At 43.6% G+C, this 72,089-nt stretch overlaps 1 protein-coding gene and 1 non-coding gene across 4 annotated transcripts; both read right to left on the bottom strand.

The window, feature by feature from the left end:
- Nucleotides 1–30,079: 30,079 nt before the first annotated feature.
- Nucleotides 30,080–71,636, bottom strand: LOC120920937 (kinectin-like). 3 transcript variants are annotated; one of them, XM_040333394.1, is made up of 15 exons: nt 71,546–71,636; nt 71,378–71,456; nt 69,593–69,630; nt 67,836–67,926; nt 63,402–63,488; nt 54,732–54,821; nt 53,418–53,498; nt 53,166–53,255; nt 51,270–51,362; nt 49,331–49,402; nt 46,475–46,558; nt 42,567–42,650; nt 38,715–38,798; nt 38,187–38,279; nt 30,080–30,551 (listed from the first exon to the last, which is right to left on the bottom strand). In XM_040333394.1, the coding sequence occupies exons 2-15, from the start codon at nt 71,414–71,416 to the stop codon at nt 30,522–30,524; spliced, it is 1,056 nt and encodes a 351-aa protein (XP_040189328.1). In that variant the 5' UTR covers nt 71,417–71,456; nt 71,546–71,636; the 3' UTR covers nt 30,080–30,521. The 3 variants fall into 3 exon arrangements, with proteins under 3 accessions (XP_040189328.1, XP_040189329.1, XP_040189330.1); XM_040333395.1 differs by lacking the exon at nt 42,567–42,650; XM_040333396.1 differs by lacking the exon at nt 63,402–63,488.
- LOC120921477 lies at nt 70,518–70,646 on the bottom strand. The gene has a single exon (XR_005744896.1). It is a non-coding gene; the product is annotated as a small nucleolar RNA SNORA49 (small nucleolar RNA).
- Nucleotides 71,637–72,089: the final 453 nt, after the last annotated feature.

Genomic DNA, 72,089 nt, shown 5'->3' with positions numbered 1-72,089 from the left:
TACAATCATGAATAATAACCTCCTCTTTATTTGCCATTTGAATGCTTAACCAGTTGAAGATTTCATAAGGAGGATACGTCACGGTTTCTGTGGGTATTTTTGCAGGAGAATTTCTGGCAAATAAAATCACCGGCTATTGATCTTATGTTAAGGCAACATCGAGTTTCCCTGAAAACCTGATCTTTTTTTTTTAATAACATCATGATTACATTTTTGCCTTCTTTACTGCATTAAATGTGTCTGCGTTTTCTGTAAAAATTACAAATGAAGCTGTCAAGCTGCTGTGCAACAACAGTGGCTGGTGGCCATGTTACCTTGTGGCTCGGCGGTCAGCTGGTGGTGATAGAGCCTCTGCTTAACCATCTTTTAATTCCGCCCATGCAAAGGCTCCTTCACATGTGTGGCTGGGGGAACAGTAAATCCAGGTGGATGAGCTGTGGTTTTACCGCCCTGACCACCTGCCTGAACACTAACGTATAGCAACTCACAGCTGTATGTTACTTAAAGTGTTTCTTACCCCCACAACAGTAAAATCCAACTGTATATAAAGAGATGAAGTCATGTAACATGATGCCACGCGTAGAGACAGGAAGTACCAGACCTCACATACTCTGAAGGGAGAGATATGAGCTCGCTGCTCGTTTTGTTTGGATATTTCTGACATTTTAAATGTGAGTTTTTTATATGTTTTTATATTAAATACTTTTTGAAGCGGAGCTGTACTATGTGCCTTCTTCTCTCTTTGCCCATCTATACCTGCTGAGCATTTAGTGCCAGTATCCGTGGACGTTTAGGTGGAGGCCAAAGAGAGAGGATCAGCATACAATCAAGATCACAGACTGGGTCGCACTAACTCGCCGTTCGTAGGAGATAGGCCCACTGCTCACGGCCTCCATGTGAGTGCATGTGCATGTTAATGATCGTTTTTTAGACCCATGCTTCCAGTATTACGCCATATCTTCCTCTTTTTCTTGTTTCTTCCAATATGGTCATTTAATGTGGAGACTACATCTAGCCCTCATCCTGCTGGATCTTTGAGTACACCTTGAGTGGTATCCAGGCTATCTGTGCTATAGCCTTGAGGTGAGCATTCTATACCACTAGAGGTGTGCGCACCGAAGCTTGCTCTTCTCTGAAATATTGGATTTCCTGGTTTCTCATAACTTATTACTCACAGCTATCAAGGACTGCACCTTTAAATATATGCTTTTTTGATGCGAGACTTTTATTTGCACTTGATTTCACTGGATTTTTACCCTTTATTATGTGTTGGGATCACTTACCTTTGGTCCTTAGTACCAATCCTGGACATTTATTTTGATAACTGTGTTTATTTACTTCCATGTTTATTTTATTTCCTTATAAGGATTTTGCTGCATAGTGTTAACCTTTTCCAGATCACCCACCTTCACAGTTCAGATTGCACACTGCTTGTAGAGTTCACCCTGCCCAATTGGTGGGACTTGATCACTGTTTTGTTTTGCTTTTTTGTTTATTGTTTTTTGTTTTTCGCCCTATCCCTCCATACCCACACAGCGCAGTTATTATCACTCATTTCATTTGCTTTCACTTTTGGCTAGGACCAATTTCAGGTAACTGCAGCAGTGCCCCCTAGGTTTAGAACATCGATAGCGCGAGAGCCCTTCCATTGCTGTATATACGCCTGTAGTGCATTGTATTGTGTGCAGCAGCCCCAGCCCTCCTAATACTTAGCTGAGCCCCCTCTTAATCCAGCAATGTCCAGGAGAGCCTTCCCTCTCCCAGGACTCACACTCCTGTTTGGCTTTTGGCAACAGAGGGAGCTATTGGCTCCCATTGCTGTAGCACACAGCCAGTGAACCAATCAGGAGACTGAGGGGGTGGGGCCGAGTGTCGGCTCCATGTGTATGGAAACAGAGCAGGGGGTCCTGCTTGGGAGTCCCCAGAGCAATCGGCTTGCTTTGGGGGCACCTAGTAGGCGGGAGAAGCCAGGAGTGCCGATGTGGGACCCGTGAAGGATCCGGGCGACTCTGTGCATTGCACCATTGTCGATTGCACAGAGCAGGTAAGTATAACATGTTTGTTATTTTTTTTTTAAATAAAAAACAAGACCTTAATATTGCGTTGTAGTAGTGGGTGTGCATGGATTCATTTTTGGAGAACAGAGATGTCTTTAGTGTCACTTTACCATGATGCAAAAAATAATCAAGTAGAAAAAAGAAGAGGAGCAGGCAAGGGACAATCTTATATGCTTAACCACACCCCCTGTCATCACAGCACCCTTCTTAAACCACACCCCTTCACAAACCACACCCCCTGTCATCCATGCACCCTTCACAAACGACACCCACTGCTTGACAGCGCCCTTCACAAACCACACCCCCTGTCAACACAGCACCCTTCACAAACCACACCCACTGCTTGACAGCACCCTTCACAAACCACACCCCCTGTCATCACATCACCCTTCACAAACCACACCCCCAGACATCACAGCACCCTTCACAAACCACACCCACTGCTTGACAGCGCCCTTCACAAACCACACCCCCTGTCATCACAGCACCCTTCACAAACCACACCCACTGCTTGACAGCACCCTTCACAAACCACACCCCCTGTCATCACATCACCCTTCACAAACCACACCCCCTGTCATCACAGCACCCTTCACAAACCACACCCACTGCTTGACAGCGCCCTTCACAAACCACACCCCCTGTCATCACAGCACCCTTCAAAAACCACACCCACTGCTTGACAGCACCCTTCACAAACCACACCCCCTGTCATCACATCACCCTTCACAAACCACACCCCCAGACATCACAGCACCCGTCACAAACCACACCCACTGCTTGACAGCAGACCAACAAAGGAGGATTTGTTTTTTTGGAGTTTCCCTTTAAGCGTTTGACTCAGTAATACCATTTTCAGTGTATATAAGTAAGGAAATGTTTCTAACAACGTAAGACTGGCTACAGCTGATATTGGTTTATGTAAATCCAAATCTTAACAACATCACACATTTTCCAAGAAAAGCTTTCCTTTCAAGAATCCCAGCTAATCATTTGAAGTCTAGCTCTGTATTGCTCTGTTGTTGTTGCTTTTAGAGAACGTATGGATTGTTCACATATTGTGTCTCCTCAGGCATGATTTCAAGGAATGCTTGCATGAACTACGCATCTTCCTATAATGTTTACCGGGATAATGTGACTGTCACAAGGGAAGAGGTCAGACCCTTCCCTGCATGAAAGGGAAAATGCTTTATGATATCAATGAACTGACGGTAAACAGGAGAAGGAAAATCAATGCTTTTGTCAGACGGCGTTGGGCCTCAGCAGACGTTTAAAGGGAATTAGAGACTTTTTTTTTTTTTTTTAGATATCAGAAGCTTAAAGGGACCCTATCACTAAAAATCACATTTCACATTATTATGTAGGTTACAAATCAGCCATTGAATTATTATTTTGGATTTACCTATACAAATAAAAAACTTAAGCTATCTTATGTGGCCCAAAGCCTAGGATAAAGCTGGGCATACACTGATCGAAATTCAGAAGGTCCAGCTGGGACTGGCCACATTTTGATCAGTGTGTGTGTGAGATATCTGCTCAACAGAATTCAATTATTTAACCCTTTTACACATGATTTAAAAAAAAAAATGTTAGGCCTGAAGATTCGTTAAAAACACCAAACATGTAGTATATTAAGAATACACCCTGGAGAATAAAAAGGTAGTAGTTCCAATTTTTTAAATTACATTTTATGGCATATGCAATATATTTCCCATTTTTTGGTAACATTTTAGACCATGTGAATGTATTGAATAAATATGGCGACTGTTTTAGGTTCAATAGGTTTTATTTTCTTATCAACACAAAAGAAACAAAAATATGACCAGGTGCAGGTCAGTGGGCACACTGGTGTAACAAGCTCGGATTGTACAGTCATCAACAATGTATTCTAAATATTAGACATGAGTACTAGGAGAACAATTCAATGCCATGTGGTTCAGTATATAGTTCTTATAACGTGCCATGCGTGGTTCCAATTGGCCCAGACCCCCCATTGGGAGCATACTGTGTCACGTGGGCCAGTGGAACCTTCTCAAACACTGTTTACATTAACATATAATTTCGTCCTCAGTACATTTAAATGGAAGCATTTGGAAACTAGTATTCAATGTTTCCAGGAAAATTATGTTGAAGTATATTTATAACAGTTGGGATAGCATTGAGTATCATCTGCGTGCACAGATAAAGTACTAGAATATTGGTTATGCCAGAATAAAGTTGCGTACAACCAAGGTAAAAGTGTAGATAAGCAAGAAGAAGATAGTTAGTGCCGGTTCACAAAGGGGCAACACGACTTCCAGCGCGACTTTGCGAGATGACTTCAGCGCGACTTGGAGCGACTTACAACGCAACTTCAAGTTGCCTCCAGGACAGGAGACTTTGTCAGTGGCCAATCAAACAATAATCAGATCTGTGGGAGGGAGGGGTTTGCCTGAGAAAACTATTTCCTCATCCTGTAAAGTTGCTTCAGTCAAGACAGTGATCCAACTTTGAAGGCAACTTCCATTGAAATCTATGGGTACAAGTTGCTTAGAAGTTGCCTTAGTACAGGAACCTTTTCTGAAGTCAGAGCAACTTCAGTAGTGTACATTAAGACTGCTCTCATTCACTTCAATGGAATTTCTCATGTCGCGCGACTTGGGGTGACACAAGTCAGATCCCAAGTCGCTGTAGTGTGAACCGGCACTAAGAGAGAGAGAGAGAGAGAAGAAGAAAGAGGAAGAGAGAAAAGAGTATTTAGATAAGAGAGGGGGGAGAGGGGGGGTGTGGAGACAGCAGGTTCCGATCCAGGGGGGTTGCAAATTGGGGGAGCTTGAGCAGGGTTACTAAGTGTTGTTGGGGTTAGGCTCTTGGGGGGGGGGGGGGTTCTATCGACAGGATTCTATGCTTTAATTTCTCAGATGTGGAGTAATGCCTCCAGATGCTCCAGATGGTGGAAAATGTTGGCATGCATCTCCTCCATAAGCACAATATCATTGATTTCACTTACCCATTCCAAGAGGGATGGAGAAGAGGTGGTCTTCCAGTGTCTAGGGATTAGTTGCCTACCAGCACTGAGGACAATTTTCAAGAGACTGGACTTCTGTGATTTTATTGAGTCGGGGAGTAAAGATAAAAATGATGGCAACTGTTTTAAATGCCAAAGGATTTCTTCTTTTTCTGTCAATTCAGTCCTGAAATTGATATAACCTTGAAGATAACCATGGTTATCACTAAAGCATACATGGGTCGAAATTGTGTACAACCACCCTGTCAGAGTTTTCCCAATCGATGAAAGTCACCAGCTAAAGCCTGCAGCACTGATCATTGAGGAGAATGCTTCCCGTTGTAGGACTACAATAACTTATTGGGAGTGATTTCCCTATCCACGTTGTGTAGATGGCAGAATTGGATCATTTTATTTTTTTTTCCATTTGCATGCATAATAATGTATGGACTGCCTAAGACTAGACTTCAAGCACATCTGCCTTTGGAAATCTCCATTACATAGGGGTTGATGGGATTAGCAGTTTACACAAGAAAGATAACATTGTTTTGGCTTCCAGTACAGCTCCTAGGAACTGACAAGAACACTGCATTTCTGGAAAGGTCAAGAGGTATCTTCTGTACATGATGAAGATGTTATCACAATGGAAACTGATACACCCCACATATCTAAGGACTTGTAATCAGCAATATAAGGTTTCTGGGTTTAGTGAGCCTTAAACACTGTATGTTAGCCTTTTGTGCACTAGCTGTGACATTTATCTTTATTTTTATATATTGTTTATTAGGAAACTTTCATGTTTGTTTTTTATTGAGAATGACAGTTTATCATGATTAAGCCTTGACAAGGTTGAAAACAATGATGAATCTATGAAACTCAATGATTAAAATCAACACTCAGTGTATGCCTCTATGCCAATGGTCTCCAAAATGTAGCCCATTGCTGGCCTTTATACAGGCCCTGGATGAATTTTGCCCCCACTGATATGAGGCACTATTCCTTCCACTAACATCAGCGATGGAACCGACACAAACAATGGGACACTATCCCTCCCACTGATGCCAAAGATGGGGGGGTTTCTACCACTGATGGGGCAATGGTGGGGCACTATCCCTTCCACTGATGCCAATGATGGGGGGTTTCTACCACTGATGCCAATGATGGGGCAATGGTTGGGCACTAGGCCTCCCACTGATGCCAATGATGGGGGTTTTATACCACTGATGCCAATGATGGGGCGCTATACCTCTCACTAACACCATTGATGGGGCACAATTCCTTCCACTTACACCAACAATCGGGCACTACTCCTTCTCACTAATGTACAGTCACTACTGTATGGGAAAGGAGCAATCAATACGCAATTTCCTTGTAGTCCTGATATTCATCCACAAGATGGTGATAGGATTCCCCCAGCAATGAGCATGTGCAGAGGCCATCTTAGCTGGTCAGGTTATAAATAGAACTACAAACCAAAGACACCATTTTCTTTTCACCATGTGACAGTCAGCTACTCTGGGTTGCTCATTTTCTTTACTTTCTTTGCCTTTTCTTACCTCTGATGAAGCTATATTTGAAGAGTGAAACATGTTACGTTTGGGTGATTTTTATTTTGGCAGCATCTTCTGACAAGTCCCATAAGGCATTGCAAAGCTGACAGTTACATGCATGACTCCCACAGGCAGAGGAATGATGGGACTTTCATAACAGCTGGAGGGCCACCAGTTTGAGGCGCCTGTTCTAGAAGCTAGCCAGATGTATTCCAATGAGGCACTTACTACATCTAAAGAGGGCTGGCTTTCTGAAAAAAAAGATTGATTTTGACTAGATCTCTCTAGAAGCTTGTCAGGTGTTCTCTACTGAGGCACCTACTATATCTAAAGAGATAACACATCATATCTAGCAACATATCTAAAGAGATATCAACATTGGTATGGATCATATTGAGATGTAGGAAAGAATCTACATTCAATTTTGATTCCCCTTTGCTCAAAAGGAATTGCACACATGTATAGGACAATGATATACTGTATGGGATAGGAGCAATTAATAAGTGGTTGCCTTGTAGTTCTGATTTTCATCCACATGATGGTGATAGGATTCCCCTCAGCAATGAGCATGTGCAGAGACCATCTTAGCTGGTCAGGTTATAAAAAGATGAACTACAAACCAAAGACACCATTTTCTTTTCACCAAGTGACAGTCATCTACTCTGGGTTGCTCATTTTCTTCACTTTCTGTGGCCTTTCTTACCTCTGATGAAGCTCTATTTAAAGAGTGAAACATGTTACATTTGGGTGATTTTTATTTTGGCAGCACCTTCCGACTTTATTATTTAGGTTTATTTGATCTTTTTCTTGTCCTGACATGCTCTTTCCTCCCCCCCCCCTTTTTTCATCTTTATGGGGTGTGATATGCCTTGTGTCAATGCAGTCTTAGCTAATGGTGGATATGGTGATATATGGGGGTTGTCCATCAGTGGTTATTTGTGTCCATCCGTAGTTATTTGTGTCCATCAGTGTTTTTTTATGCCTACATGGATGAGTGTACCTGTATTACCTATCTCAGAGATAGACATATCCTTACGGGCATATCTGCTATGGTCATTTAGATACCTTTTTACGATTTATGATAAAAGTTTTAGACAAGTGGCATTTTGGTGTGCAGGGAAGCTCACCCTGGTCTAGTTCTATCCTTTAACAAATACCAACAATGGGGCACGCACTATTCCTTCCCCTGATATCAATGATGGGCCACTATTCCTTCCACTAATACCAATGATGGGGCACACACTATTCCTTCCCCTGATACCAATGATGGGCCACTATTCCTTCCCCTAATACCAATGATGGGGCACTATTTCCCCCCCCACTAATACCAACGATGGGGCACACACTTTTCCTTCCGCTAATACCAATGATGGGGCACGATTCCTTCCACTAATACCAATGATGGGGCACACACTATTCCTTCCCCTTATACCAATGATGGGGCACTATTCCTTCCACTAATACTAATGATGGGCACTATTCCTCCTCCTACTGACTACAAGTGCTATGTCATTTTCTCACTCCCACTGACAACCAATCCTGAGGCATTATTTACTCCTACTGACACCTGGCGAAGTCCATAGAGACATGGATGAGTGAGTTTGGGGTGGAGGAACTTGACTGGCCTGCACCTCAACCCGCTAGAACACCTTTGGGATGAATTAGAGCAGAGCCAGGCCTTCTCATCCAACATCAGTGCCTGACCTCACAAATGTGCTTCTGGAAGAATGGTCAAACATTCCCATAGACACACTCCTAAACCTTGCGGACAGACTTCCCAGAAGAGTTGAAGCTGTTATAGCTGCAAAGGGTGGGCCAACTCAATATTGAACCCTGCGGGCTAAGACTGGGATGTGCGTGTAAAGGAATGTGTCTCAATACTTTTGATAATATAGTGTGTGTGTATTTTCTTTTAAAAATATATAAATAAATAATAATAATAATAATAATAATAATAATAATAATAATATAAAACATTGAGGATGAGCTTACTAGTTTGTTAGGTGAGGTTTTATGGCATAGGATGCACAATGATCCTTGCAGGGAAAATAAATAAAAGCAATACATGTGACACATTCCTCTGCTACAGAGCTTTAGACAACCCAAGGAACGCCAGCTATTCGCCGAGGGTTAATGATTACGTTTGTGCAGTTGTTAACAATCAAGTCAATTCAAAAAGATTTCAAGGGCTGTAAATGGTCATTACATGGAAGACATGTGACAGCAAATTGTTCATGCAAGTCTATTTTGACTGGGATGCCTTGTTGTCATGGTCACAGAGCAATAATCCTGTGACTCCTGGGACATAGTGTCAGGCCCCCTGTGTCTGCTATACACTTAAATCTGATTGGTTATGATGGATTACTGCACTTATGTTGTTATTCCTGCTCTTTATATAAGAATAAAGGTGTTGTTCATTCATTATGGATGGAAAAGGGCGGATTTGATAGATCTTTTGGACTGCTTACATGAAGGCCTTAAAGGATGCAACACTATAAATACGGTTGGAATCATGCTGATGCTATAAATACGTAAAAAAAAATAGTTTTTTGTGTTTTTTTCAGATGCAATGTAGAGAAGACATCTTATTAGAACTCCAGTCACAGGGCAGACTGATCAGCTGCTTGTGAATAAAGTCAAGCGACGGCAGCTTTGATTTTCTGTCCTCGTCCTGCTGGAACTCATTTGGAAAATGCCTCCGTAGATATGAGCAAACTGTATGTATGAGGTTCTGATGGATCTTCACTCTATCAGCACAGGCCAGGGGTGGACTGACCATTTGGGCTCTCGGGCGCTGCCCGAGGGCCCCATGCCACTAGGCCCCAAAATTTCGATGTTTTGTTCCTCAAGTCACTTAGTTATCACTTTTGCCGTTTGGCAAGGTGCTCCTGTGATGGACGTGCTAAAATGAAAATTTTATTTTGTGTTATGATTAGAATCACTGAAATGTTTCTCTTTTCTATATTCCTTATACTGTTTGTTTTTATACGCATATGTATGTATGGGTATGATTAATACTAATTATTTTGCTTGATAAGATTTGTCCGATATGTTTTTAAATTATATTTCAACTTGGATGGACATACAGAGAGAGCTATTAAAATCAAAAAGCTCCATCCCCCTCACTCACTCAGTGTCCCCCCTCCCTCCTAAATTCCTCATTCCAAAGAACAAATATGGACTTGGTTGTAAGAGGAAGTCACCCCTCACCCCTTGTCTGCTTTACTGAGAGAACTTTTATGTCACGTGGACTTATAAAGAGGATGTGCGTGCAGCCTTCCCAGGAATGGACTTGTGAGAAGAAACCATCCCTATATGGACTGACCAATGAGAAGCTTCATGCCAAGGACAAGCCACACAGGGGAGGAGGGTAGAGTGGGTGTGCATGTTTTGTAATTCTGTGGTTTTAATAAAAAGCCAGCAGGCTGTAGGGACTTTCTCTTTGCTGGCTGAACGTTGGAAGGTGAGGATGTGAAATCTTTTTGTCTATAGATTGCACTGTCTCACCATATTAATTTGAATCAGGCGGCAGAAATGGGTTAGCCCTGAGATTGTCAGGAAATCAATGAATTAGTCTACATCACTCCATCATGCTGGAATAGGCATTGGTCATCACCAAACAGTTTTTGGATGGTTGTAAGAAGTTTCTCTTGGAGAATGTTTTTGTACCATTCTTTATTCATGGCTGTGTTCTTAGGCAAAACTGTGAGTGAGCCCACTCCCTTGGTTGAGAAGCAACCCCATACATGAATGGTCTAATGCCGCGTACACACGATCGGAAATTCCGATGTGAGCTTTTGGTCGAAAATTCCGACCGAGTGTATGCTACATTGGACTTTTGCTGTCGGAATTTCTACCAACAAAAGATTGAGAGCAGGTTTTCTATTTTTCCGACGGAAAAAGTTCCTATCTGAAAATCCGCTTGTCTGTATGCAATTCCGACACGCAAAAAGAACACGCATGCTCAGAATCAAGCAGAAGAGCCGAACTGCCTATTGAACTTCATTGATCTTGGCTCGTTGTATGTCACAGCGTTCTTGACGGTCGGAATTTCTGACAAGATTTGTGTGACCGTGTGTATGCAACACAAGTTTGAGCCAACATTCCGTCAGAAAAATTCCACGGTTTTCTTGTCGGAATTTCCAATGGTGTGTATGTGGCATTAGGGTGCTTTACTGTTGGCATGACACAGAACTGATGGTAGCGCTCACCTTTTCTTCTCCAGACAAGGTTTTTTCCAGATGCCCCAATTGGAAAGGGTATTCATCAGAGAAAATTACTTTACCCCAGTCCTTAGCAATCCAATCCCTGTACCTCAGTCTGTCGCTGATGTCTTTTCTGGAGAGAAGAGGCTTATTGGCTGCCCTTCTTGACACCAGATCATCCTCCAAAAGTCTTCTTCTCATTGTGCATGCAGGTGCATTCACACCTGCCTCCTGCCATTCCTGTGCAAGCTCTGCACTGGTGGTGCCCTGATCCAGCAGCTGAATCAACTGTATGAGATAATCCTGGTGCCTGCTGGACTTTCTTGTGTGCCCTGAAGAATAATTCACAAATGCAGTGGAAATATTTTTTATGGGCTTAAGTTCATTTTCATGGCAAAGAGGGAATTAATTGCAATTCATCTGATCATCCTTCATAACATTATGGAGTATATCCAAAGTGCCATCATAAAAGCTGAGGTAGCAGACTTTGTGAGAATTAATATTTGTGTAATTCTCAAACTTTTTGGTCATGGCTGTATAAATGAGCCAAACATGAACCTTTTGCATTTAAAAAATGGTCAAGGTACTTGGGCATTCTGTGGTGAAGAAACTGTTGAAAGCACATTTGAATGGTCAGTAGAGTCACTTTTGCTGCAATATTCACCTTCAATCCAGAAATTTGTCATGCAATACTGTTTTTCTGCCACTAGATGTCCACAGTATGAGATATGGCAGGGGCCTCTAACATCCCAGGTCCCAATCAGTAGAAACAAGAAACTGTATCAGATGAGTCTGCTTAGGGTTCGATGCCCCAAAGGTTGCCCGTAAGAAATAGCTCATATACATCAATACATTTATAACTCAATGCAAGCAGTGTAAGTACGTGAATTTGACCTGGTATCAGCCTCTTGCAGTCTCTGTACAGCACAGCTGAGGTGTGAGAGGAAGAAGCAGCACAAGAAGAGAAGTATTCTGATAGGGGAGGAGAGCATGGTGACAAAGAGATGAGCTAATCACTGTGCTACTTCTCCTTTCACTGTCCAGTCATAGGATGAGGCGGTTCCAGGATGACGCAGGCTCAGAGATAGTCAGTTTAATGAAGCAAGGACATCTAGTGATAGAAAAAAGTACTGCAAGGGAAAGTTCTGGATTGAAGGTGAATATTGTAGCAAAAGCTGGTTTTGTTATTTAAAGGAGTTCTCTGACCTAAAACTTTTAACCCCCGCTGTGCCCGGGCTGTAAAACTATACAAAATAAACTGTCACTTACCTGCCTACGATCCCCGTTGTTCCGATATCGCCGTCCCGTTCTCCGGTCCCGGGCCCCTTCCGCTTCCTGTGTGTCGGTGACTCATAGTGCGCTCAGCCTATCAGCGGCCGCAGCAATGTCCCGTCGCGGCCGCTGATAGGCTGAGCGCACTATGAGTCACCGACACACAGGAAGCGGAAGAGACCGGGACCGGAGAACGGAACGGCGATATCGGAACAACGGGGGATCGTAGGCAGGTAAGTGACAGTTTATTTTGTATAGTTTTACAGCCCGGGCACAGCGGGGGTTAAAAGTTTTAGGTCAGAGAACTCCTTTAATCTTTCAATGGGCTGTTCATTTTATCTTGTTCTTTTTGTCTGGAGTTCTTCTTTACCTGTATATCACACCATTACACTCCCTTTGGCCTGATCCAGGGTTCTAGCAGGCTTGTCTCATTCTTGAAATTCTCCTTTAAACCTCATATTTGCGATGGTCATTTCTTCCTCTGATCTCACCCCACAGCACACTTTGCATTAATATTTCAGTCTTCATTCAGCTGAAGATAAGTGCAGCGTAAGGACATCAATTGCTTTAACACAGCGAATGCCTCTCTGTGTTGCAGAGGATGACTTGGTAATTTGCCCTGTTGAGTGCTCAGTGCAGGCCAGAGGGACATAAATAACAGCAATGAACAGGTGATGCAATAACACCTTCTACTGATTTCTGGAGCGGAGTGGTCTTCCCCGACACAGGGATATAGCTGGCTGTCAATCGACAGAGGCAAGCCGTATATTAAACAGAATGGATAAACTGGAGAGTTATTTAAAGGCACAGTCCATCTTTTTTGCAAAAAATAAGTGTGCCCATTAGGATTTAAAAACAAACATTTGCGTTGATTAAAATTGTTGTAAAGTCTGAAGTTTTTTTTACCATCAAGAATTCTATGCATGAAGGTAAAAAACTTTTGTGGGATCCATTGCACCTGAGCCCCCTCTCAATCCAGTGATGTGCATGTTAGCCTCAGCCATCCCAGGTTACTCTCTCCTCATTGGCTGACACAGCAGATGGAACAATTGGCTCCCACTGCTGTCAATCACAGCCAGGGAGCCAATAAGGAGAAAGCAGCAGGCAGGGCTGAGCCGCGGCTCTATGTGTCTTATGGATGCATAGAGCCGGGCTTGTGGCAAGCATGCACCAATGCCCGCATAGCAAATGGCTTGCTATTGGGGGCACTGGTCAAGGGGGAGGAACCAGGAGCGATAGGCCGGGGGCCAGAGAAAAAGAGAATCAGGCCTGCTCTGTTCGAAACCATTGCACAGAGCAGGTAAGTGAGACATGTTTGTTATTTTTCTTCTTAAAAAAGCTGAAGCTTTGGTATCACTTTAGGTTTTTGCATTGGAGCCTGCAAGTGATTGGTGGATTGCTGGTGTAATGCTCTGGCTCCTGAAAGCTATTCCTCCAGCCACAAGAGGCACAGACCTTGGTTACGAGGCTGGAGGAAGCATGAATGGATACAGATGCAGTGACATCACTGCTCTTGTGTTTTATTGAAATCTATGAGTTCTTCTGCCATGGTGGTTGACGGGACCTGTAGTCTCTTCATTTACAGATCCCTGTAAATGGATGCCAAATCCAAAAAAGGACAAGAGCCTGCAGACTATGACTATGGTCAGAAAGGTTAACTTAGCCTTTAAATATGTGCTTGAATTGTAAAGCTCCCCAGCCAGATGAAATGAATTTCAGCCAGTGGGTTCAGTGTCTTAGGGCCCACTGGGACCAATCCATTGTTGTGTATTGTAATAATGTGCCTTAAAGCAATGCATTTGCAATAATACACTTCAGCGGGGTTGAAATATCTGAACGGGCATTATCATGATGTACTTTATAGCAAGGACCCCTCCACACCTATGCCCTGTGGTAAAGTGCAAGTTTCCACAATGCACATTACACGCGTTGGTGCATAGAGGTGACATTCATTGTCAATGGCCCCAATGCACCATGGGTTGTGGGGCACTCTGGTGCAGGTGTTGTTTTAGTCTATTCTGGATTGGCAACCCTTTCAAGTGAATTGGCTGCCTTAAAGTGGAACTTCAGCGTACAAAAAAAAAATGCCGTCTAGAAGGCTTTTCTGTCTCTTCTGCAACAAAAGCATTTTATCTATTTGCTACAAACCTCCTAAAGTTTGTAAATGGAGCCACGAATGAGCAGCTCAGTGTACAACCTCAAAATGATTTGGTTCCAGGAGGAATTTACTCTGCATGGGTCAGCCACCACGGGCCAAAAATGGTGTAATAGGCCAAACCCAGAAGAAGATAACAGCACTACTGCAAGGACCGCGCTTATTTACGTTGCAGCCCTGGAGTTAAGTGAACTTTAGTTCCACTTTAAAGTAATGTGCATTATTTCCCCACCCCTGCTTAAGAAAAAAAAAAACTAGTGAGTCAGAGAGGAATACTAACCTTCTCCATTACAATGACGGAGCGATCACTTGTAAACAAACTGGCGTCATGTGATGACGCCGGTTCCTCCCTCCCCTCTCTGTACCGAACAGTACAGTGTGAGAGGAGAGAGCGGATGCAGCACGAGTGCTGTGGGCTGGATCTGTGACAAATGTAGTCACAGATCCAGCCATCCATCCCTGCTCAGCCATCCCTGCCCCATAACAATACTCTGCAACATAACCAAACTGTGCAATACTCTGCAATACCCCACAATACTCTGCAAAACCCCACACTACTCTGCAATACCCCACAATACTCTGCAATACCACACAATACCCTGCAATACCCCACAATACTCTGCAATACCCCACAATACCCCACACTACTCTGCAATACCCCACAATACTCTGCAATACCCCACAATACTCTGCAATACCCCACACTACTCTGCAATACCCCACAATACTCTGCAATACCCCACAATACTCTGCAATACCCCACAATACCCTGCAACGTCGCCTATGGGGATTTTTAAGTAGCAAAGTTTGGCGCCATTCCACGAGCGTGTGCAATTTTGAAGGGTGACATGTTGGGTATCTATTTAATCGGCGTAACTTCATCTTTCACATTATGCAAAAGAATGAAGAAAAAATACTAAATTTGCTAAATTTTATAACAGAAACAAAGAAAAATTCATTTTTTTTACAGAATTTTCAGTCTTTTTTCTCTTATAGCGCAAAAAATAAAAAACCCAACGGTGATTAAATACCACCAAAAGAAAGCTCTATTTGTGTGAAAAAAAAGGACGAAAATTTCATTTGGGTACAATGTTGTATGACTAAGTAATTGTCATTCAAATTGTGAGAGCACCGAAAGTTGAAAATTGGTCTGGTTATTAAGTGGGTTTACGTGCCTGGTGGTCAAGTGGTTAATGACAATTCAAAATGTTAGATTGTCTCTCACTTTCAGACCTAGTGACAATGACACCGAAACAGAAAGAAGGGAAGAATCTCCCCAATGGTGACACAGACAACAATAAAAACAAGTGTCCTAACTCTCCCCCACTCAATAGAGAAAAAAAGTTGTACGCTCTCAAAACGAATTAGATTGCTTCCTCAGGCAATATTAAATTAAATCCTGAGAAGGGAACCTATCAGATTCCAAAAGCTTGCATTTTAATTCCTTAAGAAAGCCAATAAAGGGTATTACAAACTGCAAATGTACTACAATAATCGAGGGTTAATGCGCTACAAGACTCTGCTACTTGCCTGGAAAAATTAGTAAGCAATAACAAAACTACAGAACATCTATGGAAAAAAGATCTAGGCTGAGTACATCCAGGAGACAGGAATGCAGCCCAACTGTTGTTTTCTATTAGTTAATTGCACTTTTTGTATGCAGACTTCCCTAGAATGTACAAAACAATCAATGTGATGATGGCCAATGTTTTTACATTATTCAAGAAATTAGGTCTCCCTCTAGTGGCAAATTGGAAAAATACATGCTCTCTGGTATGCTTTGCAATGAGCAAGAGTGTGCTTTAACCACTTCACTTTCACCCCCTTTATGACCAGGCCATTTTTTGCGATACGGCACCGCATTGCTTTAACTGACAATTGCACATTAATGCGACGCTGTACCCCAAAAAATGTATGCAATCTTTTTCTCACAAATAGAGCTTTCTTTTGGTGGAATTTGATCACCTCTGCTTTTTATTTTTGTGCTATAAACAGGAAAAGACCGACAATATTGAAAAAAATATATATATTTTTTACATTTTGCTATAAAACATATCCAATAAAAATAAATCTAATGTTTTAATCAATTTCTGCCAATATGTATTCTGCTACATATTTCTGGTAAAAAAATCCCAATAAGCGTATATTGATTGGTTTGTGCAGAAGTTATTGCATCTACAAACTATGGGATATTTTTTTTATACTAGTAATGGCTATAATCTGGGATTTTTAGCAGGACTGCGACATTGCGGTGGACAAATTGGACACCAAGTGCCACTTTTTGGGGACCAGTGCTAAAAAAAATGCACAGGAGTGATAAAAAGGTTAAGTGTGCTCCTAGGGAGTGCTTTCTAACTGTGTGGGGAGATGGCTTAACTGGAGGAAGACAGAGATCTGTGTTTCTGCTTCCCAGGAACACAAGATCTCCATCTCCCTCTCGGACAGAACGACAATCTGCCTTGTTTACATAGGAAGAACGCCGTTCTGCCTCTCCTGTCAACGATTAGCGGGTCCCGGTGGACATCACGTCCGCCGGACCTGCTGATTGGCTCTCGCTTTGTCCAATTACAGCGGGAGCGGAGTCGGCGGCAGCGCACGTGTCCTAGACCCGGAACAGAGAACAACGTACAGGCATGGTTGTAGGAACCCTTACAAATCTGGGGGGGGACAGCATTTTTACTCGCCATGTAAATTCTTATTCAGTAAACTCGGACTCCCACATGCCATGTGGGTTAATTGTTACTTATGCCATGGGCCACATAGCATTAGTAAAAATTAACCCACATGGCATAAGTAAAGATTAACCCACATGGCATAAGTAAAAATCAACCCACATGGCATAAGTAAAGATTAACCCACATGGCATAAGTAAAAATCAACCCACATGGCATAAGTAAAAATCAACCCACATGGCATTAGTAAAAATTAACCCATATGGCATTAGTAAAAATCAACCCACATGGCATTAGTAAAAATTAACCCACATGGTATTAGCAAAAATTAACTGGTTAGCTGGTAGTGGCAGGTTAGGTGATTGACAATAGTTCCAGGTTAGGTAGTAGTGGCAGGCTAGGTGGCAGTGCCAGGTTAGGTGGCATACAGTAGTGCCAGGTTAGGTTGTATACAGTAGTGCCTGGTTAGGTGGTAGTGTCAGGTTAGGTGGCAGTGCCAGGTTAGGTGGTATACAGTAGTGCCAGGTTAGGTGGTAGTGCCAGGTTAGGTGGTATACAGTAGTGCCTGGTTAGGTGGTAGTGCCAGGTTAGGTGGTATACAGTAGTGCCAGGTTAGGTGGTAGTGCCAGGTTAGGTGGTATACAGTAGTGCCTGGTTAGGTGGTAGTGGCAGGTTAGGTGGTATACAGTAGTGCCTGGATAGGTGGTAGTGCCAGGTAAGGTGGTAGTGCCAGGTTAGGTGGTATACAGTAGTGCCAGGTTAGGTGGTATACAGTAGTGCCTAGTTAGGTGGTAGTGGCAGGTTAGGTGGTATACAGTAGTGCCTGGATAGGTGGTAGTGCCAGGTTAGGTGGTATACAGCAGTGCCTGGTTAGGTGGTAGTGGCAGGTTAGGTGGTATACAGTAGTGCCTGGATAGGTGGTAGTGCCAGGTAAGGTGGTAGTGCCAGGTTAGGTGGTATACAGTAGTGCCAGGTTAGGTGGTATACAGTAGTGCCTAGTTAGGTGGTAGTGGCAGGTTAGGTGGTATACAGTAGTGCCTGGATAGGTGGTAGTGCCAGGTTAGGTGGTATACAGCAGTGCCTGGATAGGTGGTAGTGCCAGGTTAGGTGGTAGTGCCAGGTTAGGTGGTATACAGTAGTGCCAGGTTAGGTGGTAGTGGCAGGTTAGGTGGTATACAGTAGTGCCAGGTTAGGTGGTAGTGGCAGGTTAGGTGGTATACAGTAGTGGCAGGTTAGGTGGTAGTGGCAGGTTAGGTGGTATACAGTAGTGCCAGGTTAGGTGGTAGTGGCAGGTTAGGTGGTATACAGTAGTGCCAGGTTAGGTGGTAGTGGCAGGTTAGGTGGTATACAGTAGTGCCTGGATAGGTGGTAGTGGCAGGTTAGGTGGTAGTGGCAGGTTAGGTGGTATACAGTAGTGGCAGGTTAGGTGGTAGTGGCAGGTTAGGTGGTATACAGTAGTGCCTGGATAGGTGGTAGTGGCAGGTTAGGTGGTAGTGGCAGGTTAGGTGGTATACAGTAGTGCCTGGTTAGGTGGTAGTGGCAGGTTAGGTGGTATACAGAAGTGCCTGGATAGGTGGTACTGCCAGGTTAGGTGGTAGTGCCAGGTTAGGTGGTATACAGTAGTGGCAGGTTAGGTGGTATACAGAAGTGCCTGGATAGGTGGTACTGCCAGGTTAGGTGGTAGTGCCAGGTTAGGTGGTATACAGTAGTGCTAGGTTAGGTGGTATACAGTAGTGCCTGGTTAGGTGGTAGTGGCAGGTTAGGTGGTATACAGTAGTGCCTGGATAGGTGGTAGTGGCAGGTTAGGTGGTATACAGTAGTGGCAGGTTAGGTGGTAGTGCCAGGTTAGGTGGTATACAGTAGTGCCTGGTTAGGTGGTAGTGGCAGGTTAGGTGGTATACAGTAGTGGCAGGTTAGGTGGTAGTGCCAGGTTAGAGTGGTAGTGCCAGGTTAGGTGGTAGTGCCAGGTCAGAGTGGTAGTGCCAGGTTAGAGTGGTAGTGCCAGGTTAGGTGGTAGTGCCAGGTTAGAGTGGTAGTGCCAGGTTAGAGTGGTAGTGCCAGAGTAAATACATGACATGAATAGATAAGAGTCCTGTTCCCCATTACTATACCTCCCCCCTCTCTGTAAACTTTCTGTAACACCTCTCTGAATACTATACCTCCCCCTCTCTGTAAACTGTAACTTCCCCCCTCTCTGTAAAATATACCTCCTCCTCCTCCCCCCTGTACCTCAACTGTGTCATTCTGGCTCTCCATCACATGCAAGTCTCTCTGGCTCTGCAGGCTCAGGCTGGTCAGGTGTAGTGTGGCCTCAGTCTGAACACGAGTGTCAGTCTGGGCCCCGCCCCCTTCCTGCTCCTTTCTCTCATTCAGCAGAGCGGCCAGCACAGCTATGCGTGTCTGTGTGAAATCAGCTGTGCGCCGCTCGGGAGGGGAGGGGAGTGGTCGGGGCTGGATCGACACTACATCGGCACTGAAGGGGGGGAAAAGCAGTGACCGCAGTTGGACTCGGCGGCCCCTGCCTGCGATCCGGGGACGATCTCCCTATCCTAACCTGGGGGGGATTTTACTATACCTGTCTCCCCCGCATTATTTCCTGGGGGGGATGGGTCCCCCCCATCCCCCCCGGTTCCTACGCCCATGCACAGGTATGTTGTTTCGCACAGCCTGGTCGCCCTGCCGCAGTAAAGCGGTTAGAGGAGGTGTGGGATATCAAAAAATATTAATTTTCACCTATATGGCTGCAGCATGGGTCTAATGTTGCAGCTGTCCCTCTCCAGCTCTAAAACAGAGAAAACTGGGGCTGAGCCAGTTGCCGGTCAGACATCTGGGTGGATTCCAACCTTAAAGTTTACCCTTTGAAAAACATAAATAAAGGCACATTTTTTTTGATGGTAAAACTATTTGCATTTAATATTTTTTTTCTAAGGAGCCTGCAGAGCATTGCACCCGTATTCGGCAGATCACAGGTACAACGTCCATCTCCTGTAGACTCTCAGGATAACTGTCTGCCTGTACCTTGTATGGGAGCAGGAAGATCAATGGACTATGAGAGCGCTCACCCTAACCCCATAGTTCATTGAGAACTATAAGCAGTGAGCCACAATGGCTGACGGTATTTGTAAGGAACTCATTAACAGGAAACTGTGAATGAATGACATAGCGGTGTGGGCAGAGCCCCACACGGCTGCGCTGTTTTCAAATTGTGACAGTGGGTGTGGAGAGGGGGGATCGGGGGCTGCAGATGCTGGAACATGTTACATGTTCCACCCTAAAAACATATAACATGTTTCAAGGGTGAATTTATTCTTTATTGTCGGGATCCTTTCTAGAGCCTGTAACCAGGGTTGGACTGGCCATTGGGACTACAGGGAGTTGCTCAGTGGGCCATCTTAAGTGACAGCGGACTGCCGCCCTCCTCTGCTCCTCTGTCTCTCCCTCACGGCAGTGCTCACCTGGGGGGGAACAGGGAAGCAGGGGGGGGGGACGACAGAGGAGCAGACAGACAGCTGACTCAACAGCTATGGCCTGGGAGTTTCTCACTTCTGCCTAATCTTGTCCCATAAGGGGGAGCACCAAACTGAATCTTTGACGCGGTTGAAATAATGTCTAGCTTCCCCACTGGTACTGCCTATAAGAGTACCAGTACCAGCCATTCTACTCTAATGAAGTAGAATGGCTAGTGGCTAGTGAAGGGGGAGAGGGGGCTTGGGTGGCCAGGGGTGCGGGAGTTGTCCAGCTGCCATGGGAGAGACCTGTCAAAGTGGGCCAGTCTTGATGAAGTCCAGGGCCAAATTTTCGTCCCAGTCCAGCCCTGCCTGTAACTGCTCTGTGATGTCAGCCGACTGCGGGCTTTATAGCTCCCTGTCAGCTGAATCTAGGTTAAAAGAGTGCAGAAATAAGTGCACTCCTGTGACCGAAAAGAGAAGCATGGACTTTATATTTATCTTTGATTGCTTTTCATAATTTTGCAGGAATGTTATTAATACCCTATTTTTGCTGTATTTAGATTGATGGGAGTGGTATCTTAAAGTGACAGCACACCTATTTAGTGAAAAATACATTTGTTACGTTTAATTTTTTATTGGTTAGAGTTAGACCATGGCATGACAGTTTAAGCTGCTGGTAAACCCTTAGGCAGTAATAAGATTACGACTAAACACATTAGTAATGCAGTGTTTGAAAAACCCTCTAAACGCCATAGAGGTCACATCGCTATAGAGTGGCCTTTTGGCCTGAGAGTATGTAGCGGGTGGTTTCTACAAGTTACTACATCCACACATTTCACCCTGCTGCCAGACATCCATTAGTCACACTCCTTTAGTCAATAAACAGTCTTTTGCTTGTTTTTGTTATTTCATTAGGGGATTGAACTTGGTTGGGGAAGGGACATGGGATGCCCAAAGAAACAATGAATAGTTAAAATGTTATAGCAATATATGTGTTACACTTCTTCTGATAGGATATAGAAATGAGTGCGTCACTCTTGAGATAGGACAAGATGGCTGACACTAAACTTGACCGACTTTTACCACAGAACTTCTCTTCCTCCTGCACACAGCTTAACAGACTTTTACCTCCTCCTGTCACAGTCTTAGTATTCCTGTCACGCCATCAGATATGACTAGGCCTCACTCTGAATAAGTCCCAGTTTAAGTAGAAGATGAAATCGTTGAAGGCCTGGGGCTTGTGGTACCCCTCATGGCGACAACTGGTCATGTGATGGACTACTGATCCGAGCGGTCTGACTTGCAAATCCTGCCCACTGTCATGGCTGCATCAATTTGACACAAACTCCACAGTTTCTCCCTCTTGCTCTGCACCCAGCTCCCCTGGCATGCCTCTTCCAGATCTCTCACTATGCTTCCACTCACTGACACCTGCCCTGGATCCTTCCTGTAAGGACTTACTCTGGACATGCGGACCAACTGTCTCTCCTAGCTCCTGTTCCAGGACACCTCTCCATGACCGTGTAAGGAGAGGCTCCCTCCCAGTTCCCGAGCTCCTCCGCTGGGGGGCGTCCCTCCTGCATGACAGTCAAGCACTCCATCCTTTAGTTCACCCAGCCGACAACTCCCCCCAGCAGGCTGACTGTGGGTATATGTAGGAGGCCTGCCCCCTGCCAATCCTAGATGGGGATTGGTCAGAGCTCCTCACGTATAACACATGTCACTCCAGCACTCAGCCCTGCCCCTTTTCGAGAACATTCTCCACTGGAAACAGGGGAGGCGTCCAAGAGCTGAAGTACATGTCAGTCAACTTCTGCTACACTAAACCACTCCCCTGCCCCCAGATCAAAAACAGGCCTAGCTCGCAGCATAGGCCTGCTTAAATTTTCCTGCACTGGCAGCTAACACAAAACACCTATGGTAGAGGGTGCTACAGAAGTGTATTTTATGACTCTATTAACATCCACTGCTGAAAAGCCTACAAGTTTATTTTGGTCTCATGAGACTTTAGGACATGGTTCCAGTAATCCATGTCATTGGTCTGCTTGTCTTCAGCAAACTGCAGGCTTTATTGTGCATCATCTTTAGACGACAGCCATGATGACCAATTTGATGCTGTGTGCAGCGTATGGTCTGAGCACTAACAGGCTGACCACCCACCCCTTCAACCTCTGCAGCAATGCTGGCAGCACTCATATGTCTATTTCCCGAAGACAACCTCTGGATATGACGCTGAGCATGTGCACTTAAACTTCTTTGGTCCACCATGGTGAGGCTTGTTCTGAGTGGAACCTGTCCTGTTAAACTGCTGTATGGTCTTGGCCACCATGCTACAGCTCAGTTTCAGGGTCTTGGCAATCTTCTTCTAGCCTAGGCCATCTTTTTGTAGAGAACAATTCTTTTTTTCAGATCCTCAGAGAGTTCTTTGCCATAAGGTGCCATGTTGAACTTCCAGTGACCTCTATGGGAGAGTGAGACCGATAACACCAAATTTAACGCACCTGCTCCCAATTCACACCTAAGACCTTGTAACACCAGCGACTCACATGACACCGGGGAGGGGGGAAAATGGCTAATTGGGCCCAATTTGGACATTTTCACTTAGGGTTGTACTCACTTATTTTGCCAGGGGTTTAGACATTAATGGCTGTGTGTTATTTTGAGGGCACAGCAAATTTACACGGTTATGCAAGCTGTACACTCACTACTTTACATTGTAGCAAACTGTAATTTCTAAAGTGTTAGCACATGAAAAGATATAATAAAATATTTACAAAAATTCTATGGGTGTACTCACTGTCATGGCGACCTTCGTGTAAAATTTCACTTTCTATCGGTCACATGATGTTAACACCCATTAAACTGTTAGCTTGCTTGGACCAACTATACGGTCAAACCTAGATTACAGCCTAAAACACGACTAGACTTTATGCATATTCAGAACTATAAATTGTTTAACTTAATGCTCGTAAGACAGAGATACTTCCTTTTCACTTGGCACACATGAGCTGGGTCTCTGTGTGTTGTGTCTCCACTGCAGTGTATGGAATAAATTGCACCTATTCTTTTATCAATTTGGACTTACTGTCTCGTCAAGGTGGTCTCGTATGAAGACTCCCTAACCTGATTGAACAATACTAAACAAGCAGAAGGTTCAAGAAAAGGGCTGCACTGCCATCTATCTGGGAAATCAGAACAGTTCCAGGCAGACTGCGTATTTGGTGCGCAAACTTGAACAGATTTGAACTAGATCTCTCTCATGTCTGAAAGAATTAGGGCCTGTGTCAATGAACTTTTTTTTTCATTAGAACTGTTCCCTCGCATACAGGCCTTTAGGAATGCAGAAGCAGGTTAAATAACTCCTCTTTTGTTGAGAAAATGCAATCCCCTATGGGTGATCAATGTACATTGCAGTGATTTTATTCTAACTTTGTAGCAAATTCCTACCCTTTGTTGCTCTGAATAAATAGGCCCAGATTCACAGAAAGCAAGGCGCACATTACGACGCTGTATAGCGTACGCTACGCCAACGCAGCACAGAGAGGCAAGCATTGCATTCAGCAAGCCAGTGCTCCCAACGCTGCACCAGCGTGGGTTTCGAAGGCGTACGCCGGCGTAGGTGGAAGTGGGCGTGTAAGTAAGCTATGAATAAGCACTAAAGTTTGGTGTGAAACGCATCAGCTTTTTACCCCGTCTGCTGTGGCATGCTTTTTGATTTTAAAATAAAAGCAATTTATTGTTGGAGTGCGGGCTGTCCAGAACGTTTTCCCTTCATTTTGCATCATTCCATGCATAGCCAGCACCCGTGGCTTTGGATCAGGCGAGGAGACTTTCTGATTAGTATCCTAGAGCGGTGATTTCACTTTTTTATGCTTCACTGTTGCCTGCAAACATTCATTGACCTACTCTTCAGCCTTTCGGCAAACAAACTGCTTCCTGCTACAGCCACAATTTTCAAATTTTAGTTGAGTCACTTAGTCTAATTTCCATGCCGAAGGCAAGACTTTTTGCGTGCAAATTCTTCCATGAAGACCACTTCTGGCCAGACGATAGGTGTACCTGGGTCCCACTGTTTTTTTTCCAGTTCTGTGCTGATGGCACTGCTGGACGTCTTCCAATATTGAAATGAAGTAAGCATGATGTGTCATCTGTTGCATTAAGCTTCCTTGGTCGACCTCGGCAGCTAAAGTCCTCAACATTGCCCATTTCTTTCTGCTTCTTCAGAAGAGCTCGAACAGCACATCTTGAAACCCCAGTCTACTTTGAAATATTTGCCTGGGATAGACCTTGCTGATGTAGTATAACTACCTTATATCTTTTTGCAATGGTGTATGACCTGTGACTGCAAACTGTCTTTCACAACCTCACTATAGTGGCAGAGTTTGGCTGCTCCCCACCCAGTTTTAATCCTCCTACACAGCCGTTTCTGTTTTAGTTAATGACTGTTTTTCCACCTACATATGACGATGATGATCATTAGCTACCACTTGATATAACTGGTGAATCATACACCTCATCTCTAATCCTACAAAATCCATGAGTTTGTGCAAGTGTAAGAATTGATGTTGGTCTGAAGCCAAAGAGTAGTCACACCAAATATTGATTTGATTGAGATTATTCCCCTGATCATTCAATTTGCATTTTGTAAAGTGATAAAAAATTAAGAATTAAAACTTTTTTTTTTTTTTTAAAGCAGTCTAATTTACAGCATTTCTTCACCTGCCTAAAACTACACAGTACAGTGTGTATATATATATATATATATATATACACACACACACACACACACACACTTACCTTTTTGTCTCCTCTAGGTTTGTCCCAAGCATGTATGAATCCACTATTGACAAACATCTCGGGAAGTCTATTCCAAGCATCAGCTACTCTCCATAAAATAATACTTTCTAAGATTTAGCACTTTCCTCTTGGGAGTTTCAGGTCATGTCCACGTGTTCTTGATCTTGGCTTTATATTGAAAATCCTGCCTCCTGCACCTTAGTCATCCTCTTTGATGTATCTGTTCTCCCCATTTTCTTCAGACTATACATACAAGTTTGTGGAGTGTCTCCTGATTTTTACATATACATTTTTGTGCAGTATCTAAAACATAATATTCTAAATTAGGTCTAAAGACTTATTGTACATAAAAAGTATCAAAACCTTGTGTTGGTGACGCATCCTAGAAATCTAAATCACTAATTTTGCAATTATCTGAAATAAGTACCCCCAAAATCTTTTTTGTTTTCTGCAGTGCTGGCCAATAATGTACCACCAATGTTGTACTTGTATCAGGGGATTCTTTTTCCCTAGGTGCATTATATTACAGTTGGAAACAATGAACTGCAGTTTCTACTACTTTAACAAATCTTCCAGCAATGCCAAGTCCCAGGTTACAGACACCTCCAGGTATATTAACCCTATTGCAAACCTTTGTTTGATTAGGAAAAGGATATACTGTACCCTTTCTCGCCCTCTGGAAGTACCCTAAAGCCACATACACAACATTCGATTTTCTCAGATTTTGCCTTCAGATTTACCAAAACCATGTAGTGCAAGGGCCTGCCTTATTGCATACAAATTGTAACTTGAAGACGCCTTTCACACTGAAGCGCTTTTCATGTGCTTTCACTTAAAAAAAAAAAGTGCATAAAAAACTCACGAAAATGTAGTTCCATTAAAATCAATGAATGCTTTCACACTGGGGCAGTGCGGTGAAAAAACACCCATGATCTCCATTGAAATTAATGGAAAGCTCTTCAAAAGCACTGGGTTTTACTGGCAGTTTAGAAGTGCCTCAGTGTGAAAGGAACCTTATAGCGGGAGTTCACCCGAAAAAAATTTTTTAACATTAGATTGAGGCTCGTTTTGTCAAGGGGAATCGGGTGTTTTTTTTTTTTTTAAATCGAAGCAGTACTTACCGTTTTAGAGATAGATCTTCTCCGCCGCTTCCGGGTATGGTCTTCGGGACTGGGCGTTCCTATTTGATTGACAGGCTTCCGACGGTCGCATACAATGCGTCACGAGTAGCCGAAAGTCGGTACGGCTCTATACGGCGACTGCGCACCGACGTTTGGCTACTTTCGGAAAATCGTGACGCAATGTATGCGACCGTCGGAAGCCTGTCAATCAAGTAGGAACGCCCAGTCCCGCAGCCCATACCCGGAAGCGGCGGAGAAGATGCATCTCTAAAAACGGTAAGTACTGCTTCGATTGTAAAAAAAAAAAACACCCGATTCCCCTTGACAAAACGAGACTCAGTCTAATGTTAAAAAAAAAAAGTTTTTTGGGTGACCTTCCACTTTAAGGTTTGACCTCATATTATATGGTTTTGGTAAATCTGAAGATAAAAATCAGCAGAAAATCTAATAGTGTGTATGGGGCTTAAGTAGATCAGGTGGACGACAGCTTTAGGTTGAAAGCACCCGTCAACGAATACTGAATAATCTTCAGAATTCTCAAACCGATATCAAAAGCAAGCCCAGCACCACCCAAAGCCTGATGACACTGACCCTTATTCTTGTTACCTAAAGCAACTGATTACATTCACCTTTGCATGTATCTATAATAAAAACACATACAGAAGAGACTCTTGTTGCTACAAGAATAGAAAAAAGTTCAAGACAATTTCAGGTGTCAGGTCAAGCTTTATTTGCCCAAATGTTTGAGGGAAAACCATTTTCAGGCAGCTAGCATACTGGAAAATGGCAGCTGGAGTAAAAGGTGTTCAATCTGCTTGCTATGAGGCAACAGCAAAAGTAGGAACTTCTATGAGCTCTGATACACAATGTTAAAATGTTATTTTTTCAGATTCATACTTGGGTGGATGCAGCATCGGTCTGATGCTGCATCTGTCCCCTGGCGCCTCTAACACTGAGAACTGAGCAATAGCACACTGCTGATCACTTGGTTCTCCCAGCTCCCCGAGCAGAGAGTTGCTGTCAGTCAGTACTGTCTGCTCTGCCCCCTCCTTGCTCACTGAAGCACTGGGCTGTGAAGGGGGCGGGAACAGCCGACTCAGGCTCGCTGAGAGGCAGAGCTGGGTGTTGGTCCAGGGATCTGGGCGGATCCCAACTCCATGTTCGTGAGGATGCCAAGCCTAGACCGACTCTGGAAAATGGGGACACACCATTATGCAGAGGAAGGCTTGTCTGAGGATTTGGCAGACATTGCAGGTGAATGTGAATCCATGCTTGAGGGGTCTTGACATGAGGTTGAAGGATTGGAGAAACATAAGGAACCTTCAAAAGGTTAAAGAAAGAGAAGACCTTGCAGTCTGTTTCCTAGGTATCTTGCATCAAGGAAGATGGGTGCTCTTGCAACCAGTAACATCCTTGATGACGTTGTCAAGAGATGGTCTGCAGAGAGACATCTCTCAAAAGCCCTGCGGATCAAAAGCTTTTTCACAGTCAAGCACTTTACCCAAAGTGCCTTCTGCATATGCACATTTCTCTAGCAGAATAATAAACTCCTTGTTAAGCAGGGCACTGCCAAAACCACAATGGGAATAGACTACTACTGCACAGAACCCTTACCAAAGAAGTACATGGTCAATATGAATTTTAGAAGCATCCGGATAAGCCGTTTGCTCCCTCAACATCCAGAGGGAAATTGTTGGAAAGGTCTTTGCGGCTTTAGGAGTTTAAGTGACCCGTAGGACTGGAGTGACAAAATCAGTCTCTGTGACCAATGACTACAGGGACCGATACCGAATCTGAAGATGATGGTGCAGATGTGCACTTTTGACCCCTGCGATCAGAACCAGCAAATAACCGGGTAATTTGGGCTATAAAGTGTTCCATGACTCTGGTGAAAACCTTAGTGGAAGGGGGGGGGGGGGGATCAAGGCACACCCAACCGAATCAAAAAGAATACTATGATGCCAGAGTGCAGATGCTGGCGCCAGCAACCCAAGATCCATTAGTAAGATGTAAGCTGGGGCCACCTGATACAACAGATTGCTTCAGCAGCAACAAAAAGAGAAGTCCTGAATAAAGGGGGGAAAAAAAAAAGGGCAGCTAATAGGTGCTAAGCAGAATAGATGTCCATCCTCCATGGACACTAAACATATAACTGAGGCATGCCGATATATTAGGAGAGGCTATCTTGGCCTGGCCTACTGCGTCCCTCAGGAAACCAGAAAGAAAAGGGTTTTCTGTCTATAAGCAGGCACCTTAGTTTACTTCAAGTGAACTTGTAGTATTGAACATTATTATATGCAGCAAAAAGCCAGTAGCATATGTTGTAGACCTATACATTTTTACTTATTACCATTTTCAGAAGTGCGTCCTGGATGTGCTGGGAGCTGTAGTGTGGGATGTAATTAGGCAGGGCTTCTAATCTCCAAAGACACAAATAAGGGCTGATGGCTTAAAGGAACACTAAAGGTTCGTTTTTATTAGATTAATTGATTGCTGTAAGCTAGAGCATTTAAATATCACTTACCTTGTTTTTCCTTTTGACCTCCAAAATACAGTAATCCAGGTTTGAAAATGCCATTTCCTATCTCTCCTCTTCTTGCTTTCCACCAGCATCTGAGCCGTTTGGCATGGTGGAAAGCAGAATGTGCTCACCCCCTCCCTATGACTACAGCCCTGCGTGAAGATGCTCTCTTATACCTCACAGGCATGGAGGCTAAGCCTAATGGGAACTGTAGTTCCCATTAGGCTGTGATGAACAAGAATGAATGCGCACCGCAAACCAGGAAGTCAGTGAGAATAACGATTCAGGAGTGACGGAGGTGAATAAAACAGCTCGATTTCAACAGGTATCAAACTAGTTATAATGCAAAACATTACTTTTTACTTTATCAGCTTCTGTCAGACTTTAATTTAAGAGGAAAATATTTTTGTCTTTACAACCAAAATGTCCTACCACCCATTCCTGGGAACTCAAGGAGTGTCAGAATCTCCCAGAAGTGTAAGGCCCCGTACAAACGAGAGGATCGATCCGCTGAAATTTATCCGCGGACAGGTTTCAGCGGATAGATCAGCTGGTGTGTACGATCCAGCGGATATTTATCCGCGGATATTTTTCCGGGCGATGGATTTCCAGCGGATCAAAATTTCTTAGCATGCTAAGAAATCGATCCGCTGGAATCCAGTCCAGCGGATTGATCCGATGGTCTGTACAGACTCAACGGATCAATCCGTCCGAATCCATCCCTCGCATGCGTCGTAATGATTCGACGCATGCGTGGAAGTCCTTATATTACAGCATCGCGCAAGTCGCCGCGTCATCATCGCGGCGACACGTCACCGTGGAGGGAATTCCGCGCGGATTTTGATCTCATGGTTAGTACAACCATGAGATCAAAATCCGCCAGAGGATTTATCCTCTCGTGTGTACTAGGCCTAAGATGCCTCCACGGTGTGCTGTGGTTTCATCCACTAACAGCTTCATCACAGCTATGTTCTGGCAGACACCAAGAAGTGTGTTGCATATGAAATTGCTCAAGTGAAGAACCATCAAACAGACGGGGTAGGACAGATGAGTACACGAGGTCTCATTTGCAGCTTTTTTTCTTTTTTACATTTTATTAAGGCGTCAGGGTCACTTTGGGCTCTCATGCTACATATCTGCATTAAAGACCATAGCAGCTGCTGGCCACTATGGGAACACAAAATACGTCACCAAACACTCACTCAGACATCTCAAACTGGCCTCTGATACCCAAGACTTGGCAGTTATAACACCAGGCCAAAGCTTAATCTGCTGACATCATTCCAGAAGAAAATAAAAATAAAGTGTTTTATTTGAGGTCGAAGAGGTGTCTACTTCCAAAGTGGATTTAAGTAAAACAGTGTACAACGTCTGTAATAAAAGGATATATATATATTTGTTACATCATCTTTGCCATAGTTGATTCTTCTGCATAAATCTGTATTGAACAAAATAAGAAAAAAAAAAAGGTAGACGTCTTTACTGCAGCTTCAGGAATGTAAAGATCTATATATCCAAAAAGAATTTATTTTTTATTCTTTTTTTTACTATAAAACTAAACTGTCTGCAGAGTGTTTTTTTTTTATATTTATTATCGTCCGGTTTAAATCAGTAGTTTAATAAGAATTAGAAAAGACGTAGCACTGTTCAGTGTTTCTGACAAAGTAGAAAGGGTGAAGACATAAATAAGGCTTTAATTTTGGCAAAACATGATTACAATGTCTTCCATTTTATCCTCAGTGGTACAGTCCCTCGGGTAATTCAACCTGCGGAGAGAGGCAGGACACAATTAGTATGTTAGTTTAATAAAGAGATTCTATGAACATCAAATGGTGGACTATTAAAAGATGAACTCTAAGCAAACAGATAACATGTAGGTCAATATATGGTGGGTTGCTTTTACCTGTATTCCTTTGCAAAGTCGCCCAGTTCTGAGATTATAGGGAACACAGGCAGCTTGAACTTTGAAATTTAACTAGTTTGTGGCTTACAAACACCACCAAAAATAATTACTGATCCGGTAAAAAAAGGCTAAATAGCGACTTGATCCTTCAGATGCAGTCACTGTTAAAGTGGAGGTTCACCCAAAATATACATTTTTAACATTAGATTGAGGCTAATTAAGGGGAGCAGAAATGGGTACCGTATTTATCGCGGTATAACGCGCTCCTGCGTATACCGCGCACCCCTAAAGTTGCCCCCAATCCTGTGGAAAAAAAGTTTTTTTTGTACTTACAGTTTTGGTGTCTTGTGCGGCAGCCTCGTCGGGTCCGGCGTTCGTCTGCGGCTTCGGGTGTCCTCTTCGTCGTGTCCGGCGTCCTTCTGCGGCTTCGGGTGTCCTCTTCGTCGGGTCTGGCGTCCTCGCCGCTCGTTTCCCGCGCCGACATATACAGAGCGCAGTACACTTGTGTATTGTCGGCAATGCTCGGCAACTCTCGCGCTGACGTCCTGTACGTCCAGGACGTGAGCGCGGAAGGAGCCGAGACTGCCCGACTATACCCGAGTGTACTGCGCTCGGTATATGTCGGAGCAGTATTCAAAACTCGGCGCGGGAAAGCGGGTATCGGCGTATACCGCGCACCCACGATTTTGCCCTGATTTTCAGGGCAAAAAAGTGCGCGGTATACGCCGATAAATACGGTATTTTTTTTTAATCAATGCGGTACTTACCGTTGTAGAGATAGATGTTCTCCCGCCGCTTCCGGGTATGGGCTGCGGGACTGGGCGTTCCTATTTGATTGACAGCCTTCTGACCGTCGCATACAGCGCGTCACGAGTTTCCGAAAGTAGCCAAACGTTGGTGTGCAGGCGCCGTATAGAGCCGCACCGACGTTCGGCTTCTTTCGGCAACTGGTGACGCGCTGTATGCGACCGTCGGAAGGCTGTCAATCAAATAGGAACGCCCAGTCCCGAAGATCATACCCGGAAGCGGCGGGAGAACATCTATCTCTACAACGGTAAGTACAGCATTGATCTTAAAAAAAATACCCGTTTCTGCTCCCCTTAATTAGCCTAAATCTAATATTAATTTTTTTTTTTGGGTGAACTCCCGCTTTAAGCTGGCCATAGATGGTTCAACTCTTGACCTGTTTCGGCATGGATTCAAACCATATATGGGCAGCCTAAATGTAAAAAAGTTGATAGACTCATCACCTTAGGTACAACCAGCTTGTTGCATTTTTACATGCGATTATTGCTAGCAATAATTACTGTGTTCTACCAGCGGGGATGGCTTTTTCTGCCCAACAGGCTGGTAATACACAAGTTGATTGATGGGATTGACCTGGGTACAATCAGCCTACCCATACATGGATCGAAATTTCAACCCATGTTCGGCCAGGCTTAAAGTCGTGGTAAACCCTATAATAAGTCTTACCTGTGGATATCTCCTAAACCAGGGATAAGCAATTAGCGGACCTCCAGCTGTTGTCAAACTACAAGTCCCATCATGCATCTGCCTCTGGGTGTCATGCTTGATGCTGTCAGAGTCTCGCTATGCCTCATGGGACTTGTAGTTTGGCAACAGCTGGAGGTCCACTTATTGCATATCCCTGTCCTAAACCTAAATGGATTAGGAGATAGCCCCTGTATTTGCATGTGCCGTTATCATCGGCACATGCACACTGAAGCAATGGCACGTACGTGGCGTTGCTTCACTGAGTGTTCCGTTACCATCAGCTCCGGACAATCACAGCGACGGAGCCCGCGATACCCAGAAGTAACTCCGCCGGAGCGGTGTACGAGGACGGCTGCAGGGGCTTCAATCTCAGGTAATTCATAATGAGCTAGTATGCCATGCATACTATTAGTGCTCATTATGCCTTTGTCTTGCAGGTTATTTTTTTTTTCTTTTGTCCTAGGGTTTACAACCACTGTAAGTGATGCATCAGGTCTGCCTTTTCCAAATACATTTGGGGAGTATTTTTGTATAGCATGTTTAAATTCAGTTACTGTTGATTAACTCACTACCGTCTGCTTCTGTTCCAAGCACCAACTATTCTTTCATCAAAGCCTCATTCACACCAGTGTTTACGGCTTTCTGCAGGGAAACAGCTGCAGTCAGGAAGCCTCATTCACAACAATAGAAGGCCGTCAGCACCCACAGCCATTTGCATGTAATCGGACATGCAGCGAACACCTGTGGATGATTGGCCCTGGGTGCAGATTCTTTACGCCCAGGTCCGATTATCCACAGGTCATCACTGTATGTTCAACTACATGCAAACGGCTGCAGTCATGGTCCGCCTCATTTCTTTGAACGGGGTTTCCTGCCTGCAACAGTTGGCAGGAAGCCCTGTTAGTCTCCTGTAGGAAATCATAATTGTCCAACACACAGTTGTGAATGAGGCCTAAGAATGTTACTAATGTTTTGCTTTGAATTCTCCTCTTGCTAGTTTGGAGGTCGCGCTCCAGTGTTTTCGATCCCAGCTTCAGATTGAAAGTGCTGTCCTCCTGTTCTATTCCTCAGACCTTTTTTCTTCCTTGCAGATTTTTTTCATTGCTTCCCTCCCGCCGTATAGTGAAATGACGAGACAGGCAGGAGCACTCTCATTCTGGGAGGACATCCCTTAGACAGCACATCACCAATCATGGTAAAGTGCCTATGAAATAGGTTCTTTATCATGCGATCAGCTGTGCCCAATTCACAGCCGATCACAGTGTAAACAGGAATTGCCAGTCAACTGCATTTCTCTCCTCACATTAACAGCAGGTGAGGACAGGAGAGCCGTAAGCGGGGATGTCTGCACTGGCAATCAGGGCACTGATCGTTGTCATGATGATCAGTACGGCCCCAACAGTGCTGCAAATCAGTGCAGCCTCATCAGCGAAGGAGAACAATTACCGTTACTTATTATTTATATTTTACAAGCCAAAAAAAAAAACGTTGTTTTCTAGTTTGTTTAGCAGCAAAAAAAAAAAAAACAGTGGTGATTAAATACCACCAAAAGAAAAATGTATGTCTTATATATATATAAAAAAATAAAAAAAAACTTTGTTTGGGTACATGGTTGCATGACCGCGCAATTTTCACTCAAAATGCGACATCACTGAAATCTGAAAATTGGGCCTGGGCAGGAAGGGGGTGAAAGTACCCAGTAGGCAAGAAGTGGCTAAACACATCCATCAGCATACATGTGCTTCCATTGAGGAGACTTTAAATTTTAGAGTTAGGACTGCAGTGCCCAGGGAGCCTTGACGGGGCCTGCAGCTTACGCATGTATTTGCAAAGACGTGCAACTAAACCCCTGTTTTTAACGCACTGTTAGGTGAATTCGGTTGGTTGCTGATTGGTCGGCGAGTTAAGCTTGGTTATTCTGTGTGTTTGTTGACATGCGTCCGCCCTTCCAATGCTCCTTGCTGTGAAGACCAGTCATCCACTGAAGTCGTCCCACCCCAAGGGACGCAACGTTCGGCAGGGAAGGACGTGACGTCACCTGCAGCCTTCCATTGTATCACACATCTCGCTGTATTTCCTGGCATTGGATTAGTGCCTATGTTTGTGAGTTTTTACATATTTCTTATTAAATTTTATTATTGCGGAGAGCACTATATGTCCTTCTTTTCCATGATTGGACCTGCTCCCGACTGGTACTATCCGTGAGTCCGAGTGCTTGGTCCTTGTTTGGTCCCTGTTGGAGCTTTGCCTGGAATATACCCATATGGGAAAGCGCATTTGACCCTATCTAACAGAGGGTCGACCTTGTGAGGTGAGTGGTCATTTCTGTTATCGGTGGAGGTGTCTTACTATATTCCACGCTCATCATCCGCATGCTTCTGCCTACAGCCCCTCTTTAAAGATCACTGGGGTGACTTTTTTATGGACTTGTTACTAGCGCTGCACTATCTTTTGCATATTTACCTCAGGAACTTTTTGAATTGACTCCTAAGTGTTCAGCAGCTTGTCATTTTTGTATTTTTATTGCGCTGATTTGTTTTCTTTTACAGTCATAGGTAGGGGCAGCGACAGTTGTTTTTTTTAAGTGGTTAAACGTATGTGAGTGAGTGTGCGTAAATATATCCACACACACACACACACACATATATATATATATATATATATACATACATACATACATACACAGCCATTTGCCTGGAGTTGAGTTTTTAAGCAAGGCGACTGTTCTTTTTGTACATAAGGCCCCAAGTGCTGATGCCTGCGGAAACCAGATAATGATTTGTCTTCAAAACGGCCCTGAAATATTAACATCTGGATGCGGACTGCTTCGCACTGGGTAAAAACAGCACCCGTCGGCGACCCTAACTCACTGGAGTAAGAGCGAGTCCTTCATACAGAGACTGCATTTGCAGCAGCCATGTAACAAAGTTCATAATTAAAGCTTTTTGTTAACACCAATTACCAAACAGATGGGGGGAATGCATACATTAGCGGCCACTTATCGTTGGGTGACGGGACTCAGAGGCAAGACTTGAATGATAACACTTTGATATAATACAGAGCATTTGGAGATTAAAGCACTTTCTGAAAGCGCCTTATTATCTGTGGCATTATTTACAAGAAGATTACACGTTCATTTGCAATTTCTTTAAATGATGACTTGCGCTGCTGTAATGTATTTCTGCTAAATCGCCCTACGGGGAATTTGATTTAAAGAGCAGCACATCTGCTAGAAAAATCTGCTGGCAGGAGCTACAAGACCTGCTGGTGGCAGAGAGGCTTTTTATCTTTCACTGCCAAGTCATCCCAATCAGACCCATCAAAATCTCACTGCCTACTTCTCCCTAAGATAAAGGGTACATGCCAGGGTGAAATTACTACCACCGGAATGCACCATTACAGAAAAAATTTGCATGGTTGACCCCCATACAGGAAAAGTCCTTAGATATGTCAGCAAAAATTAAAAGACCTCTAAATGCTAGATGATAAAGATCTACCTCTTTATGAGGCTCATTGATGGAGCCTCCACCAGCCCAGTAATTTAGGGTTTGGGGAGCATTTTATCTCCTCATCCACCACTCAGGATGCAGAGCTTAGGCCTAACTGGCCAATCGCCAGGCTCAAACATAGTCATGTGAAGGGAGAAAGTCGTCAACCTTGTATAGGCCCAGACACAGAGCTTACAAAGTGTTCGGATTCCCGCCTTTAACAGAGCCTGGATAAGCATATATAGAAACAGACAAGCGACAGCAAAATAAAGCGACTTTTCAACCTTAACATCGATCTGTTTATCTGAAGCATGCTTAACGCAATATTAATATATAATATCAAAACATGAAAAAAATCTGAAGTGTAGTGGCTGCATTCTTTTTCTTTTCATGCTTTTCTTCTATATTGTTACCTTGTGATCTAGCTAGCAAGTCTGTTAAATTTTCAATTTTTAAAAAACCAAGCTGTCCAGCAAAAAAGGCAGTTAGAGGGTTGAGACAACCTTTTAATAATCAAAAAAAAAAAAAAATGCAAGCAGGCAGTTTTTTTTTCTCTTCTTTTAAAATAAATATATATATATAAAACGCACACACACACACAGGCAAGATATGCCAGGGATATGCAATTAGCGGACCTCCAGCTGTTGCAAAACTACAAGTCCCATCATCCTAAAATATTGAGGGGGACGGCAGCACGGAGGGGGAGAAGAGAGGGGGACAGATGCACGGAGGAGAAGAGGGGAGGACAGATGCACGGAAGAGAAGAGGGGGGGACAGATGCACGGAAGAGAAGAGGGGGGGACAGATGCACAGGGGGGGAGAAGAGGGGGGGACAGATGCACAGGGGGGGAGAAGAGGGGGGGACAGATGCACAGGGGGGGAGAAGAGGGGGGGACAGATGCACGGAGGGGGAGAAGAGGGGGGGACAGATGCACGGAGGGGGAGAAGAGGGGGGGACAGATGCACGGAGGGAGAGAAGAAGGGGGGAACAGATGCACGGAGGGGGAGAAGAGAGGGGGAAAGATGCACGGAGGGGGAGAAGAGAGGGGGACAGATGCACGGAGGGGGAGAAGAGAGGGGGACAGATGCACGGAGGGGGAGAAGAGAGGGGGACAGATGCACGGAGGGGGAGAAGAGAGGGGGACAGATGCACGGAGGGGGAGAAGAGAGGGGGACAGATGCACGGAGGAGAAGAGGGGGGGACAGATGCACGGAGGGGGAGAAGAGAGGGGAACAGATGCACGGAGGGGGAGAAGAGAGGGGGACAGATGCACGGAGGGGGAGAAGAGAGGGGGACAGATGCACGGAGGGGAAGAAGAGAGGGGGACAGATGCACGGAGGGGGAGAAGAGAGGGGGACAGATGCACGGAGGGGGAGAAGAGAGGGGGACAGATGCATAGAGGGGGAGAAGAGAGGGGGAAAGATGCACGGAGGGGGAGAAGAGAAGGGGACAGATGCACGGAGGAGAAGAGAGGGGGACAGATGCACGGAGGAGAAGAGAGGGGGACAGATGCACGGAGGAGAAGAGAGGGGGACAGATGCACGGAGGAGAAGAGAGGGGGACATATGCATAGAGGGGGAGAAGAGAGGGGGAAAGATGCACGGAGGGGGAGAAGAGAGGGGGAAAGATGCACAGAGGGAGACACGGAGAAGAGAGGTGGACACGGAGCAGCATGGAGGTGGTGCCTCTGGGTGTCATGCTTGTGGCTGTCAGAGTCTCGCTATGCCTCATGGGATTTGTGGTTCTGCAACAGCTGGAGGTCGGCTAATTGCATATCCCCGAGATATGCTATGTCTCACACCAGGGAGAAAGCCTTGCATTACGGTGTGGAGTTACAGACAGAAGAACAGGAAGTGAGGATTTCTCAGAAGAAATAAGGACAGTTAAAAGTAAAATCGAAGGATGAGGTAAGTGAAGGAGGACTGCACTAAGGTAAAGGAAGCTATTTAGGAATTTTTTTTTTTTTTACCTTTACAACCCCTTTAAGTGCTGACAAATAGGGTTTTTATGACAGAAGAGACCCCCATCAGTCTCTTCTGCCTTAAAGGCTTTCTCCTGCCTGTAAGCGGTCATGTTCACTGAGCCATGCATGCGCAACTCAGTGAACCTGCACAGCATCTATCTGTAGCGCGGTGATGTGACTCCTGTGCACAGGCGTGACATTATCATGGCCTGGCCATTTAAGAGGCCTAACAGACAAAACCCAGAAGGAAGATTGGGTGAAGATGGAAGTGCCCGAGATCTGACATCACAGTGCCGGAGAGCTTCCTTTGACAGTCAAGTCTATCATAATGTGCTAGTATGTGGTGGCAAACTAGCACATTATGGCTTAAACCATGTTTAAAAGCATAGTTTACTACTACTATACTAAGGTGAATCCAACACTTTCATTACCACCCACCGGCCCTAGAAACAATTTTACCTCCTCTAAAGTCAAATTGTTTTCCCAAGAGAACCGTTATCCTGAGCTTAAAAGATTTAGCCACATTCACAGGTTGTGCCGTCACTCACTTACCTTTTCTAGGGATATGCCACTGTTCTCTATGACATTAGAGTCTCCAGAGCCCTTGAGTATTTCAACCTGAATGAGGTCCAGGGATTTCTGTGCCTGAACAAGGAGAACAAGACACATCAGGATATATAAACATGGATCAATCACAGCTGACAAATACAATTGTAGATGATGCTTTATCAGGTAAAGCAAAAGCAGCAGGAAATTCCATGTGCAGCGTCACATGTCCCAGGAGGGAAAGCTCCAAGACAAAGCTGGCTCCCACATCCAAAATGGCCACCTTTGATACAACCAGCCTGCCAGATTCTCTTGCGATCATTGCTAGCGGCTGCTAAAGCCGCTAGCAATAATCACTGTCGTCTCCCAGTGGAGACAGCTTCCCCCTGCTGGGAGAAGACAATAGCCCTGGAGGAGGAATTCCCCGGTCAGCACTGTCTGTGTTGATGGGGGAATTGAATTTGCTCAGTGTATGTCCAGCCTTAGTTTAATGACTTCCTGCCCAATAGATACGTTGTGTTTGGATTTTCTCACCTCGTTTAAATCACTGGCCACTTTTTGACGCTCGCTCTGCTCCATTTCCAGTTTCTTTATTGTATCATCCAGTTGACTCTTCAGCTATTGGTGTTAAAAAAAATAAAAAAAAATAAAAGTTATTCTCCCTGTATACTACAGTCACTGAGCAAAGAGATTTCTAGACGTTGTCACCAGACCATTCATTTCAACAACCATCTTCCTATATCTGCATTTAACAGACTTTAGGCATCCTAGCCAATAGTTGTGTAAACATCTGAAAGCCTTAAAGTGTGTTTCCACCATTTGCAGCCAAATATGGATAACACCAACTTTATATTTGTTACAAATAGCATCATTTTAAAATGTTAAATTGTTGCTTACAGTTTACTTGCTCTTTTCTGAAAATTCCAATACAAAAGTTTCACTCTGTTATGCTCGGAAGTTATAAATTGATTCTAAAGCTTTTTTTTTTCTTCGTGATATTAAAATAAAAAAACATATTCTACTTACCTGCTCTGTGCAATGCTTTTGCACAGAGAAGCCCCGATCCTCTTCTTCTGGGGTCCCCCGCCGGCGCTCCAGGCAATTTTATTTCATCGGGGGGCCCCCATGGAAAGCCGCTTTCCATGGGGGCAACCATACATGTTACTTCCCGAGCCCCGCTACTGCGCCCATTGACAGACATCGGGAACCAGCCCCACCTCCCAGGATTTGATTACCAGCAGCGGGAGCTAATGGCTGTCCAATGAGGGAGACAGCAGCCAAAGCCACTGCGCTCGGCACATTGTTGGATCAGATCTGATTCGGGTAAGAAAAAGGGGGAGCTACACCTTAAAGCAGGGATAAGCAATTAGCTGACCTCCAGCTGTTGCCAAACTACAAGTCCCATCATGCCTCTGCCTCTGGGTGTTATGCTTGATGCTGTCAGAGTCTCGCTATGCCTCATGGGACTTGTAGTTTGGCAATATCTGGAGGTCCGCTAATTGCTTATCCCTGCCTTAAAGCATAGAATAAAAATGGAAAACCTAAAAACTTTAGAACCAATTAAGATTAACATAATAACCCTGTCTGTACTGTGGTGGCAGATTTTATTATCGGTGTCTACCCTAACAGAGTTAAAGATCTAGAAACATTGCATCTGCATTCTATGTTAATGAGGGGAAACTCTGTGCCACTCTACGTGGATATTAAGGCCAGCCATAGACTGCGCACATTTCTTTGCACGAATCCCCATCAACACAGATAGTGCCTACCCACACACGGTTTGAATGTTGGGCGGTTCCTGCTGAACCAGCCGAGATTCGAACTGTCTATGGCCGGCATAAGATAGTAAATCGGAGGGTCCACCAAAGGTCCCTTTTGGGCTATGGGCCACAATGTTCAGTCCAGCAGGGCCTGGACATCTCAAAAGAAAGGCTTAGAATGGCCAAACCTTCTGTAGGCAGAAAGTGAAAGCCTTCCTGTTTCCCTTAATGGACAAGAAAGTTCACACAGGGGCGACTCGTCAGGCAGTTTAGCCACCTGACAAGTGGGGCTCCACTCTGTTCAATGGAACCATTCTAATAGGAGCGACTCAAGTCGCTCAGACTTAGAAAAAGTTTCTTGCACGACTTTGGGGGCGACTTGCATTGACTTCAATACAGAAGTCATTTTGCAAGTCGCCTCTGAAGTCATCTTGAGATCGCCTTGCCGAGTCGCCCCCGAAGTCGTGCCGCCCCTGTGTGAACCGGGTTTTAGGGAAAAGAAAAACACCAACTACACATTTAAAATGCTAGTTTTTTATTACATTTACTTGCAATTTTTTCAACTTGTGAAAGAATCTTTTTAAAGTACATTTGTCTTACAAAGAATATAGAGGCTGCAATTGCACAAACCTTTCTTTAAAAAACAAAACAAAAAAACAACTGAGTTACTTGGCTGTGTCTGGCTTGCTCCTGCCACATACTCAGAGCAAGCTTCCAGCAAAGGAAATTCACACAGAATTCCTTTTGTCTATACAAGTAGACTACAAGTTTTAGACTACTGTCCCAGAAAATATTGAAGCCCAAGTATCTGCATGATAAAAGGTTTCATCAGCACGGCAGACTACATATGTATTTACAAGTCTGCTTTAACCACTTAACCCCCGGACCATATTGCTGGTCAAAGACCAGAGCACCATTTGCGATTCGGCACTGCGTCGCTTTAACTGACAATTGCGCAGTCGTGCAACGTGGCTCCCAAACAAAATTGGAGTCCTTTTTCCCCACAAATAGAACTTTCTTTTGGTGGTATTTGATCACCTCTGCGGTTTTTAGTTTTTTGCGCTATAAACAAAAATAGAGCGACAATTTTGAAAAAAAATATGAATATTTTTTACTTTTTGCTATAAATATCCCCCAAAAATATATATAAAAAAAATCATTTTTTTCCTCAGTTTAAGCCAATACGTATTCTTCTACATATTTAGCGTAAAAAAAACAAAAAAAACCCGCAATAAGCGTTTATTGATTGGTTTGCGCAACAGTTAGAGCGTTTACAAAACAAAGGGTATTTTTATTAATATATTTTTTTTCTACTAGTAATGGCGGCGATCAGCGATTTTTTTTGATACTGCGACTTTATGGCGGACACTTCTGACACATTTTTGAGACCATTGGCATTTTTATAGCGATCAGTGCTATAAAAATGCATTGAATTACTATAAAAATGCCACTGGCAGTGAAGGGGTTAACACTAGGGGGCGGGGAAGGGGTTAAGTATGTTCCCTGGGTGTGTTTCAACTGTAGGGGAAAGGACTGATCTTCTGTTCATACATTGCATGAACAGAAGATCAGCATTTCTCTCCCTGATAGGACCGGGAGCTGTGTGCAACGAGCGATCGCGTGTGCCCGGCGGCAATCGCACCCGCAAAGCACGGGAGTCGGGGGCGAGTGGTGGGTGCGCGCGCCACCATTGGCTGTTGGGCGAGGTGACGTATAGCTACGTGATCTCGCCCAGCAGAGCCGACCTGCCGCCGTATAACTGCGGCGGCTGGTCAGCAAGCAGTTAAAGGATAGGTTCACCTTCAGGAACATGTAACATCCATATTTAGGGTGCAACATGCTTCTACTCGCCCATCGCCAGAGCCCCCTGGATGGGACAGCGGGCACATTTATAAAACTGCTCCTTGTTCATTCATAGCGATCTTTGAGTAAGAAAACTACAAGTCCCACTGACAATGCAGCAGACAACTTGTAGTTCTCAATGAACGAGAAGGGTGCCGATGAGTGCCCTCATAGTCCATTCACAATCCTTGCAGCTTTCAAACTGACAGACCATACAGGAGGTATGGGCAGAAAGCTATAGGGATTATCTGCACAAGCCCGACCTTGCACCCGCGATCTACTGATGTGGGTGCAATGCTCTGCAGGCTTCTGTGAAATATATAAATGCTTATCTTTTTCCTGCAAATAAATAAAAAGAAAAAGGATAGTGGAACCAAGAGATGGAGACTTTCCAAGAATGGATCTGCCTACAGAATATTCTCCTCTATATAAGCATCACTTTAATGTCACCTGTTCCTCTATAGCCGATGTCCTCAAACTTCAATCATATTTATATTGCACAGAAGTTATTGATTTATGACAAGATCAAGCTTAATACAAACTCTTGAAACTCAGTCCATCTGCAGAATCACAGGCTTAATGCATGCATTGGTGTTAACTACTTTTAAGTGGATTAGAAGTAAAAAAAAAAATGGTATTGTTTAATGACGAGAGAAAGGTAAAACAGGCAAAAGATTTTGAAAGCTTGACAAAGGGACAGACAGGCCCTCATTCCAACAGAAAAGCTGAGTAGACAGGTAGGAGCGGGAGTCTCCAGAGACACAGAAGAGAGACGTCTTCTTACCAAGGTCAGCTCTTCATTCTGCCTTACTGCTTCTGAATAGGAATCGTCAAGCTTTCTTTGCAATTCAGTCAACAGATCTTTCAGCTGAAATGAAGTTCAGAGTTTGTAAAGCGGCTCTCCCATCACAAGCATAGAACACATGGGCCACACTTAACAAAGGTGTCTGAAAGGAAAGTATATGGGCTTGCCCAGTTCTACCAGTCGGATTATTTTTATTATTTTTTCGCACCTGCGCTAGAAAGTTTTAATTAGAAGCAATCGCGGGTGCCCGGCGGTGATCGCTTGCCCCAATCGGCTACTGAGAGAGAAGACGTAGATCTACGTGATCTCGCCCAGCAGAACCGACCTGCCGCCGTAAAACTGCAGCGGCTGGTCGGCAAGCAGTTAAAGGGGTGATCATAACTTGTGGTGGATCAAGCACTGCTATAGCAACATTAGTATTTGTTTTTACCCCACCAGACCACAGTGTGGACATAATGTACAATGTATTTAAAGACGACACCGATTAACCAGTATTGGTGGGAAAAGCTTACATAAATTGTAGTTCTAATTGGGGATATATGAGTGCATATTGATTCAGTTGAATTAATCCTAATCATTTTAGTACACGGCATGCTGCTCGTGTGAACCTAGCCTAGAAAGACAGGGAAGCGCCATCTAAATGCAGCAATGGGCAAACAGTTTACTAAAAAATATTAGATCTCACGTGTTAAATGTACATATCTTGCATGTCAAATCCAAATCTACACGGTCATAGTGTCCCCACCCCGCCGATGATGATGGAAAACCATGGCCACTTGCAGTGCTCACAGGGCTTGAGGAGATGTAGAAAGTTACGCGACCTCTGTAAACCAGCTTGGGGGCAGAACTGCCTATACATCTCTTCCAGCCAAGTGAGCAAATAAAAAGGCTGTAGCTTTTCATCATCGGTTGACACTGACCGTGCAGATTTGGATTTGACCTGTTAACCACTTGCCGACCGCGCACCGTCGTCATACGTCCACAAGGTGGCTCTACTGGGCGAGAGCACATAATATGACGTCCTCTCTCCCAGCCGCCACTAGGGGCGCGCGCGCGCCCCCCGCTCGCCCCCGACTCCCGTGCGTGTGCCCGGCGAGCGCGATCGCCGCCGGGCACACGCGATCGCTCGTTACAGAGCGGGGACCGGGAGCTGTGTGTGTAAACACACAGCTCCCGGTCCTGTCAGCAGGGGAAATGCTGATCTTCGGTTCATACAATGTATGAACCGAGGATCAGTGTTTCCCCTAGTGAGGCCACCCCCCCCCCCCACAGTAAGAACACACCCAGGCATACTTAACCCCTTCCCCGCCCCCTAGTGTTAACCCCTTCCCTGCCAGTGGCATTTTTATAGTAATCCAATGCATTTTTATAGCACTGATCGCTATAAAAATGCCAATGGTCCCAAAAATGTGTCAAAAGTGTCCGAAGTGTCCGCCATAATGTCGCAATACCGAAAAAAAAAAATCGCTGATCGCCGCCATTACTAGTAAAAAAAATATAATAAAAATGACATAAAAATACCCCCTATTTTGTAAACGCTATAACTTTTGCGCAAACCAATCAATAAACGCTTATTGCGATTTTTTTTTAACAAAAAAAATGTAGAAGAAAACGTATCGGCCTAAACTGAGGAAAAAAAATGTTTTTTTTATATATTTTTGGGGGATATTTATTATAGCAAAATGTAAAAAATATTCATTTTTTTCAAAATTGGCTCTCTATTTTTGTTTATAGCGCAAAAACTAAAAACCGCAGAGGTGATCAAATACCACCAAAAGTAAGCTCTATTTGTGGGAAAAAAAGGACGCCAATTTTGTTTGGGAGCCACGTCGCATGACCGCACAATTGTCTGTTAAAGCGACGCAGTCCCGAATCGCAAAAAGTACTCTGGTCTTTGGGCAGCAATATGGTCCGGGGGGTAAGTGGTTAAACAGTACCGAAATAGGGAGATTTTCTCCATTTTCATGTTCTGACAACCATCAGACAGAACAGGAGCCAAAGGGTCCTAAACTCCCCCCCCCCCCCCCCCCATAGCTGCCTTCATTACTGGTCTCTCGCTGTGATGGACAGCTACACTCACTTCTTTATGCAGAGAAGGAACACAGATTGAGCACTTTGGCCCTTCGAAGGATAACTATAGATGTGTACAGTCTTCTCTAAAGCGGTTCAGTTTTTTGTTTCTTTCTGAAAGAATGCACAGTTCAACACGCAGTCATTGGCTGCCAGCGCTCATCGAATGCTTGTTTTCCAGCATGACCATTCGATAGAAGCCAATCATTAGACAGGATTTTCTTGAATAGGCAGCGTTACATATGTACAGAAAGTCACACAGTTTCTGCTTAACTGACCGGCTTTCAGAAAGTTTGTACCAGGTTTTAGTGCCTGAATTCAATCAAGGATGTCCAATACCAACTTTAAAAGGAGTTGGAAAAGGAAACTTTTTTTTTTTAGCCACTTAAGCCCCGGACCAATATGCAGCTAAATGCCCAGAGGTGTTTTTACAATTTGGCACTGCGCTGCTTTAACTGGTAATTGCGCGGTCATGCAATGTTGTACCGAAACAAAATTTGCGTCCTTTTCTTCCCACAAATAACCTCTGCGGTTTTTATTTTTTGTGCTATAAACAAAAATAGAGCGACGATTTTGAAAAAAATTCTATATTTTTTACTTTTTTCTATAATAAATATCCCCTAAAAATATATATAAAAAAAAAATTTTTCCTCAGTTTAGACCGGTACGTATTCTTCTACATATTTTTGGTAAAAAACAAAAATCGCAATAAGCGTTTATCGGTTGGTTTGCGCAAAATTTATAGCGTTTACAAAATAGGGGATAGTTTTATTGCATTTTTATAAAAAAAAATTTTTTACTACCAATGGCGGCGATCAGCGATTTTTTTCGTGACTGCGACATTATGGCGGACACTTTTGACACATTTTTGGGACCATTGTCATTTTCACAGCAAAAAATGCATTTAAATTGCATTGTTTATTGTGAAAATGACTGTTGCAGTTTGGGAGTTAACCACAGGGGGCGATGAAGAAGTTATGTTTCACCTAGTGTGTGTTTACAACTGTAGGGGGTGTGGCTGTAGGTCTGACGTCATCGATTGTGTCTCCCTAAAAAAGGGATGACACGATCGATGCAGCCGCCACAGTGAAGCACGGGGAAGCCGTGTTTACATACGGCTCTCCCCGTTCTTCAGTTCCGGGGAGCGATCGCGAGGGGACGGCTAGAAACGATTAGCCGCGCCCTCATCCCGGATCGCTCCCCGACCGACGCATGTACCGCGGGCACGTCGTTCTGCCTGTGCGTGCCATTTTGCCGATGTATATGTACATGCGGCGGTCGTTAAGCGGTTAAATAACAAAACATGTTATACTTACCTCCAATGTGCAGTTCGTTTTGCACACAGTGGCCCCTGATCCTGGTCTTCTGGGGTCCCTCGGCGGCTGTCGCGGCTCCTCCCCGCAACAACTACACACAGACATGCAAATGAGCTTGCATGGTGATATAGCCGCCGCTGTATCACTCGGCCCCGCCCCCCCGGTGCACCGCATCATTGAATGTGATTGACAGCAGCGCCAGCTAATGGGTTGGGGGGAAAGCCCGGCATCATCTGATGTTTTTCCACCTTAATGCATAGAATTCATTAAGGTGAAACCTTTTTTACCTTTACAACCCCTTTAAATGATGCATAAGTTCACCTTACACATACAGACTAGTTGAAACCTCATTCCAAGGAACAAAGGCCATTTCTACATACAGGAGAGTAACCCTGTCCAACTTGAATCGCAATCTGCAGCAAATGACTCTTGGATCATTGTACTTCACCAGCTCAGCCCAATAATAAAAATATTATAAAAACACATTTTAATAAAAATTACCTCTCTGACTTCGGACACGTAGGTCGTTCTCTCAAGCTCTGCCTTTTCCAGCTCGGTTTCCAAATTCTCTTTCTCCTTTAGGAACTTAAGAAATATAAAGTAGTGTTACTTCAAATAGTGACGACGTTCGTGTATAGAAGAGCATCTGGTCAATGTTTATCTTCAATCCACAAACCATAGAGCATGCAGCATTTCAATACTATGCATTTATTTTTTTATTTTTATTTTTTTTATTTTTTTAACAGAATTTATTTTCTTATTTTAATGAAAGAAAAAATGAATTTTAATATACTAAATTCATTACTGCACAAATGAAATTTACTACAGGAATGTTGTATTTACTACACAGATTTTACTGACTACAGACTAGAACATCTGTCAGGTTTTTACTGCTGTGTCCTGGCTAGGTAGATTCACCCTCCCCATTTGCTCTTGTGCCCATTGTCACTGAAAGTCAAAGTAAAAGAAAATCCCAAATTTTGAGCTGTCACCAGAATAGGAATAAAAGTTTTCTTCATCCTTGCACGCTTGGCTTTGGCAACTAGTGACTTGAAAGCTACATGCGTCTTATAAATTTTTGGAAATATTGACAACAGATTCTATTATAAGAGTGAGCACCTGCTTCCTCCTAATGAATACAATGCTTGCTCCGATTCAGAGGGGCGGACTGATGTCCTGCTCTCCGTCTCAGCCAATCACAGGTAGATTTGTATTCAAAGACTACAAAGCTGCCTATGAATAGCCGAGCGCTGCTCAGACCAACTCTTATTTACGGGTGGGAGATGGGAAGTCTGTTTTACAGCCGGAAACCCAGCAATGTGTTCTGTATGTAGCTGAAGCCACATGCAGTACATACAGTGCTTAGAGCCAGTGCAGCACTTAGTGAAGAAAAGTTTGTTTGAACCAGCTTGGTCAAAATTAACCATTAACTTTAATATAGAAATTGAACTGCATGTTCAATTAACCACATCCTCTCTGGAAAGATTTACCCCTTTAGGAGATTTTTGCGATATGGCACTGCGTTATTTTAACTGACAATTGCGCGGTGACGTGATGCTGTACCCAAATAAAATGTATGTCCTTCCCCCCACAAATAGACCTTGTGGTATTTGATCCCCTCTGATTTTTTTTTTTTTTGCGCTATAAAAAAAAAAAAAATTTTTTATTTATTTTATTACTAGTAATGGCGGCGATCAGCGACTTGTAGCAGGACTCTGCTTTTGCAGTGGACATTCTACCACTGACAGACAGTTGACATTTTTGGGGACCAGTGACACCAATGTAGTGATCAGTGATAAAAAAAAAATATGCACTGTCAATGTACTAACAGCACTGGCAGGGAAGGGGTTATCATCAGGGGCGATCAAACTTGTGTTTTTGTGTAGTGTGGGAGGTGCTTTCACTAGGGGGAGGCAGAGATTTGTGTCCCTGCTTTGCAGAGACACAGGATCCATGCCTTCCCTCCAGACAGAACAACGATCTGGCTTTCTTACATTGGCAGACCGCCGTTCTGCCTCCGTAACGAACAATTGGCTGGTGCTGGTGGACATAGAGTCCATGGTACCCACTGATGAGTAAAATCAAAGCGGGGGCATGCCGCCTGCAGCGCACATTCACACCCACAACCCAGAAGAGTCAAAATACACGATCCGACGCAGAAGTGCCGCCCTGTAGCAGTAAAACTGCTATACGGTGGACCATAAGTGGTAAAGTGGAGGTTCACCCTGAAATGACAATTTTTACCCTTAGATTGAGGCTCATTTAAGTCTAGGGGAATCGGCTAGTTTTTTTAAATCGAAGCTGTACTTACCGTTTTAGAGAGCGATCTTCTCCGCCGCTTCCGGGTATGGGCTGCGGGACTGGGCGTTCCGATTTGATTGACAGTCTTCCGACAGTCGCATCCATCGCGTCACGATTTTCCGAAAGAAGCCGAACGTCGGTGCGCAGGCGCCGTATAGAGCCGCACCGACGTTCGGTTTCTTTCGCCTACTCGTGACGCGATGGATGCGACCGTCGGAAGCCTGTCAATCAAGAAGGAACGCCCAGTCCCGAAGACCATACCCGGAAGCGGCGGAGAAGATCGCTCTCTAAAACGGTAAGTACAGCTTTGATTTAAAAAAAACGAGCCGATTCCCCTAGACAAAATGAGCCTCAATCTAATGTTAAAACATTTTTTTAGGGTGAACTCCCGCTTTAAAGACCCTACCAGTTCAGAAGAATACTGAATGCCTATTGATCCGACAGAAAAACTTGGACTCTAAATCCAATTATCTATATATATATAAAACTCAACGTGTGTGTGTGTGTATGTATGCATGTATGTATGTATGTATGTTCCAGCATCACGTCCAAACGGCTAAAGATATTAAAATGAAACTTGGCACACATGTTACTTATATGTCAGCAACAAACATAGGATAGGTGGTTTAACCCTTACCCCCATTTGTGAGGGTCGGGGTTTTTGTTTAAAGTCCCATGCAAATCAATGGGAAATGTATGTTCCCACATAACTTCTGTACGCCTGGAGATATTTCAATAATACCTGGTACACATATTACTTATATGCCAAATAAAAATATATGACAGTTAAATTAACCCTTACCTACACCCTTATATAAAAGATGGGTATATTTATATTACTATGATTTTCCTCCCCAAAAGGTTAAGATAGGAAGACCGGGCAACGCCGGGTATTCAGCTAGTGGGCTGATAAAACAAAGCATTTTCGCAGAGTAATTGGTGTCAGCCCCGTCCAACTGTCTTTTACCAAACTACTCAAACCGTTTTCCTATTTTGTTCCATACATCTCCATTTTATCACAAATTAGAAGATGTGGGCTGGTAATTGTAGACTCACATGTTCTGCCTCCTTGTTCCATCTTTTCAGTTTGTCAACCTCCTGTTCCAATGCACGAACGGCAGATGCTGCCTAAAAGAAACAAATATCAGTCAATTCTACACATTAAAAAAAAAAAAATTAGACAGTCCAATTTAAATAAGTCATATTCTTTTTAAGCGAGAAGCTGAATGACCCAATACAAGTGAAACAATGTGTGTGCTTCCTTCAAAGTAACTGAGGATGTGATGAAGACAATGGCGGAAACACAGTTGATTGATTTATAGGGCACATATCATGATTCCGATCTGTTCAGTTATAAAGTGTAGAGGAGGAGAAGGGGCTCCAATGGCACAAAAAAATATCAAACTGCAGAAACAACTCTTAGCAAATCCTCTCATTTTAGAACAATAAGCGCTTATCTTGGCTCAAGTGGTACAGACAGACAATCTGGTGATGAAGCAATACAAAGAAAGTACATATAAAGTTATCCATAAATCTGACTGCACAAGAACCTCGCTTTCAGTCCCTATGATAATGGTTAATATTTGCCGAGGGGGGACAAAGACTAATACAAATTCTGACCCCCCCTAATGAATTAACTCCTCGCTTGATAAAAAAAAAAAAAAAAAAGGTAGTAGTTTAATATATTTTTCCTGTACTTATTTTCAATGGTCAAAGTAAACACTGAGTTTTTTAAATTCTCTTTAGTCAAGTACATATAAAAATCACACACACCCCTCAGAATAAATGAGTACACACCTTTTGAAAAGTAAGATTTTAATCAAGATCTGAATGAACAATTTCCAAAATGCTGACAATATTGAGTTTTATAGAACATTTAAAGTGGAGGTCCACCCTAAAAAAAATAAAAATAAAAAAATAGCCAAAAAAAAAAAAAAAAATGTTTTATACTTGCCAAAAGTGGCTGTTACTAACTAGGCAGTTTGTCCTAATCTGCCACTTCCTCGTCAGCGGTGGTCTTCTTTCATCTCCTCACGCTGCCTCCTGGGAAATGGGGAGTGGTGTCTTCTGGGAAATTGTGTGTCCCCCAGGAGATATTCGCCCATTCACAGTAGGGAACAAGGAAGTGAAGCCCGATACTAGTATCCGATGTACCGATACAGAGCATTTCCCCCGAGTACTTGTACTTGGGGCAAATCCTCCGATGCTTCACCCGATACCTGAGCAGTCAGGGATGATCAGTGCGGTGGGGAGAGTTACAAGCACCGATCTACCTGCATAGATTTCAATAAAGCCTGACAGCTTCTCCCTGCCCCCCCCCCCCCCCCATTTCAGCTGCTTTAGTGAAATCTATACAGCGTTGATCGGTGCTTGCAACTCTTCCCCCCCCCCAAAGCCACACCGATTACTGCTGACTGTCCCTGTATCCTCCTCTAGTCCCCCCTCTGTGCTGCTGCTGTCCTCCTCCGTGCTCAGTGTCCCCCGTCCGTTCTGCTGCTCTCCCCCTCCATTCTGCTGCTGTCCTCCTCTGCGCTCCGTGTCCCCATCTGTTCTGCTGCTCACAAGTCATGCGAATTGGATGCGGTTTAAAATGCATCCAATTCGCATATATGTGAACCCAGCCTTAGCCTACATGTTATGTCTTCCAAAGACTACTTAGAAGTTCTAAAAAAGTCTATTAACAGTGCTCAATAGCTCAAGCTACCTTTTTCTTTAATATAACACAAGGCTCTCTAAATGAAGCCACGTGACTGCAATTTTCAAACCTCATTGGAAAATCACTTATTATTTGGAAAAGAAGTGTACTTATCCTCGTAGATAAGTTTAGCAAAGTCAGCTTAGTGATTTATTGCAGCAACCATGATGAAAGAGCTTTCAATTGGATAAGGTCAGGGGAAGCATATTGTATGTATACAATATGCTTCCCCTGACCTTATCCAATTGAAATGTATGCATATTCATAAAAAAAAAGGTAAACGCCCTTAGTTAAACTTACCTCTGTAAGCTCATTCTGAGACTCCTCCAGCTTTATCTTCCATCGCCCCTCCTCTTCCTCCACACTGCGCTGCAACCTCTGCAGAATTCCTTCCTGCAAGCACAAGAATTACAATAGAATAAATGAAACATTAAACCTACATATTACTGAAGCTGAACTATGGATAAAAAACAAAACAAAAAAAAAACAGAAGGGCCATTACCTTACAGCTTGCATGTCTCAAGCCACACAATGCACAGCTCAGTGTAAAACCTTGGCACGTCTTGGTGCCAGAATGAATTAACTCCTGTAAGTGTAGAAGTTGAGTCAATCTAGGCTGGCCAATCGAGATGGCTACAGGGACCCAATATTAATGTGGCTGTGACACTTTATAAGCTCACATATATAGATAGAAACTGCTCTAAACATTTTGAAAAGATATCAGCATCATATGGGCAAGTGGGCTAATAATAAACTGTATTGACTAGAGCTTACAGTGATGGTTCCCCTCCCCCTATTTTCTCCTTTGGTTCCCCCAGATAAGACAGAATCCGATTATGATTTCTAAGTCACAAAGACTACTAGAAGACCCTTACCTAACATTGTGGACTGGAACTGCAATTTGTATAGAAGTTCTGGTAGTTTATACTTTGTGATATGCTTGGTATACATTTTTACTCTTAGACAATGTATAGCTAATTTCTCTATGCGCCAAACGCACTCTTTATCCAATTTCGGGGGGAATGAAAACTTTTTTTTTTTATTATCAAAGGATGGCTAAAGGTGTCAAACCCTGATCGAGACCGAACAAAGAGGTAAGTGGTGTCAAAGGAGCTTGTGGACATCACACTAATGGGAGAGGGGCAAGCCCTATGTCCTGTGCTGAAGATCATTGTAACAGCAAAGTTTTCAACTGTCACGAATGACTGCTTTGATCACTAGTGATTGGACCAGGTACCATATGATAGCTGTGGGCCAATCACAGGATAGGAAATGCAGCTGTTACGAACTGCTATGAATGATTTCATTCATGAAAGCTTTGTGGACATTGTGATCGACTGCATAGCGATCACTGCGCCCTGAGTACCAGGATCCGCCGGACACATCGGGGAGTGGGCACACTGTGCTTCCCTAATTCGGAGCAAGCTAAATTACGAATGTGCATGCGATTTTGCCTGCACATGCTGGCTCGCCAAAATATATGTACTGTGGCAGGTCAGCAAGAAGTACTAGAGGTCAACCGAAATGGGTTTTTCTCTGGCCGATGCCTATATTTAGGAAACGCGGCGGCCGTTTCCTAAACTTTGTTTAAACTTCAAGGGAATGAACTCCATGTATAGGAGTGCTCAGTTTAAAGTGGAGGTTCACCCAAAAAGTTAATTTTTAACAAAAATGTGTCAAAAGTGTCCGCCATAATGTCGCAGTACCCAAAAAAAAAAAAAAAAATACTAAAAATGCCATAACACTACCCCCTATTTTGTAAACGCTATAACTTTTGCGCAAACCAAACACTTATTGTGATTATTTTTTTTACGAAAAATACGTAGAAGAATACGTATCGGCCTAAACTGAGGGAAAAAAATGTTTTATATATTTTTGGGGGATATTTATTATAGCAAAAAAGTAAAAAAATATTCATTTTTTTCAAAATTGACGCTCTATTTTTGTTTATAGCGCAAAAACTAAAAACCGCAGAGGTGATCAAATACCACCAAAAGAAAGCTCTATTTGTGGGAAATAAAGGACGCCAATTTTGTTTGGGAGCCACGGCGCACGACCGCGCAAATGTCAGTTAAATCGAAGCAGTGCCAAATCGCAAAAAGTGCTCTGGTCTTTGACCAGCAATATGGTCCGGGGCTTAAGTGGTTAAGCAATAGCACTATACAATATATTACAATGTACAACAGGAAATAATACCGTTTCTGCCAGCACCGATTTGTATTTCTCACACTCGAGCTTCAGCAATGTATGGATTTCCTCTCCCTCCTTTAGCTTCTGCTCCATTGCCTAAAAAGAGAACGATTTTCTGTATCATCCGTATCTACATCTTGTATAAATGATACTAACCAGACTTCAAAGTACAGCAGCAGATATATAGAAAAACTACAAATATGTCATACAGTGTGGGAATAATCTGCGAGACCAACATCCAAGTCAGGCAGAACTTACCTTCACTTTCTCAGCTCCACCATTTTCATTTAAACAAACTCTAGCCAACTTCTCAAATTCCTGGATCCATTCGCCATGGTGCTAGGGGGAAGACAAAACATTCCTTCAATGACTGGAAAGGGTGCAAAATTATATTCAAAAATTCAGCCAGCGATAACAAGCATGTTGTTGGGTTTCACATTAGGAAAATTTCCCTTCACTTTCTGTCCTATAGATTGCCTTGTTTCTGTTCTGCTGGCAACTAAAATTATTGGTGCACACAGACAACTCCTCTCTAGCAAATAAGAACAATTTGGGCTGCAGTAATACTTCAATTCAGAACAGCCAAAAGATACACCTTTTAAGAGTTTAATAGTAATTTAGCTGTACTAACATTTCAGCCGGTCATACAAGAAGCGAAACTCGTCCAGTTCTATTGATCGCCTTGTGCACAACCAGCCTGTCATTTTTTTTCCTAAATGATTAGTGCAGTCAGCTATAGCAGGGCTCGACAAATCCCGGTCGCCAGGGCGACTAGAAATAGGGTCCTGGCGACTTGGCTTGGAAGGGGGGCAAAAAAATAAAATATATTATTTTATTTTTTTGTGAGCTGGCGCCATCTGGTGGTGAGCCGTTGGTATTACAAGTTATTACCACCAGATGTGTGAGCTGGCGACATCTGGTGGTGGCCGTTGGTATTACAAGTTAAGCATTACAAGTTAAACAGCAATTCTAATGTAATTTTTCACTATTTTTCACCATTTTCACTGCCATCTTCTTCCCTCTAATTAGAACCCCCAAACATTATATATTTTTTTTTCCTAACACCCTAGAGAATAAAATGGCGATCGTTGCAATACTTTCTGTCACGCCGTATTACGCATCGGTCTTACAAGCGCACTTTTTTGGGGAAAAAAATTACACTTTTTTAATAAAAAAAATAAGACAACAGTAAAGTTATCCCCATTTTTTTTAATACTATGAAAGATAATGTTACGCCGAGTAAATTCATATCCAACATGTCACGCTTCAAAATTGCGTCCCCTCGTGGAATGCCGACAAACTTTTACCCTTTAAAATCTTCATAGGCGACGTTTAAAAAAATCTACATGTTGCATGTTTTGAGTTACAGAGGAGGTCTAGAGCTAGAATTATTGCTCTCGCTGTACTAATCGCGGCGATGCCTCACATGTGTGGTTTGAACACCGTTTACATATGCGGGCGCTGCTCATGGATGCTCCCCACTGGCAGAACACAGTAACATTGCGGAAGGGATTCTGCGTTGATGGGGGAATCGAGAAATTGATATGACCTGTCTTAACCTGGATTTCTTACCAAACTGGAAGAAACAGACACATTTGGGAAGATTTTCTGCAGGATTTCTCGTGCTTCCATTTCCCCTGTGTGAAGGTTCTGCGGCTTCTCCTACAAGACGACAAAATGATCAGCCACCTGTTAGCATGCAGATAAAAGACTGAACGGTTCTGGACAGAGATGGGAGGAAACGCACTAATACACATGTTATGTTGCAGGGAGATGGGAAATTAAAATCAAAAACGACAGACAGAGTAAAATACATTTCACATGCAAATGAAGCCTCTAAAAGGATTTCTGTTTTTTTATTACATATTAAAAGTAAACCTGTTATTGAAGATATCCTTTGCTGACCTTGTTTACTAAAATGCTAGCTTCCTGGCTGTCATACTTACCTGCTGACCAGGGGCGGACTGACAACTCATGGGGCCCCCGGGCAATAAAAGATTATGGGGCCCCCGGGCAATAGAAGATTATGGGGCCCCCGGGCAATAGAAGATTATGGGGCCCCCCGGGCAATAGAAGATTATGGGGCCCCGGGCAATAGAAAATTATGGGGCCCCCGGGCAATAGAAGATTATGGGGCCCCCGGGCAATAGAAGATTATGGGGCCCCCGGGCAATAGAAGATTATGGGGCCCCCGGGCAATAGAAGATTATGGGGCCCCCGGGCAATAGAAGATTATGGGGCCCCCGGGCAATAGAAGATTATGGGGCCCCCGGGCAATAGAAGATTATGGGGCCCCCGGGCAATAGAAGATTATGGGGCCCCCGGGCAATAGAAGATTATGGGGCCCCCGGGCAATAGAAGATTATGGGGCCCCCGGGCAATAGAAGATTATGGGGCCCCCGGGCAATAGAAGATTATGGGGCCCCCCGGGCAAATAGAAGATTATGGGGCCCCCGGGCAATAGAAGATTATGGGGCCCCCGGGCTTACAGATGGCCACCACGCCAGGAGGCAGTGCAGAGGCGGGGCAGCTAAAATCTCAGGATTTTCACATCAAAAGCATGTCAGTTTCGGACATATCAGGGACAGATGTAAAAAAAAAAAAAAAAAAACATAGATTTTTACATACTGTCCCTGGTTTTAATGAGCCTTGCAACCCTGATGGGGCCCTTGGGCAGTGCCCGAGTGACTCAATGGTCAGTCCGCCCCTGCTGCTGACTTCAACATTCTGAACTGCGGATCCAGAAATCATGTGCAGATACGGATATACAACTATTTTCCTTCTTTATCTGCATAACTTGTGCATCTCAGTGAAGTACCGGGGTCAGAGGGTGAGTATAACAGCTGGAAACTAGCACTTTCAGACGGAGGCCAGGAAATAGTGCGCTTATTTCTCTTATAATAGGTTTACTTTATAAAACAAATCCATTCATTCTAGCACCCTAGATATAAGATGCAAGCAGTCAGTAGAAATCCTACAAAACGTATTCACAGCACACAGTATTTTTGTGATGTACCGGTAAGCACCATCACAATTGGGTAACGTAATCCATGAAACAGTCCAGGCCAACACAGTAAAGACAGAGAATGCCACCATTCAGCAGATGGGAGTTCAGAGAAAGGTGCAGCTGAGTCGGCATTAAAGCCCAACTCTGGGCATCATGCTCTCACACTCCTCCTCCCCCCCCCCCGCCGCGCCCCCCATTACTCGTGTTTCATACTTGCCTAGTCTGAAGACTTCAAGATAGCCACAGCACACAGCATTTGAAGGGTCCAATTCTCCACACTAGGCAGCACTCAATGCAGAGAGCATTGCCGAGGTGATGTACAATACAAGGTAAATGTAGAATGCCATAATAATGCCTCTCACTCACAGTATGTCCTCAGTCTTCTGAGTTAAGTGATGCTGGGCTTCATACAACACAGAGAACGGAGGACATCTTTTGGCGGAGAAGTGGACCATTCTCTTTAGCTAGTTATAAACTGATCTAAACAGCTTCTGCTTTAACTTTATAGGAAAAGAATAATAGGATTTTTGTAATCCATTTCTCTGAGTTCATGGACGGACACAGCAGCCTTTGACCTTAGGGTTATATCCGCTTCCTTCCAGGAGATCTCCTGGAAGGAAGCGGATATAACCCCAAGGTCAAAGGCTGCTGTGTCCGTCCATGAACGGAAGAGAAAAAGGTGATAGCTAAAGGAATCCATTACAGGGCCTTGAAAAGGTAATCATACCCCTTGAAATTTTACACATTTTGTCATGTTACATCCAAAAATGTAAATTTATTTTAGAGGTTTTATGTGATAGATCAACACAAAGTGAAACATAATTGTGAAGTGGAAGGAAAATGATGCATGGTTTTACAAATAAATATCTGAAAAATGTGCATTTGTATTCAGCCCACCAATTCGTAGAACCCCTTTCACTGCAATTACAGCTGCAAGTTTTTTTGGGGATGTCTCTACCAGCTTTGCAAACCTAGAGTGTGAAATGTTTGCCCATTTTTGCTCAAGCTCTGCCAGATTGGATGGAGAGCGTCTGTGAACAGCAATTTTCAAGTCTTGCCACAGATTCTCAATTGGATTTAGGTCTGGACTTTGACTGGGCCATTTTAACAAATGAATAGGATTTGACCTAACTATTCATTGCAGCTCTAGCTGTAGGTTTAGGCTCGCTGCCCTGCTGGAAGGGGAACCGTCGCTCCAGTCTCAAGTGTTTTGCAGACTAAAAGGTTTTTCTCTGATTGCGCTGTATTTGGCTGTAGATGGATATCTTCCCATCAACTCTGACCAGCTTCCCTGTCCCTGCTGAAGAAAAGCATCCCCCACAACATGATGCTGCCACCACCATGTTTCACAGTGGGGATGGTGTGTTTAGGGTGATGTGCAGTGTTCATTTTCCACCACACATAGCATTTTGCTTTTAAGCCGAAAAGTTACATTTTGGTCTCATCTGATCAGAGCACCTGCTTCCACATATTTGCTGTGTCCCCATATGGCTTCTTGCAAACATTACTTCTTGAGGCTTTCTTCTTGCCACTCTTCCATAAAGGCCACATTTAGTGGAGAGCACGACTAATAGTGTCCTGTGGACAGAATCTCCCACCTGATCTGTGGATTTCTGCAGCTCCTCCAGAGTTACCATAATTAATACTCTCCTTGCCCGGCCTGTCAGTTTAGGTGGACGGCCATGTCTTGGTAGGTTTGCAGTTGTGCCATACGCTTTCCATTTTTGGATTATAGATTAAACAGTGCTCCATGAGATGTTCAAAGCTTAGGATTTGTTTTATAACCTAACCCTGCTTTAAACTTTATCCCTGACCCGTCTGGTGTTTTTCTAGGCTTTCATGATGCGATTTGTTCACTAAGGTTCTCTAACAAACCTCCGAGGGCTTCACAGAACAGCTGTATTTATGCCGAGATTAAATTACACACAGGTGGATTTCATTACTAATTAGGTGACTTTTGAAAGCAATTTTAGATTTTAGTTAGGAGTATCAGAGTAAAGGGGGCTGAATACAAATGCACGCCACACTTTTCACATATTTATTTGTAAAAGAAAAAATTGAACACCATTTATAATTTTCCTTCCACTTGACAATTATGTGCCACTTTGTGTTGGTCTAAAATAAAATCCCAATAATATACATTTACGTTTTTGGTTCTAACAAAATGTCAATGAAAATGACAAAATGCTGCAGCATGAATATAGACGATCCAATAAAACAAGAATCTCGTCCTGACTTAAGGCTGCCGAACCGGAAATGATGGCGTGGCGTCAGCATGTAGGTTCCTCCCGACGTGTTTTCATGTTAGATTCATTTTTGCACTACTTTTAAATAGCACTATTGTGAATCATATTTTATTGTAGCACTTTGGGTTCATTTTGATTTACAAGATTTGTGGAATCACCTTGTGTTCAAGTCGCTGAGACTTTGGTGCACTCGCTTTAAAAAAAATTGATCACCAGATAAATTAAGGCAACCAGCAACTACAGGCAATCAATGTAGTCACCATTTGGCAGTGCTCACTGTATTTCTGACAAATAACGCTGGCTGTCAGAATAGAATAGAATAGCTACAGCGGGAGATTCATCTTTCCTCCTTTTTTTAAACGCAGATGGAGAAATCTGATAGATTTTCTCTGTCAGAACCCAGCCAACATAAATATATAAAAGCCTGCCTTTTCATGTTTCATAACAAAAAAACTATAAGCTCTATGCCCAGGAAGGCTCAGCACTTCAATGCCAAGGAGTGCCGTCCTGGAGTCTAGACTACCAGCAGGACAAATACTGCATCAAATATCAAATGCAAAGAAAAGACATTTTTTATTTCGTTAAGATGGCAGCTCCTGGTAACTGCTGGATGGGTTGGAGGAAGTCGATGCCGACAAAAATTACTACCATACATATATTTTATGCATGCTAAAAATCCACACTGCAAGTACTTAATCATTAACGTATTTTAGGTAGAGAGAGGATCAGCAAAGGCTGTGAGTAAAGAAAGTAATAAAAGCCATGGAATTCATTTATTTTTTTTTAATTTAGGGGTTGAGATATATTTTTTTTTCTGTCATTTTCATTTGTCCTTCTGTATGGCTATGAGCCCAACTAACAAGGACTTCAACAGTGGGTGCCACCAGTTTAAGTAAATCAGCACTTAAAGTGGAGTTCCACCCATAAATATAACATTACATTAGTAGTTTTAAAAAAAATGTCATTAATTCTTTACGAAATGTTTTAATTTTTTTTTTAGATGCCTTCAAAGTGTTGTTGCTAGGCAGAATAGTTAATCTTCCCACTTCCTGCACCTAGGTGCTTATTGCTTCCTAACCTACACCGCACAGACTCCTGGGAATGTAGTGGGTGTAACTTTCCAGGAGTCTGTGCACTCCCCAGTCTCATAGAATCATGTGACTTGGACAGCACAGGTGCTGAAACCTGATCTGACACTGCTTGTGCAGCACTGAGCATGTGCGAGATTTGCAAGGCTGAAATCCAGGAAGTCATACAGTCTGGCTTCATGATGCCCACACTTAAGATGGCCCCAGTCAATTTCTATTTTATAAAGTGTCTAAATGCTGTAACAACCTAACAAAACAGACCTTAGTTTACAGGCCAACTTTACTAGAATACATTAAGCTTGTGTATTACAGGGGTATTTATATTTAAAAAGTGAAATTGTGGCCGGAACTCTGCTTTAAGGGAGTGCCGATGTACTGCTTTTCAGCATTTCAGGCTCTTGACTTTTTCTTTCTGCCACAAGAGTATCTTTACATATGCTAAAACTGTCATTTTTACTTAAAACGTAACCCTATTCCCCAACTTAAGAGTACAATCAGGAGGGTATCACTTTTTTTTATAACCTAATGCAGTCAAAACTAGCTTTCACTAAAATGGGCACCACTATTAAAATGGGAACAGAAACAAACTATCCCTAACTGATAGTAGAAGGCCAAAGAGCTTATCATGAGTATAAACTATTGGGATATGGTCCAGAAGATACAGCCACGGTGCCATATGACCCCCTACACAGGGATCTTCAAACTACAGCCCTCCAGTTGTTCAGGAACTACAATTCCCATCATGCCTAGTAATGTCTGTGAAGGTCAGAGGTCTACAATGCCTCATGGGATGTGTAGTTCCACAACAGCTGAAGGGCCGTAGTTTGAGGATCCCTGCCCTACACGGTACATTTTTGGATTCTGGCAGCATTCTGGGAAACCTCTTACATGTTATGCGTTTGCCCAAGCTTAAGAATCTTCTGGAATGCAGTATTCGTCCTCCTTTCCGACATAACAGGCCGTATTACCAAACTTACTCCTAAGTCTTGTTATACTTTGCATGGGAATTGAAATATGCCCTTTGCCATTCATAACTGAAGGCTCTTTGAAGCTACTAATGAACAAGCACCTCTGGATAGCTACACAAGATACCCACTCCATTGTTCGGTTTGTGGTTTCCTAGAGACAGACTCCAACATTATTAGTATGATAAATGCACCAACACAAAGTAAGTGCCACTTATAGTTTAACCCGCAGCTACTGAAGAAGCCCCTGTGGGAGGGGTGAAACACACATGGCCGGGGTTAATCGGTGACGTCACTTCTGGCCTGTCGAGCGCACACCGCTTCAAGGTTAGGTGGGAAAGCAGCGTTCTACCTCCCCTTTCCGACTAGCAGGCTGTATTCCCAGACCACTTCTGCTCTGGCACTACTTTGAATTAGAATTGAAATATTTACCTTGCCAGAATTGTAGGCTCTTTGAAGCTACTAAATGAATACCTGCACATTATACCTGCTCTCATGGTTTGTCTTTCTAGAGACAGGGTCTCTAACATTATTAGTAAGATAATACAGCCAAAACAAAGTACGTACCAACAGCTTGTGCCAATGACCCTCCACCCAAACAAAATAAAAAATATTCTATTTTAAAGCACATACACACACACACACACACACACACACACACAAAGGGAATAAAATGAACAGAACAGCATGCCCATGGAACGAGACATAGAAATACAAAAAAATCTAGTGTCAAGAAAGAAGAGACAGAAAAAGTGCAGAGAAGACAAATAGTTACGATTAGAAACCGTTTTTTATTGTAGCCAATCACGGCTTTGCTGCATGTTAATCTCTGCTGTGATGTAGCAGTAAGGATACAAATGAAAAGTATCCACAACTTCATCACAGCAGTTAACACGTGTGCAACGGCTCCATCTGCTGGTTTAACCAAGTGTCTGGGTGGGAGGAGCTACATGCTGGTTCTGCCATGGTTGCAACAATTCTCATCAATAAAGCTGGATACTTAAAAGTTATAGAAGTATCTCAGCTGCCAAAAGTATTCACTACAGATAATGCAAAGCAAAAAATCATGCATAAAAACTACAAATTAAAAAACAAAAAAAATCAATAAAAAAGATAGATATATATATCTTGCCAACTCTGGCATTGCCTGCCCTGCTAAAAAAATAAAAAATAAATAAAAAATAGCTGGGATAAAATACATAGATGTTTCCATTATTCACTTGATTAATGCTCAGGCCCAGCCTAACTATCCTGTTGAGCCACAGATCTAAAACAAGTGAATGCTAATCATAAATCATAAATAGAGGCTGCAATCTTTCTAGTACTATATAAAGCTTCAGTAGGTGGCTGAAGTCAATTACACACAGTTCAGATCACGATAGGCCAGGTAAACCCCTAGATTTTAGCACTATTGCTGTGTGTTCTGGATAGTATTAGTACTTTTTGAATGATTTTTACTTCCTGCCTAAACATGTGAATTGTTTTTAAAAATGCAACTAGAAAGAGTGCCTTAAATTGTTTTGGTATCTACCCCTTATGAACCCCTCCACAATGTGGTAGAGGGAGAGGCAGAAACTATGAGCTCATCTGGTAAAAGACATGCAATTACATTAGCAAGGGAGCATGTTCAGCAAAGGTTATGGCTGAACTTGTACTTTTAAAGCGGAGGTTCACCGGTAAAATGCTCTTTTTTACCCTTAGATGTATGCTCATTTAGTCTAGGGAATCGGCTAGTTGTGTTAAAATCCGAGCATTACTTACCGTTGTTAGAGGGCGATCTTCTCCACCACTTCGTGTATGGGCTGCGGGACTGGGCGTTCCTTCTTTGATTGACAGGCTTCCGACGGTCGCATCCATCGCGTCGCGATTTTCCGAAAGTAGCCGAACGTCGGTGCGCAGGCGCAGTATAGAGCCGCACCGACGTTCGGCTTCTTTCGGCGACTCGTGATGCGATGGATGCGATCGTCGGAAGCCTGTCGGAAGACTGTCAATCAAGAAGGAACGCCACTTCCCGAAGACCATACCCGGGAGTGGCGGAGAAGATCGCCCTCTACAACGGTAAGTAATGCTGGATTTTACAACAACTAGCCGATTCCCCTAGACTAAATGAGCAATGCCATCTAAGGGTATCAAAGGGTAAAAAAACATTTATGGGAGAACCCCCTCTTTTAATGTGTAAAATGTATCCATCTTGGGGGGGGGGGGGGGGTAGCTGTTGGTCCTAGCGATTTTAAAATAGTTCTCAGTCAATAGCCCTTAGCAATCTTAGCTAAAAAAAAAGTATATAAAAATAGTAAAAAAATAAAAATAAAATAAAAAAGACACCAAATGCCATAATTTTCCCAAAAAAAGGCAATTGTCCTTGTTGATCATTGGCAACATTTCAATAAATTTGAGATTTTTTTTTTCAGGATTCAAAAACTATAAGGGCCCTTTCACACGGGGCGGATCAGATCCTCCATAAAATCCCTGCTGAGCCGTCGGCTGACAGGGCGGTCCCCGCACACTGTGAAGGGACCGCCCTGTCTTTCCTCCGCTCTCCCCTATGGGGGGATCGGATGAACAGGGACCATATTGTCCGTGTTCACCCGATCCGATAGACGGAAGAAAAATAGGATTTTCTTCCGTCCGAAAAATCTGAGTTTTGCGGAGGCGGGTGATTACGGGTGTCAGCGGATGGTCATCCGCTGACACCCGCAATCACATAGGGACCAATGTATGTCCCGTTTTCATCCGCAACGGATGGATGAAAAAGCGGACATACGGTCCGCACATGTGAAAGGGGCCTAATGCAAAAATCTGTATTAAAACTGTTGCAATTGTCACTCTTGGCAGTATCAGCATGTCTCTGTCCCACATATAAGAGACCAGGTTAAGCACCAGAGTAACCGTACACTATACAATCTGAGCTATGTCCCCACCAGTAGCATTACAACCTTGGCGGCCTTGTTGACTCTCTCTTGTAGCATTTTTTCAGTTGATGCCAATGCCTCCATTGCTTTCCAGTTTTTCTCCCGAAGGTCCTAATTGTTTTTAGAAAAAGTTATTTCAGCGACCCATAAACTACAATTATTTCATGTGTCATTTGGTCATTTTCATTCTAAAAGGCAACTTACTGGAAAGAGGCCTCTTAACATTACCAGCTGCCCGAAAACTAGACTCTACCAATCTTACCAGCAGATACACTGGATGTAGTTTTACACGGCAGCGACTATAATGATCAACCAATGCTCAGCGTATTGTAGCAACAAAAGTAAATGCCAATGTTCTGTTGGAATTTGAAACGCTACTATTGGGGCTCTGCTGCCAACCTTTACCAGAGGGATTGACTGTAGAAGAAAGGTTCACAGATGGACAGAGCAGAAACCAACCCACCAAAGAGAGAAACAAAAATAATCACATTTTTTTTTAACAAACGACACAGTCCAGAGCACATTTTTATCAGTGGGGCTTGTCCATGAAGGCTGCATTCACACCTGAACGCAGCGTATTGTACCGCGATTTGCCGCGACAAAACGCTGCGTTTTTTACCGCGGTTTTCCCTGGGGGGTGATTTACACATTGTCGGCTATGGCCGAACGCCGAAGCCGCCTGAAAAAAAGGGTCAGGGACTTGTTTTGAGCTTCAGGCGTACGGCGTTTGGCGTGGAGATGTGAACCATCTCCATACCTGATAATGTTAAATCACCCCTCCAGCGTATTTCAGGCTGCAATAGCGTCGGGCGTAAAAACGCCTAGGTGTGAATGGAGCTGAAAACTTAAAGTATGATAAAGCTCATCAGTTTCATGCTTCAAAGTAGGAGGTGGGTGGACACGGGAGCCAAAACTTAAGATGGCAGCAAAAGAGAAGCAATGAGCGAACATATTAAAATAAGGGCGAGTCCATACAAAAAGTGATATTTTAGTTAGAAGTGGAGTATGCTAAACGAAATCTGCACCTGAAATTTTGAGCGTCCCTCCCCACTTGTGTGTACCCAACTCTTCCTGTTGTATTCTACATAGGAGTGTCCAACATGTGGCCCAACACAAAATTGTACATTAATTCAAAACGTTGATTTTTTTTTTTTTTTGGAATGCGTTGGAAGAAAAATTTGACAGTGTCCATTTACTGAAGTTTTATAAGAAAAATCTCCTACTCTTCACAATCACGCCTTATTCATCAGTTTTTGGCAGCACCTAGATTTGTGAGCAACTATTTTCAAGGATGAAGCACACAAAAGGGCAAAATTAGAACCAAAATATCTGATGAGCACCTTGAGAATACATTGATAAATCGCTACTACATCCATCAAATCAGATATTGACGCGTTAGTTTATCAAAAACCGTCTCAAATATCGCACTCATTTTAGGCTGCCCTCTTAGTTTAATAAAAAATATTTAAAAAAAAATATTACCCAGATAGGAACAGTGGGCCAGTTTCCTAAACGAGATACGACGTTGTATCTCCGAGTTGCACGGTCGTATCTATGCGCCTGATTCTTAGAATCAGTTACGCATAGATTTCCCGTAGATCCGACTGGCGTAACGGTGTTACACCATCGTATCGTAAATGCATATTTACGCTGGCCGCTAGTATGCAAATTAGCTAGATGCGCGAATTCACGAACGTACACCCGGCCGACGCAGTACATTTATGTTAGGCTTTTCCCGGCGTAGAGTTACACCTGCTATATGGTGGCGTAAGTGCGGCGTACCATTTGACAGGTAAGGATACATGAAGGAGGCGTGTATATCCTTATAGATAACCACTATGGCAGTAGTTTTAAAAGGATGAGAGGGGTTTACATCCACTTTAAATTTGTGATCTGCCCATCAGCTATCTTTGTTGTTGGTGTATTTTATGTGTGGCCCAATACAATTCCTCTTTCAATGTGGCCTAGGAAGGTCAAAAGGTTGGACACTCCAGGTATTGAATAAACAAAAATCCAACAGAGAAAGTTGGAGGCCCTCATTACAGGCCGCCGATATGTTGCCCAGAATCACTAGACCGCCCAAGGGAAGAAGAAATGGTGAGGTGATCCGAGGTGGCACCTCCCAATAACTGAAACATCAATTTTAGATGGACTGACCTTTTAAGCAACTGGAATGAGTGTTCTATGCATCCAGTAAATAGCGAGGGAACCCAAGGGGAAGAAAACCAATGTTTGTTATGGGCACAGATAAGATAGCTAGCGAATGCTGTATGATTTTGACAACATTGGTTTTCTTCTGAACAGTCCACTCAAACGTAATGACTGGATGTGATGCTTGGAAGCATCTCTCTTTCCGATGGTCGAGGTACAATTATCTGGTGTGTGATATGTATACAAAAACGTGGCATAAAAATCTCATTTGGAGCACCACTTACACCTGTCAAGTTAGAAATGGGAACCAAAACACAACATCCCCATGAGTGCCTTAAAAATACACAAATGTCATTATTCTGTATAAAGTCAATAAGTGTATTGATCTTTTGGTTTAAAAAGAAACAAGCTCAGATAGTTGGGGATGCATATGGAGCTTCACCGTTACGTTAGAAAAAGGCAGCAAATGAAGCAAAAAATAAGGCAAACCAGCAGGATGGGATCAAATGCAGAGGTAAAAATAGTAAAAACACAGAGCTGTAAAGAAAATCTGCAGTAGCCATACTGTATTTCAACGATGTATGCAACCATGAATGGTTTCCTTGTATTCACCTCCAGCAGCCAGTACTTTACAAGGCTTCAAGTGGAACTCCAGACACAAGGTTTTATTTATTTTGAATAGTGGACAAGCATTAGTAGGGTTGTCCCGATACCAGTATCGGTATCGGGACCGGTACCGAGTATTTGCGGGAGTACTTGTACTCCCGCAAATACCCCCGATGCCTAAATAGAACACAACCCCCCCCCCCCCCCCCCGCCGTATATTGCAAATCCGCCGCTGCCGCGTTAATCACCGTGCGGCGAACATTACAGGCACCTTTAGTTTGAATAGCTGTTTTGCCCGCCGCGCTGTATATAGGACGGATCTGTCCAATCCCGAGCAAGGGGGAGTGTCCTTTACACGGCGTGGCAGGGAAAACAGCTATTCAAACGAAAGCTGCCTGTAATAGTCGCCGCACGGTGATTAACGCGGCGGCGGCATCATCATTAGGTATGGGGGACATGGCTGCATATATGTGGGGGGACATGGCTGCATATATGTGGGGGGACATGGCTGCATATATGTGGGGGGACATGGCTGCATATATGTGGGGGGACATGGCTGCATATATGTGGGGGGACATGGCTGCATATATGTGGGGGGACATGGCTGCATATATGTGGGGGACATGGCTGCATATATGTGGGGGACATGGCTGCATATGTGTGGGGACATGGCTGCATATGTTTGGGGACATGGCTGCATTTGTGGGGGGGACATGGCTGCATTTGGGGACACATTTAAAAAAAAGTATCGGCATTGGCGAGTACATAAAAAAAGTATCGGTACTTGTACTCGGTCCTAAAAAAGTGGCATCGGGACAACCCTAAGCATTAGAACCACTGTCAAGATTTTACTGCTGCAGAGATTTAAGCCTAGTACACTCGGTCTGAATGTTGGGCGACATTGGCCATTTCAATAAAAACCGTCCAACATTCAGCCCGTGTGTATGGAAGCTGGTCCAACAGAAGACGGCTTTTGTCGGATGTCCATGCTGGAAAACCAGGAGCCGACCAGCACTTTTCGCCAATGGGTTTATAAACACTTTAAAGTCTAGTACACACTGGCCAAATGTAGGGTGGCATGGTCCAGTTCAACCCACAATGGTCGTCATTCAGCCCACGTGTATGGAAGCTGGTCCGACAGAAGCCAGCTGTTCAGCTGGCTTCAGTCTAAGGGTCCAGACCAAAAAAGGTCTGCCCACTGTCTCCCGATCAGTGCTCTAAACCAATGGCCGAGAGCACTGACCGGAATGTATTGGCGGGGGGGGGGGGCATGGTTCGGAGCTGTGACCGTAGCTGTCAGTTTTTTTTTCCTCAACCCACAGGGTTGAATAAAAAAAAAAAAATTGTGGTCTGTACCCGGCTTTACCCTCACTTCTTGAAAATGTATTGTATAAGTGAGGTAGAGCTGGGACCTCGCCAGTAATAGGTCTATAGCAGCTCAAGCCTAGGAGAGAGTCGTGGAAATGGTCCCTTCAAACGTTGAAGAGTCACAAACCCTCGTTCATTTTTTACTGTCCGGTCAGCATTTCTCATCCACAGTCACAATTCTATCAGTAAAAATAAACAGATTCCAACACTTCCACACTTTACTCAGAACTGAAAACAAATGCCCAGAGTTCTACCTTGAAGAAAAATAAAAAGTAATTAAAATGCACGCTGTGGAGGGAATAAAAAACGCCATACATTTTTTGAGGTACTCACATTATTCTTCTTCCTTTGTTGCTCTACTGCAGCTTTTTGAGATTCCACCTCCCTTAACAGTTCTGTTATATATCTGTCTTTTTCTACAAGTCTAAAAGCACAAACATAAAATTAGACACAATCAAATACTCAAGCATTCCGCTATTAATATGGAGTTCGTACTTCATTTTTAGCCCTCGTTCACTTTGGAGTGACTCGTCATGCGATTTGAAATGTTGCATCCTATTGTCGGCAATGGCCATGTTCAAACCAATGTGATGACAACTTTGCACCGCTGCATCACTTTGAGAAAGCACTTCCTGCGCTACTTTTGGCGATTTTGGGTGCGACTTGCATAGTTGCACTGACATGCGGCTTTGAAAGCATGCAATTGTTAGACGAAGTCGCAAAATTTCAAAGCCGCATTTAACGTGAAAGAGGTCTTATTGTACTGTTCACTAAGGGGCTGGCTTTCGGGGAACAGCGTTATGTGCTGCTTGTGGGACTCTAGTTGGACTACTTGAGTCGAGCTGCTGTACACCTTTTTCTCATGGGACGGTGTGACCTCACTCATACGGGAGAAGCAGGCACAATTTGGTCCAGCTGCCTAAAGGGAGGGTAGTAAAACCATGGCTCAACCACCTATTTTTTTAACCTCCCCCCCTGCCACTACCACCACTATCGGAAAGTAAGCCTTTAATTTTAGAGTGATAAAAAAAATGCAATACTTACCCGCTCTGTGCAGCAGTTTTGCACACAGCAGCCCCAATTCCTCTTCTTCTCGGGTCCCCTGCCGGTGCTCCTGGTCCCTCCCTCCTGCTCCCAGAGCAAGCAGCTTGCAATGGGGGTACACAAGAGCAGAAGCGCTCCCAAACTCCTGCTATACGTGTCCATTCACAAACACAGCCGCGGCTTGGACCCAGCCCCGTCTCTCTCCTCATTGGCTCACTGGCTGTGATTGCCATTGGCTCCCACTGCTGTCTCAGCCAATGAGGAGGGAGAGACACAGCAGAGCCAAGGCTTCCGTGCACAGTGCTGGAGAAAGATCAGGCTCAGGTATGTATTGGGGGGCTGCTGCAAATAGAAGATTTTTTTACCTTCATGCTTGGAATGTATGAAGGTAAAAAACCTTGAGTCTTTACAACTACTTGGCGAGCAAACTCAAAAATAACCCAGAAAGTATAATTTATGAAAACAACACAGTTTAACCTCAAAACAAGCTATTTTAAGACCCGGTTCACACTGGGGCGACTCGTCAGGCGACGCAGCCGCCTGACAAGTCGCGTCCCATTCTAGTGAATAGAACCATTCTAATAGGAGCGACCCAAGTCGCTCCGACTTAGAAAAAGGTTCTTGTACTACTTCGGGGGGCGACCTGCATGGACTTTTATACAGAAGTCATTTTGCAAGTCGCCTTAGATATCGTCTTCATGTCGCCTGGCCGAGTCGCCCGGCCGAGTCGCCCCCGAAGTCGTGCCGCCCCAGTGTGAACCGGCTCTAACTGTTTCAAATATTTATATACACATTTTTAACAGTGGTCAGTTACTTGGCTCATATTACTCCAGCTTCGAAGTAATAAAATATGAAGGAATCAAAGAGAAAATGGGCACACAGAGCGCTTTGGCAAAACACAGTTATCTTCTGCATAAAAAACTAAACAAATTCTATGCTTCCAACAATCGCCCTGTCCCTCTTTAGTCAATGGAATTACACAGGAATTCCATTAAAATTACAAAGTACATTTAACTAATCAGAATGCTTTTAAATAATAAACTTACGCTTTTAACAGCTCTTCACTTTGAGCAACTGATGAAACCTGAAATGGAAAGACATTGGGTAATGACAACATTGTAGTCTATGGCAAGAAATTGTGCATGGATAAGCCAGTCCTACATGGTGCTAGAGGGCCTAAAATTAGGTTGGTGGAAGGCTATTACTACTGTCTATAGTAGCAAACTTTAAAGGGTTGCACCCTGATCCCTTTGTCATCATTTTTATACATTTTACTCTTCCAAATATGTTGGACCGTTATGTATATCACATTGCATACCCAACTAAAGGTCTTCAGAACCAAAAAGTTATGTGTCCGTTCTGTGACATCAGAAGTCTGCTGATTTAAGTTCATGGAAATAACCTTTTAACCACTTGCCGACCGCTCACGACAATATACTTCGGAAGAATGGCACGGGAAGGCAGAGTAACATACACACACCAACCAACACCCCCACCCCAGTGCCCGAGGCGGTCGGCATCGCTACAGGAGCGATCCGTCCTGAGAGCGAGGCGACCGATTCATGCCCCCCTCCCGATCGCTCCTGACTAATGAGATGCTTCATCACACCTCGTGCTTCATTTTCATTCAGGAGCCGAGGACATCTAAAAGTGAGTTGCACAAAACTACACTAACACCAGTACACATAGGCACACAAATCACCCCCCCCCCCCAGTTAACCCCTGCAGCCCCTGTCACAGTGACACCAATAGCAGTTTTCTACTGATCACTGCATTTGGTGCAATTTTTTTATATAATTGTTTAAAACCTGAAATAGTAACTGCCTATTCTGCTGTACAAAAGATTTAAAGCAGCACTGGAAAAGTACATCTGGGAGTGAGACTATGCCTTGTTTTAGGCAGTCTTAGAGAAAATTATTTGATGAATTAGTACTACCTGAATAAGAACCGGAGAGCACATAACCGTAATTATATGTATGCTCAACTTCGCCATTCCTTTGGAAAAGGGAATCCAGAGGTAGCAAGAGAACATTTACTTTATCCTCAAGTAATGCCAGAGAATGTACGGACAACAATAACCCTGGAGTAAGGATGAGGAATTTGGTGTCATTTGTGACTGTAAAAAGTGTTAGGGCAATTAGTGGTTCCCCAGACGAGGTCATTATTTGACGAAACGTACGTCGGGTAAGGAGACGTTCTGACGTGTGGCGTTACGGTCCATGAGGATGGGCATTCGTGGAAGCCGGCCGGCTCATCTTTTAGACTTTCTTGAATTACATTTTTGTAAGTGCATTTTTTATATTAAATTCAATATATTTTTTACGGTACATCACTATTGTGGATTCATTTTTTCCGGTGGTTTTACTGTTGCTGTGGAAACTGGGAGAGCCCTGAGCCTGTAAGGTTGGAGACAGTTCCGGTTTAAAGGCCCTGGCTGGGGTACAGCCACAAGCTTATCTGTCTGGTAAGCGTGTAATTTATATGGTGCTCCCCATCGGTGGGAGTTTGGTTAAAAGCATCGCAATTCTCAGTTAAAGCAACGCAGTGCCGTATTGCAAAAAAAATGGCCTGGTCATTAAGGGGGGGAAATCCTTCCTATTCTTAAGTGGTTAATGTAGTATGATAATAAAAAAAATAAAAAAAACTTTACTTTATCACAGCAAATAACATTAAACAAAAATTGTCTGCATCTGCCAAAATAATACAGGCTACTTTAATACTGTCTAGTGGCCTCTACATAGCAATGCTTCATATAAACTGTGAAAAGAATAGATCACCTGCCCTATTGTGAAACATATCTTTGTATTGTCCATATGCTATGCCTTACAAACCTGTTGTAACTGTTGATCGTGTTTTTTTTTGCAGTTCATTGGCCTGAATTTTCAGAATTTCATTTTCTTTTTTCAGACCCTGTCAAAGAACATAAAGATAAAACAATGAAGAAGTGGCCAGGGGTGACACACAATGAATGACTAACTCCTGCGGATCTGTCACATTACCTTTAGTTCCTGAGTTGTGCCTGCGATGCTCTTCTCTCTCTCCAGTATTGTTGCCTCAATGTCCTTTATTTTTTGCTCCTGCTGCTCCACTCTGCACAATATTTAACAGAAAACGTAAGAATATTTTTGTGTATTTCATACTAATGCATCCATCTCTGCAATTCAGATGAGCAAAGAGAAAGGAAGGAAGGAACTAAAACTCTAAGGCCCCTTTCACACGGGGCGGATCAGTAATGATCCACACGGTGAACCTCCGCTTGCTCAGCGGGGATCGCTCTGTTGATCCCCGCTGAGCCAGCGGATGACAGGGCGGTCCCCGCACACTGTGCAGGATCGTCCTGTCTTCTCTCCACTCTCCCCTATGGGGGGGATCGGATGAACACGGACCGTCTGTCCGTGTTCACCCGATCCGATCTACCAGACGGATGGAAAAGTAGGTTTTTCCTCCGTCACACTTTGGCGGATCGGAGCGGGTTAGATGTCAGCAGGCATGTCACCGCTGACATCCGCGGCTCCATAGAGGAGCACGGAGCGCCCGTTCAGG

This window comes from Rana temporaria, chromosome 13 (genome assembly GCF_905171775.1).
Source record: "Rana temporaria chromosome 13, aRanTem1.1, whole genome shotgun sequence".
Lineage (NCBI taxonomy): Eukaryota > Metazoa > Chordata > Amphibia > Anura > Ranidae > Rana > Rana temporaria.
Note: the sequence above shows the minus strand (reverse complement) of the source record. Positions and strands in the feature narration are given on the sequence as shown.

What these genes read in the sequence shown, in the direction of transcription:
- LOC120920937 (XM_040333394.1), bottom strand. Translation starts at nt 71,416, where the DNA reads ATGAACTGCAAAAAAAAACACGATCAACAGTTACAACAG. An exon ending in AGAATGAAGAGCTGACCTTG is followed by an intron (nt 38,799 to 42,566) that starts GTAAGAAGACGT and finishes TAACACCAATAG; the next exon opens with CTGAAGAGTCAACTGGATGA. An exon ending in TGGCCAGTGATTTAAACGAG is followed by an intron (nt 38,280 to 38,714) that starts GTGAGAAAATCC and finishes CTCCTTGTTCAG; the next exon opens with GCACAGAAATCCCTGGACCT.